Raw genomic sequence first — 71,089 nt, 5'->3', positions numbered from 1 at the left:
AACTTAAGCCCATTTTGCCATGCTTTTTTCCAAAATACTCATGGGTGTGGGAACAGGGGGGGGGGGGGCAGGGGGCCATGGCCCCCACTTTTCAAAGAGGGGGGCAGCGGTGTTAACTGCCCCCTCCCCACTTTTTGGATTAGGGTTGCGTTTAGCTTACTTTTGCACCACATTAAACATACATACCGATTAGCCTAGGTCACCAGCCATCTTCCTCAAGATGTGTCATCTTTTTCGTTCGCTTACTGGCCATCACTTAGTGTCACAGCCACAGCCCGACGCCGCGCGGCCTGTGGAGACTGCAACACTGGGCGTCGAGGCGTTGTTGCTATGACCTGCGAGCGCGCATGTTTAAAACCTTATTACATAGTTTTTATCACTAGTCAATTCTGACTGAATCTTGGGAATTTTAAGACGAATATGGATACGCCATGTTAACATGAATTTGGGACCCCATTTCATCTACAATCTAGTCCTCATTCTCTCCGAACAACACGTAAAAAAGCATGAAACTGTGGTCTATGTGATAATAATTGGACCACCTGCGGCGATCGGGTTTGTTGTTGCGCCAATGAGGGTTCCTGTGCTGTTCCGGGGCCAGCTGCGCAGGTCAGAACGCCTCCCATGCCAGGGAGGGGAACAATACATGATGTATCCTCTAATGGCCTCCGAATCGACCAGGAGACCTCGCCCCGTATCGTCAGAATGATAGCCGGAAGACAGTTCGCGGTGGGACGGAGTGGCCCTTCGGCCCCTGACCGGAACCGGTAATGTGCTCCTGGTGTTCTATTCGAGGGGCCCCCTTGCCCAGAAAGAAATAAGGGGTCAAATTGTTGCTGAGTAGAGTGGGGTTTTCATTAGTGTTGAGTAGAGTGGGCCGAAATAAACTTTAAAAACGAACAAGGTCATGCCATGTTTTCCTGAAAGCATTCACTTTTTCAGAACGGATTCGTGAAAAAATTGCATCAAAAGGTTTGAACATCCCCGCCCGCAAACTCGAGAGGAAGAACATCGATGACCTGGGTTGCATCTTTCGTAAAAGCAAACGATGCCGGCCACGGCAAGTTCCACCAGACGACGGGTGCCATGTTAATTTGTCTTCTGGACAGATTAATAGTTATAGAAACATGAAAATAAAGATTCTACCTTTATTCTTCCAGTTCCATCACCAGATTCCAGCACCGCTTCGCGGGCTTTAACGGCCAGTCCGTTCATATCATCGGTCTAAAAATCGCGCACGTGAAATAGCGCCCGGACTGCCTTCTAAATGTGAGATTTGATCTTATGAAGTTTTCAAAGGTACTTCTTTCAGAAGCGTCATCCACCCGTGGGCCACGACTCAGTATTAGCTACTGGGCCAACGCCGTGCGGCCTATGGAGACTGCAGCGTCTGACGTCGAGGTTTTCGTTGCAAGATTTGCGAGGGCGCATGTTAAAAAAATCAGGTTTCATAAATTTTATCACTTATCAATTGCAACTGAATATGAAATATTTCCGGAGAAACAGGCCTAGCCATGTTAATGCGCATTGTTGACCACACGACCTACAAGCAAATATTCACCTCTAAATTTCGATAAAACATATCGATCTACAATCGACCTTCGCGATGTCCTTAAGCACCCAGATAAAACATTTTGACAGAGTCTCTGAATTCTACCGAATTCTACCGGTTTATAGAGACCACTAAGCCATCGTAAATAAAGGGCGCCGGTGATTTATTCCATGCAGTCGTTCAAGGCCTGATTTGTGCAGTTTATTGACTTTACAATACAAACATAATTAATCTTAAGGTCTGTTCTGGTTGCAAGGTAAAAATAATGAAGCGAAGAAAACCACATCCCATGGTAACAAGTAAGCTATATCCGGGGATTCTTTGGGGGGTCTCCATAAGAGGGGCTTTTGTCAACTTTGTGCTCACCTTGGCAAGGCCCTGGCTACGCCTGCCTGCATACAAATGAGATCAAGTCTTGATGATCAAGTCATACGTTGAATGATGAACAACTAAATGTATGTGGGGCCAATTCGTACCTAAGGCAGGTAGCTTCCCGGAGGTATTTTTCTGGGGTAGTGTAGTGTAGGGAAATATAATTTGTTAAAAAAGGGTACTGGTGCAGGTGTCCAACACGTTTTACACACCAATAAGTAGCAATGCTCATCCAGAAATATGCAACAAAGCAGCCATACGATTAGCTCGCGATCAGTCACGCGGAAGACAACTGGGCCTGGGCAGTGGCCGCCGACGGCGAACGGGAGCAGGGCTCAGATAAGGAATATATATTCTAAGGGCCCTCATTCTGTGGCGTGGCTGCTAAAGGAGAGTCTCCAGTTGTATGAATTTCGTCACCTTGTTTTTGGCAGATGCAAGCTTCCAAACTGGTTTCCGCCTAAGATGCTGTGACAAGCCTTATCTCTTCAAAAGCAGCCAGCGAAATGAAGGTGCTTAAAAAATCTGTCCCACTGTGACTCATCTATTCACATTCAAAATTCTCACTAGCCTATGTCCAGGCCGTATTTTGGCATCTACCCTGTGAAGGCAGATGTCAAATGCAGCCTCCTCAATGAACCAAAATGCCTACCCGCTCCTGGAATTTCACGTCCCAAGGAAAGGTAATGTTGAAATGGACGAATAACCTTGGGAAGCTGGATAGCATAAATGAGTCGATTCCTTACTTGCTGAATGACAGAGTTGAATAGGCAAGATTTAGCACCAGTGAAAATCAGCTTTAAATGCATATCTAGCATAGCAGCCATGACATTTGGATAAAGAGCAATAGCGACATTTATCTCTACCCCCGCCCTTCCCGGTCATCGGGCTTGCTTTCCAGGGAAAGTTACTGACGTACACACTTATTTTCCCCCTACCATTTTTTAATACGTTCCTACGCCTACGGAAATACTTGACCTCAAAATAACAGGATCCACCACGATATGGAGAGAATGGACAAGATGCATGCTTTTGCATGCGTAGCAGATTGGTGAACTAGATTTTGCACGTGATGAAATGATTTATGATGCTAGATAATAAAGATGTTAAGGGTCAAATGGTCCTAAACCCGAACATTTTCAGTTTTCTATGTTCCTATCTACGGGACCACATCCCGTATTGACACGAAATATAATCAAGCGCGTGCCGTTTGTAATTACGAATACAATTATGTGTAGTTGTATGTGCTTTGAGCATATTCTTGGGATGTAGGATTGCGTTAATACAACAGCAGCGCCCCGCCGCCGGCGCCATCTGTTGGTTGCCGTGCAGTGTGCCTAAAAAGCACCGCTTGTCAAAAATAGGAATAATGCTGCGGTCAATTTTTTGTGTCAGAATACGCGCCATAGATGCCTTCAGAGGCTCCCGAAAATTTTTGGCGCGATTGCATGCCATGCCAAAGAGGCATCCCCAGGAATCCTTCTGGAGAGGGGAAATTCCCCTTACCAGAGCAAGGGTTAAGCGTGTTATTTTATGGGGTAATTGCCAGTCCACTTAATGCTATGCTACATGGTAGCCTAACAAACCTTCAGTAAGCTCCATCGACGCGATGCTGTGCTGAATTGTGTCCAGGAAAATAATTGGCGAGTGATACATTCATTAAGGGCTGGGAACAGCTGTCTTAAAGAGCTTTTGTTTGTTGCCAGGGGTTTACTCATCCTTAGTCAGCATAATTGATTGCACTCCAGTCCTAGATTTCTGCTGCAATTAATCGCCTATGTTATAAGATAATCTAACTTTGTGTCCAGACGAAGGGTCAGGTTCTGTGTCCACACATTTCGATTCCATTCATCCACTGCTAAGAGACAATAATGAGCCACAGTGGGTCAGGTTTTCATCTGGTGTGGCAGTTGGTTGCGGGTTATCGCGACCCTGGCGTGGGCCAGATCATCAGTGTTGCACTTGATACAGCCCACGTCCTGGTTGGTTCATCGGGATTGATGTCAGGGTCCAAAACTACCACTTCGTTGGCCAGGCGGTCGGCATCTTTCTTCCCATGATTGGAACTGGCATCACCCAGTTCCCAGTGCAGAATCAGGTTGTGACTCTGTCATGCGATGCGTGCACCAGCCTCTGTATTTCAGCCAATGCATAAGGCTCTTGTCGGAAGGCGCGTCTGCGGCAGCTGGTGACCGGATGTTGGGACTCATTCAAGGAGCCAAACATTGACTCTGGCCCAAAACTACTGCTCAAGATGGTCAAATTGTTGGAGGATATTTACTTAACAGAACAGCTGTGCTGTCTCGGCAGTCCGTTCCACTTTAAACGTTCCACTTTAAACGTTCCACTTTAAACGTTCCACTTTAAACGCAACAGTAGTTAGAAATGAGTTTGTTTCACAAAATGTGGTGCTTACACATAACACAGTATTGATGAACTTATTCGTCGTAGAATAACCGGGAGAGTGGACAGATAGATGCATTGATATTTCGACGGCATGCCGTTACCGAAACGAATATTATCATGCTAATCAGTCGGTTACAACCAGCAGCTGGTTTCCAACTGACATATTATTCGTTCCGATGGAAGCATGCACCTGAAATGTCAACATATCGATCTGCCCATTCTCCTGGGTACTCCACGAGGAGAAATGCTATTAATACTTTTTCATCTACATGCATAATGTGTATCGCAAATGCACTTAACAACTTAGGCTATATCTGATGCTTGCCTCAATATTCTAGAATGTGGAGCATTCCCTGAATGATCCACATTTGAAGATAAAGAAGCAAACATCAGATATAATGAAATAAGCTCGCTTTGAGTACAAGTATACTTACAAGTTGAAAAGGCTGCTTTAGACAGCAGAATATCTCTGTTGAGTGAAAATGCTGCTCAATAAGTCATTTTTTGATTGCGTCATCGTGGCTCGCACACCATTGGGAGCCTATGCACGGCCGTCATATCTGGGAATCGTGCTCACCAACGCCAGCTTTGAACGACTCGAGACTAATATTTTTTGGTGGTCTTGATTGCCGCATGGCCATTTGAACGACATGATTTGAATGGCGTTATTATGGGGTCATTGATGCGTGAGCAGCCTTGAAATAGTCTCAGAAAAAGCTTTTACACGTTCGCGGGTGTGTAACTCAGAAACTAGAAGAGTTTAGTCTCAAAAGATCAGGGCTGTGAACTGCACGGAATGATCTTCAAGATGGCTATGTCAGTTAAAAAGCCCATGCAAATGTGGAATACTTCATTTAAGGCTGGTGGGCACATCGGTTCGGTTCAAACCTAAGATGTCGCATGCAGGGAGAACGGCGAGAAGATGTTTGGTCAGCGGCCGCATCACAGCCATAAATGGCTCGTAACAAACTCCATGCACTATCTCACTACACGCTGGGGCAATACCAGTGTTGAAAGAGATTTACATGATTTCCTCTATCCATAGAAAAAAATCCCACCTCTTTGTTATCGTCTGTGCACTCCTTTTGATGTCGCAAACTGTGTTGGTACCTTCAGGTAAATATTACTTCGTCTTTTCAAATGTGAGCGGTGACCTGTCTATAACTTCAGTACCTAAAATGAAATTTCATAGTTTGCCATAATGTTTATACTTCAGACCTCTTGTATTTACTATTCGCTCCTGGGAAACTGCACACCCCAATCCAGAATTACTAACCAGAAATCTAACAATGGATATCCCATTTCATGACTTGGGTTACATGGATGATGAACCAATGTACACGTAACGAACCGTCCGCAGCAAGGTTGGTTGATTATTTCGAATTTTGGGCGCTGTGACTATTTCGTCATGTGACAACCTAATTTAGTGTCTAGCAACGGTTCTTATCTCAGATTGGTCCAGATCAACGATTGATGTAAATTTCTCACTTTTAAGTGGCATTTGGTCAGGGTGCATACTAAAACCACCCAGTGGATTTCTCCGCTGACCTGTTATGGCCATATTCACCTGCAGCACATACTATGGATCTAGGATCTTGGACCAACTGTGGACCTAGGACCTAATGGCCACATATCACGAACTGTACAAAAAGCACGATGCGCGGAATGCTTCTTGCATTTAGCCGCAATGTGTCATTACAATGTTGCGCATCTAAAGAGCATGCGGCGCCATTGCTTCGCAGCAGCGGCGGTGAGCTGCTCACTGAGTATCACTTTTGCAGTCACTGAGACTGTTGAATGCCCGGCGCGGGAGCGGCCGGGTGTTTGGCACAGGAGAGGCTATGTGTATAGTACTAAAGTGAGAGCGTATTCGGCGCTGGTATAGGCACACGTTCAGCACTGAAGCGGCCGCGTGTCGGGCACAGGGGAGACTGCGCTTCCAACACAGGGCTCGGGGTCTGGTCGGGCTCGGATCACTGAAAGGGAGTGTCCCACCATTAGGGCTAATTTCAAGAACAAAGTCTAGATAGTCGTAAAGATGCTGTTAAGATATCAACTTCCTAAAAGCGTGGCTTTGGAACCGGTCGCTTGGCTAAAAAGTTTACTAATCGTTGCAGATCCACTTCATGCGACTCTCGTCCGACCAGCGGCCTCACTCGCAATCGAACGCGTGTGCACGTGTGCGTAAGATAGCGCTGGACTCGCGACGGCCAAGAAGTTGGTGGGTGACTTCAAGGCTTTTAATGTGCAATTCTCCGTGCAACACCATGTTTGCAATGTTACACACCATGCTGGGGGAAATTCTTACGCTGCGTGGAAACAAACGACGTAAAAATCAAGCTTGTCCTTCCCACCTCAACTCATTCTTACAGACTATCCGCCGATGCACCTTCCTCTCAATAGCGAGGGGCGGTAGAAATGGTGACCTCCGCCCATGCAACCCTGACAGGGAAGATTTCAACTAGAGGTTATACTGTTGCCGCTAGATGTCCAAAACTGTTCTCTGTGTGTGCACGCCAATGCTCCCCCCACCGGAGACAGCAATGCAATTTTTCTTCCCCCGTCTGAACCCCTGAATGTCGCCGCAGTCACGTTACCGGCTTAGCTAGGGCTTCCAAACCAATAGCTACCCATAACATAACACCATGTGAAAAGAAGAGCGGTGCTCTTGCTTCTCTCGTGTTATGGGTTTTCGAGCATTGTAGGACTAGTAGCAGTAGCTAACCATAACCCAACAAGCCTGAGCCAGCTGACCTTTTGTTGATGCAGTTCACTAGCGGTCTTATGTGCAGCTACTAGCGGTGAGACTGCAGGAGTATGCGGAGTAACGTCAATCAGGAGCGGCGGCGCTCTCCGTTTGTGGTTGCTATTTATTATTTCTTTCAAAAGTAATGAGTAAGTGGTGTTAAATTTCGTTCGCGTTGGCAAGAGTTTGCTCGTGTAACTTAAACAAAGCTTGTACCAAAACTAAATAGACGTGTGTCGAGCTTGCTTTATTTCGCCAAAGGGGAGGAGGATTTGTCCACCCATTCAGAGGGATGGGAGGGGGCGGAGGTCTTAGTACGTCTTGACAGTTAAGACACCCGTGGTTCTAAAACATAAAAACGGCCCTCGAGGTAACTTACCATTATTCAGGGCATCAACATCCGAATCAATTAACAAGCGTTTTCTTTGTCTGTCAATGACATGTGTTTTGTTTTTTTAAAAGAGAAAAATCATGTTGATAAATATAGCATAAATAAGATAATATTAGGTAGATGAGATAGTAAGATAGAAATGCAATTTCAAGTAGTATCATGTCTTTCTTGTACATATGCAAGCTCGGTGTTAAGCCAGTGGAACTATAGGTGGGACAGCCCTCCCCAAATCCTCCTAGTACTGTCGTACAGGTCAGTACCAAGCCAGTGACTGGCCAGCTGAAAAAAACAGCATGCATACTTTGCAGCTGTTGACGCAGTGGTTGCGGGAAGAGAATGAGTTAGTTGATAAGCATGTGCCCAAAACAGGCTGAACATAAATATGGTTTAAAACCATGATGATCTTCCTGACATTCAGCCGACAAAATTCGGCAAACAATTTATAAGTCCGCTCCGGTGGTGACGGAACATGCTCTTCCAGTGCCCCAAATTTCTGAGTATCACCGCTGACCCACAAATGGGACAAGCACACCGCCCCTGTAGCTGGGCACTGCTGTGTGGTGTCGATCGGCCCAACCAGGAGGCGCTTGTCAGGCTGCAACAAAACCAAGGCACCCTTTCAATGAAGCCCTAGTCCTCTGGCATGTGTGTTGCTACATAAGCGTACAGGCCAACTGCGATGTAGCACACCACAGTCGTGGTCATAAGATCTTACGCTTTTTATATTTGCCAGCTTACTTGCACATCAATTAACATCCATGACAGCAATATGTAAAAGTATGACTCCTAAGACACCCATATATACGCAGACCCCTAAACATAAACATACGTTATGGACAGGCAACGACCAATTAGATCATACATATATGCCCACGCATGTAACACTTCTATACCTTCGAAATATACCAATACCACCACATGTTTCCTAGCGCTCGCTGGACGTATGTGCACTTGCTATCGAAGGCGCTGACTAAGTCTTTTTAATGCGACAAAGTTTTCGGTTCTCAGTTCTTCTTCTGTATGTGCTGTAATATATGTGATGCAAATTATATTTCAGAAATTAAAATATGTGTGGAGAGTCATACAGGCACGCCTGTATTAGGGCGCAGAGCGCCAGGCCTGATATATATATATATATATATATATATATATATATATACATATATATGCGTATATATACACACATATGTGTGTGTGTTGTGCGTGTGTGTGTGTGTGCGTGTGTGTGTGTGTGTGTGTTGTGTGTGTGTGCGTGCGTGTGTGCGTGTGTTATTTCAGAGCACCAGGTCTGTTGAGTCATGCCGTAGTTTTAGTGCTTGATGAGATGGTCTTGGAAGCACACCGCGAGCACCCGACCGTCCTCGTTGATTTTTATATCGCACATTAATGGCGTGCGTGGTGCAGGTTTTCAAAAACGGGTCAAAACAAAGACATGATAGTTGCGTGACATGTTGTAGGAAAATGCGTCTGAGTGCCGAAAAAGTGGGTAAAAGAGCATAAACTGATTGATTGTCTCAGGTCTGTGACGATAGACATAGTGAGGAACGGGAGATTTTTGGGTCCGAAAGAGATGTGCGTTGAGAGAGAAGCTGCCGTTTTCTATTTGGTCATGAAAGATGTCTCCAAACTCCGATCCGTATGGGGCGCATGGAAGGGGTTGACAAGAGCCAATCATATTTGCTACAGGTTCTGACTTTTTACACAAGATATGTTCGTAATGCGTTTCTGGTGATCTGTTGTTGCCCGTTGTGTTTCTGTTTTTGTCGGCGTTCAACATGCGAGTGTTGTTTGGCATGCTGACGGATGAGTACAGCCTCTCATGTCATCACTCGTGCGTTGTTGTGCTGTTTCGTTCTCGTGTTTTTCCGCGTCAACTTTGTTTGGTGGCACTGTGCCATGTGTTGGTTTAGAGCGCCGCTTTTAACATTCATAGTAAGACCTCTGAAGAGAGAAGCAGACGTAACTCCAAGATCAATTATCCGACGTAGGCAACAATCTTGTTATGACTCCTCCATCTGGGATTGCCATTACTAGGAGGACGGCATTGGACAGGCACCTGGTCGGAAGTCGGCGTGGCAGGAACTGTAGCTGGAACCAGGAAATCGAAAATGCGGGTGCTGGACACCTCCGCATAGGGGCCATTCCTAACTCCCAGGGGTCTCTCAAAAACCCGCCAGAAACTGTGGAGATGCGCACACATTCTTAGACGCCGAGCTAAGCCACGTAGACTGTTTTTTGGATTTCGGGTGCAAATTGGGTGCAAACTTGAATCCGGGGTGTGAAGGAAAAGGAAAATGACCGGGAGGGGGCGGGGGGTTAGGTCTGTAGCATGTCCAACTGAATATGTAAAGGTATCCAGCGCTGTTGCTCTCTGTTCTATGGACTCACAGCTAGCTTGGATCTGTTTTTTAGGTACTTTTACTTCTGTTATAACAATAACTGTCTTGCCTCATCCTATACCACCTGTTCATTGCGATGTACCGCACATAACCTCTCTCTTATTTTCCTTCGCCATGCGATTGTCCTTAATGACGACCTTTGCTATGGCAATCTCCATCCTCACGATTTTTTGCTTGGCTTATTATATATTCGTTCCATTTCCTGTGCGCAAGGTTTTGCCGTGCAAGATTTGGCGTCATGCCATGTTTGGTCATGTTGCGTTTTGTCCCACCTTATACTTACGATGTGCTTGCATTAAAATTTTGCCACATTATCTGTTACCCCGTGATCTGCCATACCAGGCATCCATTCACTAACAAGACACTTGAAGGTATGTGATGGCGGAGGGTAAGACATCTGCCGCCGGCAATAGCGGTGCACTCCACCCGGCGATCACTCAGGCCTTGGGCTGGGATTCTCGTGACGCCGGGTGATTGAGGTCAGCATGCGTCTGATATACCCGTTCTCTTGCTCTTAATCGAGTCAAATAAATAATCTCTGAAAAAGCAGACTCTTTCGACAGAAATATGAACAGCTATGCCTGTACACAAGGGCCAATCAAGATGGCCGGGTGGCTGTAACTCTGGCTCGCCGTCCGGCGCCGCCATTCGCTCGGGACTCAAGTCGGAGCCGGTGCGTGCCTTCACAACCCCGTGTCGGTTGGCGGGGATCAAGGGAGGGGTGGGGGAATATCACAGTCGGCACGCCCTGTCGGCTGCCAGACCGTCTGCGATCCAGTGACCTTACCCCAGCCAACTCGAGGTCAATTTGCCGGTCGCATGTCACCCCAAATGACCTTGGTCAACCCTGCCGGCAGGCTGTCTTACCAACAGTAGCGTGTCCGACCGACGACCCGAGGCACCTCCCCCCCCCCCCGCTGTGCCCGACGGACGACCCGAGGCGCCTCCCCCCTCCCTGCCGTGGGGAGTGGGGGGGGGGGGGGGGGGGGCGCCGCTGTGCCCGACGGACGACCCCTCCCCGTCCGACGTGTCCTCTGTCGATCTGCCGACCACGCGTGGCCCTTCGCACAATGAATGGCGGCGCGTATTTTTCTAGCGACGAATAAATATTCGAAACGGACGCTCAAGAACCGTGGATGGATTTCATGGCGGCGATGAAAAATATACAAGCGCTTTACTGATTTTGTAATTGCCTTGGTAACGGCATTGAAATAACATCGCAAAAGGCCATGCGTCACGCTGGTCGAGACAGAGCGAAACGCAGGGGAACCGATCTCCGGAGCAGCGGACCCGCAGAGGAACTGATCTCCGGAGCAGCGGACCCGCAGAGCAGCCATCTCCAGAGCAGCGGACCCGCAGAGCAGCCCATTTCCTGAGTAGCGGACCTGCTGAGGAGCTGATCTCCGGAGCAGCGGACCCGCACAGCCCATCTCCAGAGCAGCGGACTCGCAGAGCAGCCCATCTCCAGAGCAGCGGACCTGCGAAGGAGCTGATCTCCGGAGCCGCAGACCCGCGGAGGAGCTGATCTCCGAAGCAGTGGAATGCGCTACACTGCCAAACACGTCCTTGCTTATAATTTCGGTTCAAACCCGCCGCTAGGATGGCCGGAATAACACACATATCAGACATGAGTGCTGAGCGAGGCAGGACTGGGTCCGTCTCGCGGCGCAGCGGGCCACGGCAGCGGCGGAAAAGACGCATCGGCGCCGCGCCGGGATGTCGGCTATGATCGGAATCCGGTCATTTAAATATCGGCCCGGTGACCCCAGCGCCCCTGGCGGGCGGCGCGCGCAGCTGCCGCCAGCTGACGCCGTCGTCAGAAGGCAGGCGGGCGCGGCCGAAGGCGGATGTGCGCGAGCGGCTCCTCCCGTTGGCAGCTGGCTAAGTGAGCGCGCCGCGGCGGTGATGTCAGTGCAGTCGACGTGCGCCTGAATGCACCCTGCTGGGACGCGCGGCGTCGCGATGGTGCCCGACGTGCCCCACATGTCGCTGGCGTTCGGCGAGCCGACGGCCGGCCTGCGAGTCGTCGAGACGACATGGCGGCCCGAGTCGACGGTGCTGCTCGAGCCGGCCAAGGAGTGCTGGAGGCGGCTGCGGCCCGAGTCGTGCGCGCCGCCCGTCCAGACGAGCACGTACCCAGGCAGGGCGGTGCCGTGCGCGGCTCCGCTGTGCTCCAGCCGCGTCAGCTCGTCATCGGACGCCAAGGACCTGAGCCAGCCGCTGTTCGTGGACACGACAGTGGAGTACGACCTGCCGAAGGAGGCCTACCCGCCGGAGCACAGCGAGCCGCTGCTGATCGTGCACCCGCAGTACTTTGAGCACCTGCGGCATCGGCGCACGCTCGGCGCCGGCTGCGTCTGTCAGCTCTGTAACTTCTACGGCCGGCGGATCCCTCACGGCGGCCAGGAGCCGGCGCCATCCGCTGCCTCCGCCGCCGCCGCCGCGCCTGTCGCACCAGAGACCTTCCAGAAACCGGATGCTCCGCACCACTGGCCGCGGTACCACCAACCGCACCAGCCGCCTTGTCAACTGCTGCACCAAGCGACGCACCCTTCGCTGCAGCAGCCGCTGCAGCACGTGGCGCCGCAGTCGCTGCAGCCGGTGCAGCAGCAGCTGCTGCCGACGCCCGCCCGCTACAACTGCATGCTGGAGCGGTACGGCTGCGAGGCCGGCCGTGGCGCACCGGCCTCGTTCGTGACGCCCACTGTGAGCTGTGATTCGGACAGCGGCTACTCGAGCGTCGAGCTGGAGCCGCCCGAGTGGTGCCAGCGGCTGCAGCAGCAGCAGCAGCGCGCCGACAGTGACGCCCGCGACGTGCTGGCCAAGCGCAAGCGGCGGACCGACGTGTCGCAGCCGGCGGCCAAGAGGCTGCGCGTCGCCTACTGGCCAGGTGAGCAGGGGCAGCCTCAGGAGCTCGGCCGCAGCGCTGGCAGCGGGGGCTCGTCGTCAATCATGAAGCCTGCTTCACCGTAAACAGGTGCCAATTGGGAACTTTTTCATAGCATTTCTGTGTCTAGCGTGAGTCATACTTTTACAGAGAAGAAGGGCCCACAGAAGCATGTAGGGCAGAAATGTAAGAATCTATGGCGAGCGTTCGAGCGGTGACGCTGTGCGAACCGCGCGAACCGGGGCATCGCTCACCGAACCGCTCAGTCTTGCTGTCGGCTGCAGCAACTGGAAGGTGATCTCTACCGTGAGTGTAAGGGTGCCCCAGTTCCTCTTTTTCGCTTACCCTTGTTATCGTAACGACGAGGACGTCTGGCTACTGACTCGAAATTAGATTGCGGCCTATGGACGCATTACGTTTGACGGCATGTAGGCTGCCGTTCGGGGCCATGCTTCTATAATCCCAAACAGCTGTCGCTGCCGGCGTCCGTGCGCAGCCCGCTCCGGTCGGTGCGCGTCGCGGCCGACCCCAGTGAGAGCGGCGGGCAGTGGGCTAATTCTGATCCCAGTGAGCCCGGCGGGCAGTGGGCCGACTCCCATCCCAGCGAGCGCGGTGGGCAGTGGGCCGACTCCGATCCCAGTGATCGCGACGGGCAGTGGACCGACTCCGATACCAGTGAGTACGGCGGGCAGTGGGCCGAATCCGATCCCTGTGATCGCGGCGGGCAGTGGGCCGGCTCTGATCCCTGTGATCGCGGCGAGCAGTGGGCCGGCTCTGATCCCAGTGAGCACGGCGGGCTGTGGGCCGACTCCGATCCCTGTGATCTCGGCGGGCAGTGGGCTGACACTGATCCCTGTGATCGCGGCGGGCAGTGGGCCGACACTGATCCCTGTGATCGCGGCGGGCAGTGGGCCGACTCTGATCCCAGTGATCGCGGCGGGCAGTGGGCCGGCTCCTATCGCGCCAGGCATTGGACGCTCTCGTTAAATTTAATGCGCCTTCAAATGAACTGGAACTGCCGGCCCGCCGGGCTCGGCAGCCAAAACAATAAGATGGCCGATCGATAGTTTTCCATGGCGGGGTCGATCGCTAGCGGTCGTGGAGCGGCCCCTGCCGTGGGACGCGCTGTCCAGCCGCCCGGCCACCGAGCCTGGCGCTCGGCCGACCGGGCCTGCGGGCTGCGGAGCCGGGCCCGGCCTCAAGGGTACTTCCCCGGACGACGGCCAGCCAGGCAGACGACCGACCCGCCCCAGGGTCTGGCTCGGATACAATCAGAGGCCGCCTGTCTGAACGAACTTGAGGTCCTGTCAGTGGCCTGTCTGTCAGAGGTCCAGTCAGCGGCCTGTCTGCCAGAGGTCCTGTCAGCGGCCTGTCTGCCTGAGGTCCAGTCAGCGGCCTGTATGCTAGAGGTCCTGTCAGCGGCCTGTCTGCCAGAGGCCCCGTCAGCGGCCTGTCTGCTAGAGGTCCTGTCAGCGGCCTGTCTGCCGGAGACCCTGTCAGCGGCGGTGCCACTGACAATCGTCAGGACAGCAGTTTGGTCGGCAGTCCCGTGAGCGGTCGGGGACCACCTCGTCGCCGACGGCGATGGCCGTCTCGACCAACACTAGCTGATTGCCAGCTGGGATGACCTCTGCGTTGGATCCTCTGCCGGGCAATCGTGGCTTTGGCTGCGTCGGCAGCGAGTTTATCAGGGTATGCAGGCACATGGAGGCGCCGAGTCCGGCCAATCGCCGCCAGTGACGTCACGTGGGGTCTATCAGCTCATCTAAATACGGCAACACGTTCGGAATGAATCATTTCGTATGTCATTTGGATGCCTGCAGCGTCGGTAAATCTTGTCAGATCGCCGACCAAATAAATCCCAACGGCAAGGGAAGAGAACGACGTGCAAGGAAAGATGACTCGGGCGGTGTGCAAGGAAAGAGGACGACCGCCAGGAGAGTAAGCGGTGAGCCGGGAACTGAGCAGGCGGGAGAGCGGACAGTGCCGTGGTCAGCGTATCACCCAGGCCACCGGGTGGGGTAGAGGTGGTCGCCGCGTGCTGCGGTCTCTGAGCCGCCGTATCTGCCTAGTCAGCGGCGGGCCCCGAGCGGCGACGGCAGCTGGGGCCTCCTCTGGCCGCGCCGGTTCTGACCGGCCAGCGGCCGTACAGCCCCCTCGGCCACGAGTCGTCCCTGGTGCGGCAGCCAGCCAGAGCTTCCAGCAGGCCTGTGATTGGCTGCTCTGCGAACATCACGTCGTTGTTTCATCCTCACGCTGCCTGAGGTGGTTTGCAGTCGTGAGCTCGGCACTGCGGCTGAATGGTTTGAGCACACGTCTTTGGCGAGGTGCGACATTGCTATCCTCGCCATCGTCGCCTGACGTCATCACCTTACATCGCTTTTCTCACCGTCATCACCTGATGTCATCACCTGACATCGCTTTCCTCACCGTCATCGCCTGACGTCATCACCTGCCATCGCTTTTCTCACCGTCATCGCCTGACGTCATCACCTGCCATCGCTTTTCTCACCGTCATCACCTGACGTCATTACCTGACATCGCTTTTCTCGCTGTCATCATCTGGTACGATCCATCCCGGAAAGCGTGCTGTGTACCGTGACGTGTGAGGTCGTGCCTCTGGCCCTCACTGGAGTCTCAGGCGGCGGCGGTGGTGGCCACGTTGGCATGCTTCCTCGCCTGTCTGGCCCGGCCGTTTTTGACGATGGCTCGACACTGACTCACAGTCACGCCTTCAGCCGGGCAGCTGGGCAACCGGGCAGCCGGGCAGCCGGCCAGCTGTGTCGAGCACGGTGAGCTTGGCCTTCGGGTGAACACTAACGCATTGCGCCCAAGGGCGACTCGCGAAACTCATAACCAAAGAGACCGCTCTTAATCATCGGTGGCAAGTGCTCTGGGAGGTGCGCCATCAGAGGCGCTCATTAATCAGTCCGGACGGGAAGTGGTCTGGAAACTTTAACGGGAATGTTTCAAAGTTATGGAGCAGCCAACACAGCATGGCATCAGATTGCCTAGATTGTTCCATTCCGCTAAATTGGGTGTGCCGTGGTCGCATTCATAAATGTATTTTTGACCACGGTCCATCGAATCATCATGCGATCGCTGGGGTCATGTCAGTGTCACTGTAGCGCCATGAGTCTGCACAATTGCTGGGTCGGCGTGGGACGGCTGGTGGCAGCCTACCCGTGCCCGTGGTCGTGCCAGGCTGGCCGCGGCTGGCGGTCCGCGGGCGGCTGGCTGTCCGGCTGACGGTCCGCGGGCGGCTGGCTGTCCGGCTGGCGGTCCGCGGGCGGCTGGCTGTCCGGCTGACGGTCCGCGGGCGGCTGGCTGTCCGGCTGACGGTCCGCGGGCGGCTGGCTGTCCGGCTGACGGTCCGCGGGCGGCTGGCTGCCTGGCTGACGGTCCGCGGGCGGCTGGCTGCCTGGCTGACGGTCCGCGGGCGGCTGGCTGTCCGGCTGACGGTCCACGGGCGGCTGGCTGCCTGGCTGACGGTCCGCGGGCGGCTGGCTGTCCGGCTGAAGATCCACTGGCGGCTGGCTGTCCGGCTGCTCCTAGAGTCATGCCGCCACCGGAAATTAATGGGCCACCTTTCGTGACAAACGTCATTAGGGGATAAATGAAGAAAGGAGGCCATTGCGTTGGAGTCGGCCAGCCGCGCGCCCGCCTGCTCTGAACGATGCCGGCCGAGCCGGGTCGGCGGCGTGCCGGGAGGGACGCCGCCACCCCTCTTGCAGCAGGTCATCGCTGCCAGCGGGGCGTCTCACCACCAGACGAGCCAGTGGTCCGCCGCTGGGGTCGTCCGGGGCCGCGTGCCGCTCGATGCGCCAGAAAATGGCGTCAACCGAACGCCGCGTGGAGAGAGGCTGGCGCCTGGCGCGATGTGAGCGCCGCACGCCGTCGGGGCACCGCTCCCCGCCGCGTGGGGAGAGGCTGGCGCCCGGCTCGATGTGAGCGCCGCACGCCGTCGGGGCACCGCTCCACCAGCGAAGGCGCCGCCAGCGTTGGCCGCATCCCGTGACGGATTACGGTCCCCAGACCGGCGGCAGCGGCGCCGGGAGGGGAGGGGAGGGGAGGGGAGGACAGCTGGGGGTAATCAGCTGTCTGATCAGCTGGAAGGCGCCCATTCATTCTGTGCCGCGGTGCCTGGGCGGCGCCTATTTTGGGCGGGGCCGTCCGTCTGGCGGCGTGCGACCAGTTCGGTCGCGCCCATCGGACGGCAGGGGTCTGTCGCTGACAGCGTCGCGTGATCCACGGGCGCTCCTGCTGGAAGCCTCCCATGATCCACGGGCACCCCTGCTGGATGCGTCCCATGATCCACGGGCGCTCCTGCTGGAAACGTCCCATGATCCACGGAGGCCCCCACCGACAGCACGCTGCATCTGCCTTTGCTGCCCACGCAGACCCCCAGCCCCAGCCCCTAGCCTCCATCTCCAACTCTAAGTCCGGCGCAGGGCTCGGGCTATCAGGGATGACGTAGTCTTCGAACGTGTACCGAGGCCACTTGAAAGCGCAAGCTAGCGTGCAGCGCGTGATTTTCCGTCTTCTTTTGAGGCGAAAAAAGAACTTCTCAGGACGTTAAAAGAAAGCATTTCGCGATCGCACATGAGGAAGAAACCATCTGATGCAGTTTTGCCGCACGGTAACTGGGTGTACTCCGTGAGACTGAATACGATTGGGAAATCAGGCGAGATTTTTACAGAAATCGTCCGGGGAAATCTATGTAGTGGCTGAAGTCTAATGCATTCACCAGCTGAGCCTTCTCACGAGAGGAGGCAGGCCCGCGTGTCCCCCCCCCCCCCCTCCCCCCCCCCCCCGACAACTGCAGCTGAGGGGAGCCCACCTGACGCGCGGCGGAGGGGCGGGGGACGGGGGAATGGAACCTTAGCCGGGGATAAAAACAGCCACCTGACCCGGCCACCGACAGGCGGCCGACTCCGGTGACGCACGCTGACAATTGTGGGCAGAGGGGGAGAGGGTGGGGGGGGGGGGCCTCAGATTGGGGCCGGCAGCCGGCCGGCCTGGGAACCCGCCCGAATCGCCGCTAATGAGCTGACTAAGCGTGGTGGGGCCGCCCAGCCGCCAGCACTACCAGCAGCGCGTGAGCGCCGCTGCCTCGACGGCGGCCCCGGGCTACCATGGCTCTGTGGCGAGGTGACGGGCGCCAACACGCGTTGCGCTCATTCGGGGTACACCACGCCACCCTGTCCGCGCTTGTCACCTAGCCCCGTCTGCCGGGGTACACAACGCCACCCTGTTCGCGCTTGCCGCCTGGCCCCGTCTGTCGGGGTACACAACGCCACCCTGTCGGTGCCCGCCGCCTGCCCCAATTCGGCAGATGGCTGTCCTCTGTAATGACACTGTGATATGTCGTGATGTTTTCGCGGATTTCTTGGTAGATTTGCTGCACGAAGATATCAGTCGTCGTACCACAGGCCGGCCTCTGGGCGGGTCAAGCCGGCCGGCCGGTCGGCCGCGTGCCCGTTGGCCCTGTCCCGTCATGTGTGACAACAAAGGGCGGCTGACTGGCGTGTGGAGCACCGCCCGCGCTGCGCGCTGTCGGAAGAGCCGAGCACCAAGCGAGCGGCGCCTGTAGAGCCGAGCACCAAGCGAGCGGCGCCGCCGAGGATGGCCTTTGAGATAAGCGTCCGTCGCGGGTCGGGCGCCGTGACTGCAGCCCGAAGGACTCGCCCAGCAGCGCGTGCGAGCGAGCGCGCCTGCGGGACGCCCACGTCGTACCCTACCTTAGCGATTGGAGACGGCCGCCGGGCCGAAGCCGGCGCGCCATGTCCGTCCTGGAGGGGAGGGGCGTCGTAGGCCCGGGGGGCGTCACTGTGACCTGACACAGCGGTGCGGTGGTGTGATGGGTCGGTCGGGGGGCCGCAGGCCGGCGGTCACGCTCATGACAGCCTGGCACCGCGGTCCGGCGTTTGTGACGGCCAGGCGCCCGAATCCGCGCCGGCCGGCGGCGCGGCGTCACGGCAGACGGGCGGTAGACGCGAGCGCCGCTCAGCGACCCCGGGTTGCGGAGAGAGGCGCGGCGTCGGCGGCATCTCCCCTTAGGTCGCTCCCTCCGAACGCCGCCCAGTGCACCGACCGTGAGATTGGCTAAACTGCTGACGAGATTGTCCAATGGTGACGTCACCGTGGACCAGCGGCACAAGAGAGCCAACAGCCAGCTATCGGTCTCAGCGGAGAGGGTTCTCGTCCGCGGTGACCGTTCTCAACTCAAGTGTCTGCACACGACTCGGAGGAAAATGTCGGCGTCGAGTGCTCAGGTTCCGAGCAATGGCACCGGGCCGGACAAGCTGATGGAGGTCAAACACGTTTTGAGCGTGTCAATATTTAGCGGGATTACGTGGCGAGCGTGGCGTGACTGCCGGCGGCAGGTCTCGCCGGGCTTCGCCAGGCCTCGCCAGAATCTGCCACGTCAACGTCAGCGGTCAGAGGAGCGCCGCAGCGCCGCCGGCGGCCGTAAAAAGCCGCCTATCGTCGCAGCAGTAATTAAGAGCGCCGTAAAGTGGGGCAATTTACCTGCTTTATGGGCGAATGTCTCCCATTTTGCTCCTGTGGTGCGGCGGTGCGGCCCGAAATGTGTGGGTCGGCGCTCACCGGCCGCGCCCCGCCGCGCGGCGCTTTCTAACGCAGGCGGAGCTCGCCGCACGCCGCAAAGTCGGCCATAAACCCACGCCGGACTCCGGTGAGTGTGGTGATGACGCCGTGTTGGCCGGCGCTGCCTCAGGAATATGGCCGCATCGGGGCTGGGCGGCGGGCATGCCCGGCTACACCGTCGAAGAGGCGCCGGCGAGCAGTCGCTCCGCCCTAGCGTGCCCGACAGCTGATTAGTGTGACGTCATGGGGTCGACGTCACCGGTCATAAAGCCTGCTGCCGAGTGAATGGCTCAATAGTATGTTTAGTGTCCGCCTGCCGGCCGTAAAACAGCGTCCATTTATCGCCAACGAGCGCTGCGCATGCCCGCCCCCCCCCCCCCCCCCTCCCCCTTCGCCTGGGTGCCGGACGTAGGGGGAGGGGGCGGGCGTGGCGAAGATAACCGGCGTCTCCTGGCAGAGGCATGTCAGTTGACCAGCAGTCGGCAGGTCACAGGTGCACAAGCAACTATTCTGACGCTGCCGGCCGGCCAGCACCGAACGTCGTGCAGCAGACGGCGGCACCGTCGCCGGCACCACGTGCCTACCGCCGCTCGCTTAGGCCGCCTCGCGTCAGAGCCGCGGCTCCGGCCAGCCGTTTCCGGTGTGGATGGCCTTGCTTCCTGCCGGCGCCGGCGCTCGTGCCAGCGCCCTTTGTCGCTTCCGGCCAAGGCCGAGGTGGCGGCGCCGTGCGCGCTGTGTTGGAGCCGTTCCCCCGTTCCGCCCAGCGAGTCTGCATTAGACAACGGCCAGCACTACATGGCGCTGGGGCTGTGCCGACGTCGAGCGTCTCAGGCCAGAGGCGAATGCGGCGCTGGCGGTCGACGCACAGTTGTTTTGGGTGGCTGGGCGCGATACCAGTCGCAGAGGCCCCGCGCGCGAGCGGCTCGGCCCGTCGAATCGGTCATTGTTTCGCCGACGGCCTTGTCAGTATGATTTATCGAGTACAGAGCCTGCTCCTCGTCCTCAAAGGATTCATTAATGGATAAGCATCGATTTTCGAAGGCCTCGGGGCGGCTTCGGCTCACATCGATGCCAAGGCAGCCGCCCGCCGGAGGCTGAGGGCATACACACCCTGCGTCATCCGCTACCTCCCCCTCCCACGCCGCGTCCCGCTCCTCTGTTTACCACTCCGCTCTCGCCGAAAACGAGCCGCTCCGTGCGGATAAGCCGCAGCGCGCCACAAAAGCCTCGCTGCGCCGCGTCCGCCGCGGCGGCGGCCGTTCATTTGGCGTTCCGTCCATCAGCGCCCTCGGTTATTTATCGGCGGGTTTTCCGCCGGCAGAGGGCACATCCATCGCCCGCCGATCCGCCCTTTCAGCCGAGCCATTCGTCGTAAACTTGGGCGGCGCTGGCGGTACTGTTTGCGCGGCGCTTTGGAGCGACGCCGCGGCGCGCGAGAAAGCGCGCGCTATTGAGCGTGGCGCGCCGCTCGGCCGCGTGGCGCGTCCGATTTCTTTACGACTCGCCGAAATTACGCGGTCCGTAAGTGCACTTAATGGCGGCCTTCGAATGCAATCGAGCGAAATACCCCTGTCATTACGGGCCGGGCATAATGCGGTCATTGACAAATGTAATCGCGCACAATTGCGAATTGTGACCACTCCAGATGTCGGGAACGGGCAATTTCCGTCGCCGGAAGTCTATTTTGGTCGGCTGGCGGTGGGGTTCTCTCATGGTGGACTGGCGTGGAAACGGGCAAGCACGCCCCAGCCCTGACTGCAGCCGGTTTTGTTCCAGGTGGCGTTCCGACGCTCGACATGGTGCCCTACCTCCACCGGCAGCCGGCCGTCATGTAGCTGCTCCCGGCTGCGTCGCGGCGGGCGGCGCCACTCTCGGCTGTGCGGCGCCGGTCTCCGGAGTTCGGAGACCTCGCCTCATGTCGCGGAGATCTCCGAGGATCCCGACCAAGGAGCGGGGTGTGGCTGCGAAGCGTCTCGCCGGAGACGCCCGCGCTGTCTCGCTCGAGAACGAGCGACCGTCTCGGGGGATCTCCGCGACGCGAATGGGCATACCGGGGGCCAGGCTCGGCCCGCCGATAGAAACCAGTCTTCTGTGATTACTCCCGTGTACTGCGTCTGCATGTGACGCCGTTGTGGCTTTCATAATGTGATGGTAAGGAGGACGAAGCCGAGTTAGCTTTAATTCGTTTACCGTTGATTTGGTGTTTGCGTTGCGTTACTTTTGCCAGGCAGCGTCCCACTGACGCCTAGCCGGCTGGACACCGGACTCGTTTGTTTTCAACCTTGTTATCTCATGGTGTAATGAACGTATATCAATGAGGCGACGTCCTCTGATAAATATAGACCCCGTGTCATTACTCTGACTGACGTTTTTCATTTGGTGCTCGGCTGGGCGGCTTCCGAACCGGCTCGATGACTGCGCAGTCTGGCGCAATTCTTCGACCGCAGCCGTCCGTCTTCATTCGGTAAATTGGCGGCCACCTTCCCAGAACCGATGATTGGTGACCTTCAGTAAATCTGGCGTGGCTCTGACGGGTCCGTGGGGGGGGGGGGGGGGAGACTGATTCAGCGCGCCGCTCCCCCGCTGGTACCGTAGCAATGTGGGTCTACGGGTCGGGGGAGGGGAGTTCCGTGCACCACTACCCCCGCCGGTACCGTGGTCTCCGGGTCGGCGGGGGGGGGGGGGAGATTCAGTGCACCGCGACCCCCCACCGGTGCCGTAGCAATGTCGGCCAGTGTTCTGACGCCGACCTCACACTACTGACAACACGCCGCGCCGAGCGGGCCCAGCTTCGGCGAATCGTTCCCGGCCACCCCAGCTGAGTGTGGAGCGGACCCTGGCGCGGGGCGCGCTCGGCTTCCCCGAACGGCGCGGGGCAGCGCCGCCAACGCGACACGCGTCGTCCGAGTGATATAGCGCGCACGGCGGCCTGCTGTGAACGGCCACTGGAGCTGGGCCTGTCTTCCGCACGGGAAATTCAGAGACGAAATGACCATTGTAAACCCCATCAGCGCTAGACATTTGCCGGCGGCAGCAGTGGAGGACACGGCAGTAATTGCGCACGTTCGGTTGCGATCGTCCACAAAAGGGCGTATCTGGGGCCATCCAGCTGGCCAGCGTGCTCGCATGCTGGCCTCTCAGCCATCCAGCTGGCCAGCGTGGTCGTATGCTGGGAGAGCCTCTCAGCCATCCGCGCGGCACTCACGCGCGCACGCACGCACACACACGGACAATCGAACGAGACGCGCCTGATGGCAGGCGGCAGGCAGGCGGCTGCGGCATGAGAGCTTCACGTGGGGATCCTGCCGACGAAGACCATCCTGACTTGTGCGGTGGCCCACGTGGCTCGTGCTACTGCTTACACGGACATAGTGTAAGCACGGACACAATGACACACAGTGGCATGCGTGCCGCAATCGGTCGCGGTCCCGTCAAGTGGACGTTCTCATCACATTCTGTGCGGTTGCTGGTAAAGAGCATTGCTCACATGGGTTCGCTGGACCAGTTCCGCCTCACCACCCTTGAGCAGCAATAGATCTTGCTGACCATCCGGGCGCGGCTATACTAGGCTTGGAAAGGGGGTGGGGAATGCAGGGTTGCCAAAGGGTCACTGATGGTGAAAGCCCCCGCCCCTCTTAACGAAACAATTACCGGATACAGTTCACCTGATTTCGAGGGAGCACGATTTTGTCAATTTTAATTTCATTTTTGTCCCCTCTAACTGGGACACAAGCCGGAAGCTACCGGAAGACGCAAGACTGTTTATATTTTAGGATAGATGAAATGAAGGAAGATGTTTTAAATGGCCGCCTGGAATAAATCGAAGGTGCTATTCATTTTGCAATGGTGCAGTAGTCTCTGTCTGAACCGATAGCACTTAGAGACTACGCCATGATTTACATGGATTCTAAAATGATATTGAGGATCACAAGAACGTAGATTGTAGACCGAAATGCGGTCAATAATTTGTTTGAACATGGACAGTCTACGCTCGTCAACTGGTTTGACCCCGGGCGGGCGAAAATGATGACGTATCTGAAAGAAGTACCTTCGAACTGTTTAGGGCATAAATTCGTGCGTGAAAAACGGAGTTCGGGCGCATATTTCACTCAGGCGATTATGCGGTTGGTAATAGGGACGGATAAACATTCCAGCACCACAAATTAGTGCACGTGTCTGATGGCAGAATTGGAAGAGTACAAGCTGAATTTTTTGCGTTGCCATTGCAGGTATTAATCTGTTCAGAAGGCATCCTCAAAATTGTATAAGTGAAATATGCGCCCTAGCCTTATCTTTCAACTGCACGGATTCATTTTAAAGGACTTCCGAACACAATATTTCACGTGGTCTTTCTTGCGAGACCAGCGTCCGCCGACTGGTGTTACCTGCAGCGGCCAACGCCGCTCAGTTTTACGTAAACTGCATCCCTACTGTCATCGGTGCTCTAGCTCCTAACATTGGCAGCGCGTTGGCTCAAAACCTTTGTTTGCAATTTGTTTCGCTAGTCGATTCGGCAACAAACTGGACGTCCTCTGAGAACCACGGATGTCCTTTCTCCATGTTTGACCTTTTGATTCACTTTTTGAATACTTATAAGACCGCTTACCTTCTCCGTGCAAGGTCTCCGCCGGAAAGAACGCCAGCGATTAGTTTGTATCAATCATGAACACCGCATTAATTGTTCCCAGCCGAGAGCTGAAGGGCCATTCCCATACCAGCGCGGGGTGCCTACCGGCTGCCATTCTGGCGACAACACGGTGGAATCGGTTCTCTCCTAGACGCGAAAGGCCCTCGGGCCGTGGTTTGAACGCAGCCATCCTTCGGGACCTACGAGCACTTTGGTATTTTAATCGGGCCCTTTATCTTCCGTCCTGATGGGCGCTCCTAGTCCCTCTTCGGGCCCTTCTTCGGGCCACATCAAACACTCGCCCTGGCCGAGCCGGGGCCCCCTGCCAACACGAGACCCCTGTATAGCGCTGTGGATCTCTGGCCAAAACAAGGGGGCTGCTCACTGACTCAGGGGCCCAGACCAAAGCAAATCGCGGACCCAGGTCTCGAGCTGGCTTGGGAAATGAGCCCTCCGGCGGACACGGACGCGGAGCCGACTGTCGAGTGCTGGCAGTACCTGACCAACGTAGAGGCCCTCATCGACTCAATGGGCCCATCAGCGCAAAGAGCCCTCTGACTAGCATTTGAGGGCCCGGCCCAGTGTGTCGGGCCCCTTTCATACGACCCCCAGGCCAGCTCTGTGGTCGCTGAAATCGTGGCTTAGAAGGGGGCGTGCCTTCCCGTTTGCGCCACTGCTGACCAGTACGAAGCAGCATCAGCAAGTACCTCCCCCCCCCCCCCACCAGCATCCCCTGACATAAAAGGCCCAAATCCACAATCCAAGCTTTCAGACAACCCACGAGCCTCAACAATCGCTCTTAGTATACTCAAGGCAACAGCAGTGGAGTTCTCCACCAACAACAGGGCCTTCCAGTAACATCGGCAGAGTTCCACTATCGCCATGGCAGCCCTCCATCAGCACCAGCGGAGCTCTCCGTCGGCAGCGCCCAGCAGGGCCGGCGCCGGCCTGCTCAGCCGTCGTCCAGCGTGCGCTATCTCCTCCACTAATGCAACTCGAGAACTTAATGGTGTGTGTATAAAGATAAGGCGGCTTTTAGCGCGGCGGAAGATGGGGAGACAAGCGTTCGCGCCAGCGCCAGCTGCCCGCATGGCGCTGCGAACTGGGTCGGCGGACGAGGTTTCCTGCCGACCGGCGCTGCCGCCGATGGGTGACAGCGTGCCGCGAGCGCGCGCCGAGCCGCGTACAGTGCACGGCGGCGAGTCGAAGCCGGCGATAACGTGCGTGCTGCACGGGACGGCCGCCGCGGGGAGGGGGTGACGCGCGCGGCGCGGTCAGGTGGAGCCGTGTGGTCCCGGAGTGGGACACGCCGAGTGGGCCGCCCAGGAGTGGGCCGCGCCGGAGTGGGGAGCGCCGGAATGGGCAGCCCGGAGTGAGCCGCCCCGGAGTGGGCCGCGCAGAGTGGGGCGCCCCGGAGTGAGCCGCCCCGGAGTGGGCCGCGCCGAGTGGGCCGCCCCGGAGTGAGCCGCCCCGGAGTGGGCCGCCCCGGAGTGAGCCGCCCCGGAGTGGGCCGCCCCGGAGTGGGGCGCCCCGGAGTGAGCCGCCCCGGAGTGAGTCGCCGTTTAGCCGCTGCTCATCCCGGCTGCGGGCTGGCCGAGCCGTGTGCGTCGGCGCACGGAACCGGCACAACATGTAGATGGCTGCGCGCCGCCCAGGGGCTCCTGCGGCGGCCTGCCGGATGGATCTGATCGGTCCGGCCCCCCGACCGGATCTGATCGGCCGGCCTGCCGACCGGATCTGATCTGCCGGCCGGGCCGAGCTCCCGCTGACAGATGGCCGCTGAGCGCCGCGCCGCTCGCGCTTTATCGAGCCTCGGCGGCGCTCCGGCGCGGCCCATGCATCATCGTGTCAGCGTCCCTCGGCGCAGCCGAGCCGCGGCGTGACGAACGCGGCGCACCGATCGGCGCAGATCGCCGCCGCCGGCCGCGCCGCCTAATTGGCCACGGCAGCATCTGTCGCGTCCATCCCTATTGGTCGTGGCGCTATCTCGCGCGCTGGCCCCGCCGTCTCGGCCGCCGCTCCCGTCGCCGCCTCAGACTGAGCGCGCGGCGGCCGCGCTGGGCGGCTGAGAGGTGGCCGACGTGACGCGGAGCGGCGCGCCGCTGCCGCCGCCTCGGCACGACGGCAGCGGCGAAAGGCGCTAAAACTAGCAGCCTCGCATGCGCCACCGCCATCAGCGGTTTAATGCGCGGGAAAATACCGCTAAACAGTCGGGAAATGTGGTGCGATGTATCACACGAATACCGGCGGCGGCGGCGGCCCTGCGAGCGGGCAGCACGCGGCCAGCCTGGATTGGCTTCCGGCCCGGCTCTGCCCGGCGTGCGGCAGGCAGAGCGGCGGCGCCCGGGTCCCTCGATCGAGAGTGTTGCCCGACCCACCGTAGAGCAAGGTGCCAGAGAGCGGCCGACATCACCGGCCTCCTCCTCCACCCACAACACCCGAGCATACCGCCGATGACACATCTGCCCTGTTGACGAGCAGCTGAGACTGGGATTCACCGTGCGGTCGGCTCCGATTCTGATGCTGTCCAGATACTGACTTAGCCAGCCGCACGCTGGATCCGGATTTCAGCCGGGTATGTAAATATAGCAACTGGACACACGGCCCCGAAGGCCGGCCAGCAGGCGCGTCCTCCGATCTGCGGTGAGCCGCAAAGGGTGCTTGAATACGACCCCTCTCCTCTCTCAACACACTCCCGCCCAGCCGACACCGAACAAAGTTCAACCGACCGACGATGCCTATGGTGTGTTTCTCCGTATTTCCCTGGTCGGTGCATCACTACAATGCCTGCAGCTGCACCCCTTACGTGAGGCACCAGCGGCGAAAACGTGAACAAGTGACCAGGTGTTCGCACAGATATCATGGATGCTCGCCGCTAGGGCCTGGCTGCAAGCGTTGGTCCCTCCCCGAGGAAGGCAGCCGGCCGAGGCACGCCCCCCCCCCCCCCCCCCCTCCTCCCTGGGTGAAGGTGCCAGACTGAGGCACGCCATCCTCAATTTGGTGCATCTTGATAAATAATTCAACGGGAAATCCTGTGAGACCAAAATTACGGTCGCACGTGCCACGTACTAGGTGCACATAAGCGGCCAACATGGTTTTGGCCGTTTTACGTATTTTGCGTTTCATGTTGTAGATCGGCAGCTAGAGTGCATGGAGTCGCGAATCTTATCTCAAAGTGTCGACCGATGTGCGATCGTCAACTAACGTGGGCAACACGGCTTTATGCGACACACGGTAGCGCCAGCATACGTTGAGCGAGCCGGTTATGCCAATATTTTGAGTAAAGCAGTGCCGAATGCACTACGTTGCCGTCGAAATTTATGTCAGAGTTAGGGCCAAATTTAGATAATCGCGTGCATGGATATATGGCCGTATTTCCCACCCACTTGTTCGCAATTCTCTGCAATGTCCCGTTCATAAATCGACTTAATTCCAACGGCCGTGACTCCACAGTTTCGTGTAGCCAAAATGCCACCGGCTGATCGCCCAGTCGCGGGCAGGCAGTATTTTAAAGGAAATGTTCCACATTGGAAGATATTGAATCGAGGCTGAGATATGATAAAATGAGCTCACTCATAACTATTGGTATGCTTTTAAGTGGAATAGCCTGCTCCAGACAAAGCGATTTCTCTGTTTAATATACATACTCCCCAATGCGTCATTTAGATAAGACAGTAACAATAGCCTTATTCTTCGTAGAAAAACCAAGAGAACAGAGGTATGGATGCGTTGATATTTCGGCAAAATGCCTTTATCGAAACAAAAAGCAGAAGGAAATTGCTGAATCCATTTCTTCTATTCTTGAATTTATCGAAATTTGCTTCTACTATTCCTTTTGATAAAGGCATGTTGCCGAAATATCAGCGCATCTATATCGTCATTTTCTTGGGTTTTCTACAAGGAATAAGGCTATTACCATTATCTACCTATGTGCATAAGATTCCTCGCAAATGCCTTGACAACTTACGTAATTTCAATGTCATTATTTGATTACGTCATCAAACAGCGCACAACATTGGTTGGGAGCCAATTAACGACAGTTATATTCGGAACTGGAACCATTATTTATCATTTCAAGGGGCAGAGACTGCTCTAGACAACACAATTCGCTTGTTTAGTAAATGCACTCCACACATTTTTTAATGCATCATTGCATCTTGCATAATAGTGATTGGGAGCCAAAAAAGTTGTGCTCACGAAAGCCAGATATGCACGACTTGATAGTTATATTTTTGTTGTTCTTGATCGCCGCATGGCTAATGCAATGGCAGCATTTGAATGACGTCATTACAGCGTCATGGATACCTGGGAGACCTTGAAATAGTTTCTCCGAAAAAGTCTGGATATCTTCACGGGTGTGTAGCTCAGAAACTAGAGGGTTTTAGGTCTTGCGAAGGACAGGGTTCTGAAATGCACCGAATGATCTTCAAGATAGCCATTTCAGTTCAAAACCCCACACAAATGCGAAGCGCTCCCTGTAAGTAAAACGACACAACGCGCACGCGACATATTTGGCTGGCGTCCGGCAGCCGTCATTCATTCCTTCATTCATTCATATCTTGTAGCGAGAGGGGTGAGCCATAGTAAACATTGGATGTATTTCTTGACCCAATTTCTAAGGGAAATGCCAGGGAAGCCACATACATTGAGTGAAAAATAATTTGCAACGGATACGATAAGAGGACTTACAAACTGCAGCAAGTTTTCGGCAAAGCTCGCTGTTGCGGCAAAATGGCACTCCCATGGCCTTGCGAGACGCTTGCTGGAGTCTCTAAAGAGTGAGGCAACAATGAAACACTACAACAGCATTGAGAAGTGGCAGTGGCGAAATTAGTGAGATCTGGCACTTGCAACGGTAGCAAGTGCGGGTTTCTGGAAGTTTTGGAATGCATAACAGCGCTCCAACCACAGCGGAGAGATCAAAATAGGTAGGTCTCTCAAAATAGGTCTCTGGTAGCACATCAGCGCATAACACCCGGTTCCCGTAACGCACCCCGGCAGCCAGAGTTCGAGTCGGCCAGGGAATCCTATGAATGGCGCAAATGCGTCTCGAAATTACGCAAGCTCAAATCGTCCATAGGCGCTCTGTAGCTTAGCAAACCCAGCCTGCATGCAATTGTAAATACCGATGCACAAACAATAATTTCAAAATAAATCACAACGCAAATTTTCCAGCACAACTAATCGTTGTAAGATGTGGTCAACTATCAAAAGTCTCAGACTTTAGAACTAGAGACGCCTGACAAAATGTCTTTCCACGATTAGCAGACAGACTAGCAGACAGCCAACAGTGCCCTTACCTTGAAACTGAACATACTCCGGAACGCGTCTAATATACATAAAGCAGGTTACGTCGCATTATGTTTCACAAAAGAGACATAATGATGATACACACTACCCGTTGGCAATTTCTAATATTTGCTCTCGGCAATATTATTTTCATTTCTCTGCCGCCAGATGAAATTAGTTTTCTAAGTTACGTTTACGTTCAGACATTGTTAGCAGCATGGTAGTTAGCCGGATGCATTTATGTCCAGCGCACCAGTTACGATTATGGACAGAACATCCTCACCCTGCCCAGCTGGAGAAGAAGATGCACGCATCGGTCATATTTGCAATCTCTTTCCAGGTTTTCATCTTAATATATATATATATATGCATCATTCCTTTCAACAAAATTGAATTGTTGATGATTGATGTTGCGCTCCAAATAATGTAAAACTGAATCTTAATACTGAAGTTAATTATGATTAATTATCCTGAAGCATAGCTAGCTGTGATTCAGTGGTACGCTGCTTCTATCTGACATGCGTTTCAAAACTTAAGTATTTATTTTGTGGGGTGTACCCTAAATTCGCGAATGAGATCATAAGCGAGGTACTTCTTTTAATTCCAGATGTGCAATCTCACAGATCTTTTCCGCTAGTATATTCCTGGTTTGCTACTATTTTAGTCTTTCAGTCTCTCGCTATCGCCACTTGAATACCCTTCGGTGGGATGGAGGTTCCATTGCATCTCTCACCTGAGATCTCAACAACTAAGAAAGCTAAAGACACCAAGTTTGAAGAGCGGGTTGCCCTGTGAGTGAGCTCAATCATGTCTAAATTTTAAGTCCCTAGGTTATGACCTTCTGGTCAAGTAAGGTGAACAAAGTGAAACTCCAGATTATTGTCCAAAATGACCCCACACCTCCTCATGCCGCCGCCTTGAACCTAGACACCCGTTCTAAGCAAAATGTCTCTGGTGATCATCAAGGTCAGTGACCCTGTGTGAGCTTTAGAGGGTAATGGTGATCAAAATTCAAAGAAATTGTTTTTATTTTTGCATTTGGGTAAGCATTAGGAATCACGCTAGGCAGTATGCTCCTACAAACAAATTGTTTATCTGGGTCACTTAAGGTCAATGAACTGCACTGATCCTTAAGAAGGCTGTGAAAGATGCTTGTTGCGATCCCCGTCACTACTTCATTCGAAATGAGCAGTAGAAACAACCACATACAGCAAGCTTACAAGCTAAGAAAAGGGTTGGTTTTGACCTTGGTCTGAATTTCATACCTGACTCCAGGTCAGCAGAATTTGTTGCAATCCAAATTGAATTGCTGTCTATTTTGTGTCTATTTTTGTTGTCTATTATTGAATTTTTGTCTAAGAAACTATCTCAGAAGTGCATGGCTTTGTCTAACAATCCGTTGTCGCATGAGATTGAAGTACTAACTCAAAAATGCCTTTGCTCACGACCACAGGATGACCATGACCTGTCATATACCAGTGAACTTACAAGGTAAATCTAGCTTTGTATACGACAAGATCCAATATTCAGTTGCCCATAGCCATGGAAAGTTACGCGCCCGTGGTGACCCGCTCAGATGTTATTCTGCAAATACCTTTGGAGAGCGGGGCGTAAATTGACCCCTCGCCGGGGCGCGTGTTAACCATGAGTTCGCCGCATAGGACGTAGCGTGAGGCTTGCAGTCTCGAGCAGGCGCTTTCCCAGAATGTCTGCTTACGGGGTGAGGCGGATTGCCGGCTTCGGGCTGCGGAACGAGCCCGGCTCAGGGCGCAGCAGCTGTGAGGCAGGCTCAGAACGCAGCGGCTCTGAGGCCGGCCCAGAACGCAGCGGCTCTGAGGCAGGCTCAGAACGCAGCGGCTCTGAGGCCGGCCCAGAACGCAGCGGCTCTGAGGCCGGCTCAGAACGCAGCGGCTCTGAGGCCGGCTCAGAACACAGCGGCTTCGAGGCCGGCTCAGAGGGCAGCAGCTGTGAGGCCGGATCAGAACGCAGCGGTTCTGAGGCCGGCTCAGAAAGCAGCAGCTTTGAGGGGTGACTACAGTGGCTGTGTTGTCAGATCGTGTCGGAAGCCAGCGGGCGTCAGCCAAGACAGCGGTCAGTCGGCTGCCGCCAGTGCTGCAGGAGACGGACAGTTGTCCTTTGGTCCGAGTGCCACGGCCTGGATGTGAGTGCAGCCAACTGACCTGGGCCCGGCGGCGGGGTGTGAGTCAGCACGCTAGACGACTGCTGCTGCTGGTGGCTTTGTCAGTGGTGACTCGTCAGCCCAGGGAGATCTTCTGCCATCCATCGGTTGGCAAAACCTGAGATGTTCAGCGCCTGCCGACCAACGGACTAGTGCACCAACCGAGTTTGGCCCAGTGCTGCTGCCTTCATATGAACCGTTCTAGGCCTGAAACCGACGGGAGCAGTCCACTTCAGGCCCTTAAATGAACCGGCACCCGCCAGTTCAAAAACGAGCCGGTAGAGCCAGTAAACCAGTGAAATATTTAGCTTGGAAGCCTGACTCCCGCAGCGGTTGTGTAAACATCCGGTTTGTGGAAGCCGTCTTTTCAATTTTTCGTCCATTTGCGGTGGCGTGTTTTGATGGCGTGTTTTGGCTGGCCGCTATACAAACAGAGCTGGTGTCACTAGGAGCGTGGCTCGCAGCGTCGTGTTATTGCCGTCGTCTAGCTCCGCCAGCACGGCACCTCGCTGTCTCTCAGCGGCCGAGGGGTCACCAGCTCCAGCGGCATCCGCCGACGCTGCAGCGGATCAGCGGGGCCAGCGGGTTCAGTCCAATCTCCTGCTCCGCTTACCGGCCGAAAATAGCGCCGCCCCCTAATCATGCTAGAGCGGCCTAGCCCAGCGATTGAGGTGCGCTCCGCACGAGGGGCTCGCGATGACTCTGAGCCTGCCCACAAGTGTTGGGACCGCTCGCGGCCGCCTGGCGGCCGAGCGGCTGGGCGGCGGCGGCTGGCAGCTGCGGCGTCTCCCAGTGGAGACCCCACGGCGCGGCGTCCGCTCCGCACAACACTGGGGAACATCGCTGACGTCGCGCGGTATATATCACTCTGGCTCCGCAGCTGTGCCGACACCGGACCGAAAACAGTGGTCCGCGCTGGGCCACGGACGGCGGCGGCAGGCTGTGGCAGACGTGGTGGCTTTGGTCGGAGATACACCCAAATAGACGCCTTGTTCGGAGATGCACCCCAATAGCCGCCTTGGCCGGAGATGCACCCAAATAGTCGCCTTGGTCGGAGATACACCCAAATAGACGCCTGGGTCGGAGATACACCCAAATAGACGCCATGGTCTGGGACACACCCGATCACACGTCGTGGTGCTCGAGCGGTCTCTCCATCCGCCGAGCTAGAGGGACGAAAGTTGCGGCTCATGACACCGCTGAAGCGGCCGCCGCTACTGGCGGCTCACTCCTGGTCACCGCTGCTGTTTTCTGACAGCCTACCAGCTAGCCCCAGCGTTGGCAACGCCCCGCAGCACCGAACAGACATGCACTCATCCTGCCCAACTGAGCAGGAGCGCACACATGCAGTGATGGTTGCTCCCCGAATAGCAGCTTGATGAGTTCGCGTTGATGTGTTCGCTCATCTCGGATCCTCGTCTAGGGTCTCGGGTCGCAGGTTGTCTTGGGTCGAAGGTTGCCTGGAGTCGGAGGTTGCCTGGGGTCGCAGGTTGTCTCGGGTCTGGGGTCGTCTCGAGTCAGAGGTTGTCTTGGGTCGTAGGTTGCCTTGGGTCGGAGGCTGCCTGGGGTCACAGGTTGCCTCGGGTCAGAGATTACCTCGGGTCGGGGGTTGTCTCGAGTCAGAGGTTGTCTCGGATCAGAGGATGTCTCGGGTCGGAGGATGTCTGGGGTCGGAGGTTGTCTTGGGTCGGAGGTTGCCTGGGGTCGAGGTTGTCTTGGGTCGCAGGTTGCCTTGGGTCGGAGGTTGCCTTGGGTCGCAGGTTGCTTTGGGTCGCAGGTTGTCTCGGGTCAGAATTTGGCTCGGGTCGGGGGTTGTCTCGAGTCAGAGGTTGTCTCGGATCAGAGGATGTCTCGGATCAGAGGAGGTCTCGGGTCGGAGGATGTCTGGGGGTCGGACACTGTCCCGGGATGGAGGTTGTTACTGTGCTCCAGACCAGCCCGTCGACGGCGACCAATGTGCGCGATCGGGCGCGCCGCCGCCTATACCCTGTTGACGTTGACTGAGCGCTAGAGATCCCTCGGGCAATGTTGAACATTCGCATATTGCGCGTTACATGTCAATATGCCGTCTGATAGAGGGAGAGAGAGAGAGGGAGGGATTCTCTCTGGGATTTTACAAGTGGTTATCTGTTGGGTTACCTCATGATTTCAGGGGATCCAGTACACATGCATGCATCATATCCATGCATGATTTTGTTTTCGGTTTCCTGTTAAATAAGTGTTTCCACACCAGTTTTTGAGCTCAACGAACCATTGCACTGGCTGTTACAAACACCTAAGCATAACCGGTACCGCCATATCGTTGGGTATTCTCTGGTACGCAGTTAAGTCTTCTGTGTCGGAGGTGGCCTCGGATCGCAGAATGTCTCGGGTCGGAGGGTGTCTTTGTCCTCTGCGTCTAACCCCACCTCCGCCGCGAGCGGGCTAGGTCCCGACATCCCCACTCGCCTCACCTCCGAGACGGCTGGTGCTGACGTCATTCCGAGTGCAATCGCCAAACGTGTCAGGGGCCCGCTAAATTTATTATCCCAGTCATCCTCCGCGTCAATTTATTTATTCATGCTCTCACATGGCGGCGTGACTCACCCGCGCCACTTTCGTCGCCGACATCTGTAGCGGCGAAGGCGACGCGGTATGGTCGTTTGTCATCCGAGCGACGTTCTGCGATTGGGTGTTGTCTGGAGACAGCGTCAGCGAGCGGGCGGAGGACACAGCGCGACCGCCGGCGGCGTCAGCGGGTGGCCGGAGGACACAACGGCGACCGCCGGCGGCGTCAGCGGCTGGCCGGAGGACACAGCGGCGACCGCCGGCGGCGTCAGCGGGTGGCCGGAGGGCACAGCGGCGACCGCCGGCGGCGTCAGCGGGTGGCCGGAGGAGACAGCCGGCAGCGGACCTGCTCCCTCCGCCGAGCCGGCGTTTGCCTGCATTGTCACCAACTGTTTCCCGTCCACTGCTGACGCCTATCTCGCTCGTCGTGCGTGCGACGGTCGCGCCACCGCGCGCACCGTCAGCTGGGGCGTCATTGAGCACCCCACTCCGCGCCGTACTCCGCGTCGCACTCAGCGCCGCACTTAGAACTTCCCTCAGCGCCGCACTCAGTGCCGCACTCAGCACCGCACTCAGCGCCCCACTTAGTGCTGCACTCAGCGCTGCACTCAGCACCCTACTCGACGCCGCATTCAGTGCCGCACTCAGCACCGCACTCAAGTCCCACTCTCCATTTGTATGGGGTCGGCACACAGCCACTGGCGATCCCAGAAATCCAGCCTTACGACCCGTGCCAAGACAGCAGGCGCGCTATCGGCCATCTGTCCATAGTTGACATTCTGCCGAGACGTCCCACGGACAGGGCCGTTCGGAGGAGGCCGGTCAGCCGCCGGCGGCGCGCTCGGCCCGCCCAAACCTCGCGGTCGTGCCGGCAGCCGCAGCCAGGCCCGCTCCGAGCGCATTATCCTGATCACTTGACGACTGCCATTAATTCCATAAGCGGGCTGTTTGGGCCTCGCCGGCGGCATTGGGGCCGGTGCGAAACGCGCCGTCGGCCGGCGATACCATCAGCCGCTCACGGGCTCACCACACGCCAAATGCGCCCGACCCATTCCAGATGTGTTTCCCAGATACCGACCAAAGACGGCAGGAACAAAAAGACACGGACCAGCCGGGCCACAGGTATACACAGGGTGCTGGCAGTGCCATCGCTCCGGACGCCGCGCGCTATCATCCGTCTTTGTTTTTCATTCTCGGGGGCGTTTCTTGCGCCGGGCCCGGCCCTGGGCCGTCCGCTGTCCCACCGCGGGCTAGACGGCCGTCCGCCGTCCCACCGCGGGCCGGACTGGCGGTCGTCCCATCGCGCGGGAAGAGTGCCCCTCGTGTGTGGCTTCGCCCGCCTATGCCACCGATTCCCTCGCAAGCTATCATAACAAAAAGTGATGAACAATGATGATTAGTAAAATAGTAATAATTCATAATAATAACTGGGCAGAGCGGAGCGGAGGCGGGCGCTCCGTTGATGACAGGTCGCCTGCCGTCTGTCCGCGAGCTGGTGACCCTGTGCCGTCGGGCACGTCGGCAGTCCTCTCTCCAGGGGTCCGTTCCCGTTGATACCGACGACAGCGTGCTGAAGCCCTGAAATGGGAACGTCTCAGGTCCGCTAATGCTCTTACGGACGTCAGACGTGTAAGTGGCGTTTGGTGGACGATGGTCACTCAGGATGGGACGACAGCCACTCGGGATTGGACGACAGTCATTTGGGATGGGACGACAGTCATTTGGGATGGGACGACAGTCAGTCAGAATGGGACGACAGTCACTCGGGATTGAACGACAGTCATTTGGGATGAGACAACAGTCACTCAGGGTGGTACGACGGTCACTCGGGATGGGACGACAGTCACTCAGGATGGGACGACAGTCACTCGCGATGGGACGACAGTCATTTGGGACGGGACGACAGTCAGTCAGGATGGGACGGGGATGAGACGACGGTCACTTGGGATGGGACGACGGTCAGTCAGGACCGAACGACAGTCACTCGGGGTGGGACGACGACCACTCAGGATGGGACGGCGGCTACTGGGCAATTGAGCGTCACGCCTCTCGCGGCGCCCGGATATAGACATGGTCACGTGTGTCACGCCACGACACCGGATACCACGTGGCGGCGGCAGACGGCACGAGGTGGCACGCGGCGCCACGCGAACCAGCTGCGGCGGGAGCGGGCGGGAGTCCAGCGACGCGCGGCTGGCTGCTGATGATACACGCCGCGGCGCCGACGCTCCGCTCCAACAGAACGTCTCGCCGCAGAGTTTTCCCGGCAGGGTTTTCTCCGGGAGCTACGCTCGCTCCGTGCCGGCGGTACTGGGCTGTCGCTGCGGACCGCCCGTAAACAGCGTCCGAGTCCGGTCGCTGAATGGCGCACCCTCGCCGGCCGGGCCCGCCGCCTTTCCAGCCCAAGTCGTCCGTTATCGACGGCACGACGCAGCCACAAAGCGGACAAAAAGCCGCCCGTAAACAGCCGGTTTCGACAGCTGAGTCTGGTCGGCCGGCGCCCTCCAGCCCGCTCGGACCGCCCCTGGCAGGTCAATAGCAGGGGCGGCCCTGAAACGCGGCGTCTGCTGGTGTGCGCGGACCAGCCGTCAGGGTCCGGCTGACGGCCGGATTCCGTCAGGGTCCAGCTGGCGGTCATGCTCCGTCAGGGTCCGGCTGGCGGCTGAGTCCCGTCAGGGTCCAGCTGGCGGCCGGGTCCCGTCAGGGTCCGGCTGGTGGTCGGGTCCCGTCAGGGTCCGGCTGGTGGTCATGCTCCGTCAGGGTCCGGCTGGCGGCCGGGTCCCGTCAGGGTCCGGCTGGTGGTCGGGTTCCGTCAGGGTCCGGCTGGTGGCCGGGTCCCGTCAGGGTCCGGCTGACGGCCGGGTTCCGTTAAGGTCCGGCTGGTGGTCATGCTTCGCCAGGGTCCGGCTGGCGGCCGGGTCCCGTCAGGGTCCGGCTGGTGGTCGGGTCCCGTCAGGGTCCGGCTGGTGGTCATGCTCCGCCAGGGTCCGGCTGACGGCCGGGTCCCGTCAGGGTCCGGCTGACGGCCGGGTCCCGTCAGGGTCCGGCTGGTGGTCATGCTCCGTCAGGGTCCGGCTGGCGGCTGAGTCCCGTCAGGGTCCAGCTGGCGGCCGGGTCCCGTCAGGGTCCGGCTGGTGGTCGGGTCCCGTCAGGGTCCAGCTGGCGGCCGGGTCCCGTCAGGGTCCGGCTGACGGCCGGGTTCCGTTAGGGTCCGGCTGGTGGTCATGCTCCGCCAGGGTCCGGCTGGCGGCCGGGTCCCGTCAGGGTCCGGCTGACGGCCGGGTCCCGTCAGGGTCCGGCTGGTGGCCGAGTTCCGTCAGGGTCCGGCTGACGGCCGGGTCCCGTCAGGGTCCGGCTGGTGGCCGAGTCCCGTCAGGGTCCGGCTGGCGGCCGGGTTCCGTCAGGGTCCGGCTGACGGCCGGGTTCCGTCAGGGTCCGGCTGACGGCCGGGTTCCGTCAGGGTCCGGCTGGCGGCCGGGCTCTGTCAGAGTCCGGCTGACGGCCGGGTTCCGGTCAGCATCCCTCCGCACTCGTCGCGGAGCGGGCGGACAGCGGCCGCGACAGCGCCCCGCCGGAGCGGCGCCCACCCTATCTCGGTGAGACGATCACACCTCACCGGGCGGCCGCCAGAACCCCGAGTGCCGCCCATCACTCATGTGTGACGTCAGACTCGGGCGTGACGTCAGTCCCTTGATGTCGGTCATCGCTCAGGTGTGCGCAGATCCGGAGGCCAATTTTACCTGATTACCATTATCATGCTGGCGCCCTACCGGGCCGCCGCGTCAGGCTGTACAGGCGGTGGGAGGGGCGGGGAAGGGGGGGGGGGATAATTAAAGCGGACGGTCTGCGCGCGGGGCAGGCCCGCTAATTGGCTCGGTCGGCCGGCCCGACTGCTGGTAATCTGAGGCGTGGATGGTCCCGGGGCCGCGTATGGTCGCTGGCAACTGCGCAGGACGTCACGTCGCCATTGTAGATCGGGTCAGCCGGAGGGGAGGGGACGGGTCATCGCAACTGGGGACCGCATCTGCCGCGGCCGGCTGACCGTTCCCGCCGGTCTCAGGCTGACCGTTCCCGCCGGTCTCAGGCTGACTATTCCCGCCAGCTTCAGGCTGACCGTTCCCGCCAGTCTCAGGCTGACCGTTCCCGCCGGTCTCAGGCTGACCGTTCCCGCCAGTTTCAGGCTGACCGTTCCCGCCGGTTTCAGGCTGACCGTTCTCGCCGGTCTCAGGCTGACTATTCCCGTCAGTTTCAGGCTGACCGTTCCCGCCGGTCTCAGGCTGACCGTTCCCGCCGGTTTCAGGCTGACTATTCCCGCCAGTTTCAAGCTGACCGTTCCCGCCGGTCTCAGGCTGACTATTCCCTCCAGTTTCAGGCTGACCGTTCCCACCAGTTTTAGGCTGACCGTTCCCGCCGGTCTCAGGCTGACTATTCCCGCCGGTCTCAGGCTGACCGTTCCCGCCGGTCTCAGGCTGACTATTCCCGCCAGTTTCAGGCTGACCGTTCCCGCCAGTTTCAGGCTGACCGTTCCCGCCAGTTTCAGGCTGACCGTTCCCGCCGGTCTCAGGCTGACCGTTCCCGCCGGTCTCAGGCTGACCGTTCCCGCCGGTCTCAGGCTGACCGTTCCCGCCGGTTTCAGGCTGACCGTTCCCGCCGGTCTCAGGCTGACTATTCCCGCCAGTTTCAGGCTGACCGTTCCCGCCGGTCCCAGGCTGACCGTTCCCGCCGGTCTCAGGCTGACCGTTCCCGCCAGTTTCAGGCTGACCGTTCCCGCCAGTTTCAGGCTGACCGTTCCCGCCGGTCGCAGGCTGACCGTTCCCGCCGGTCTCAGGCTGACTATTCCCGCCGGTCTCAGGCTGACCGTTCCCGCCGGTCCCAGCCAGGGTCCGGCTGAGGCACGTGGCCACACTCCGGTTTCAGCTACGGTACCGGGCCCGTCCGCTCGCGCTCTCCAGCAGTCGGCTTGTGCCGTATCCGGCCGCATAATAAGCGCAATCAGCATAAATGGGCGTAATCAGCATAAATACGTGCTCTCGCCGCCTAACGGGTGCGGCCCAGCGTGAGCTGATAGCGCAACACGCCCCGCGCGCGCACGAATCAGACAAATAGCGCACTGGCTCTGTCTGAGGTTAGCTTAGTACTTCCCATGCGAGCATCAGGCGGGCCGGCGAATGAAAAACGTGCTCGCGTGATCGGTCTGCCATTGGCCGTTTTTTCTGCCTCTCCCGCCCGCTCATTCCCTTACGACGGTACAACACGCAGAGATCGAGCCTGGATTAGCGGAGTTAATTAAAACCTCGGCCCGCACGGCCGGCTCAAAAAGCCGACTTCGCCGCGATTTGTCAGCACACCTGTCACCGACACCCGAGGCCGCAAGGCAGCCGGGGCCGTGCCGCGCCAGCATGCATATTCATCCGCGCCTGCCATGATTTACATGTTATAATGGCGCGGCACTTTTCCTATGTCTAATAACCACCATGACGGTCGCGTGACGTTTTAATTTCCAGTTGGTTGGAGTATAAGTTGGCTGACAGTCGCCGCTGCCAGGCCCGGCGCAGTTAGCGGGCCATTACCCATTAAGGCGGGGAAGTGCACCCCAGGGCCGACCGGGGCTACCCACATCGGAGATAATGTCCGACATTACGGGCGTATGCTGTGGGCGTGCGTCGCGTCACAGCCCGCTGTCTGCCATAATACCCCATTTATCGAGGGAATGGACGACCAGTAAGCCGGCCTTTGAAAACGCCACATAAATTTTTATAACGTGTTCGACATAGCAGAATAATTTCGGTGGGGCCGCGTCGGCATGCAAATTTGCGCCGCTCATGCATAGTCAATACGGCCTGTGCGGGGATAATGAGCCGGGGGATGTCTCTCCGCCAGTGTCGCCGAGCTGCGTCTGCCCCGACGTTGTCTCTCCGCCAGTGTCGCCGTGCTGCGTCTGCCCCGACGCTATCTCTCCGCCAGTGTCGCCGAGCTGCGTCTGCCCCGACGCTGTCTCTCCGCCAGTGTCGCCGAACTGCGTCTACCCTGACGCTGTCTCTCCGCCAGTGTCGCCGAGCTGCGTCTGTCCTGACGCTGTCTCTCCGCCAGTGTCGCCGAGCTGGGTCTGCCCTGACGCTGAGGACCTGCGCTCACAGACCAGTGTCAGATTTACAGTCGACCCGGGAGGATGTTGACAGTCGATCTGGGAGGATGGTAGTAGCCGTCGTCGTCAGAAGCACTCAGTTGCTGAGGCTTTATGGCGACGTTGCCATTCACCCTGGCAGGAAGGGCAGGCACGGCATGGAGCCGGGGAGGATGGTTAGTCGACCCGGGAGGACGGAAACGGTCTACTCGGAAGGATGACAGCAATCGACCCGGGAGGGTGGAGGCGGTCGACCCGGGAGGATGGAGGCGGTCGACCCGGGAGGACGGAAGCGGTCTACTCGGGAGGATGGCAGCAATCGACCCGGGAGGGTGGAAGCAGTCGACCCGGGAGGTTGGAAGTGGTCGATCCGGGAGGATCGTATTAGTCGACCCGGGAGGATGGTATTAGTCGACCCGGTGGGATAGGGTTAGCCAACCAGGGAGGGTGGTAGCATCCGACCAGGGAGGATAGCTCCCGCGACTGGCATTGGTCTGCCGCAGACAGAGCCATACAATGAACAGCTCCATGAAAGACAGTTCACATTGTGTTCGTCCACACGTCACATGAAAGGCCTGAAAGTGGCTGGCCAGGGACGGTGGTATTCTTTTGCGGCGATACCGGAGAAACCGGGTAATGACGACATTCTAGAAATTCATTCGCAAGAAAAGGAAAACTGTGAGTATTCTCAAGGACGTCGGCACGTATTTTTGGTTGTAGCGGATGATAACGGAGCTAGCCATGGGTGGTATAGACCAGCTCCGGACTTCGGAGGTTCTCAGTTATCCTTTCAATTATTTGCCGTCCATTATGACTCTAAGATTACTGCTTTGTGGATCCCTCCCACTGTTATGTTTCAGCTGGTGGTGCAGACAAACATAATTTTGTGCACCGGTAAGGTGTTCGTGTTTTCGTACGTGCACTGCTAATATGGCACACGTCCACTTCGGTGGGCCAGTAAATATCCGGCTACGATAGTCATACAGGAAAAGGACGTAACGATTCTGATATTTCAACAGGGCATGCTGCATTAGCACCATCGTGTTATTAAACTAGTCAAGTCGAGTACGGAGATAAAGAAAATTGCGCTGCAACGAAGAAAAAGCTTGAGCATCGCGGGCAATGTGAGAACTCTTGGTTCAGGTCCATGTTGGTTTGCTATCTTTAATCTTACACCTCATACGAACAATCCTGAAGGGGATTAAGGCAAACTTTTCCTGTTGTTGCCTATCTACTGACGCATCTCGTTACGTTGACCATGATATTGACGTTTCATTTTGCCTGTCTGGGGTGTACTTGAAAACAAAACAAATGAGTGTTGTTTTTTGCCGCTTCCCGATTGTAAAAGAGATGTTAGATTCGCGTTTGGCTGAAATACGTTGTGTTTGCCTGGCCTCACGATAGGAACGAAATGACATTTGAGAATTAGCTAAAAAGATCAGTCAAACAAACTGTGAGCCTTTTAAAATCTTAGCTACCTGCATTATCCAAGACTACTTTCTTTTCATTTTTATAAGAATATTCTGAAAGCAACGATCAAAGCCATCTATTTTTGTGTCTGGGGCACGTATCAACTTGAAGAAACTTTTCCAACTGTTTTTTTGCAAGATTTTGAGTTAATTCTGTCATGGAGTCGCTACTCGCTGTCAAGCAGTCTGAGTGGTCAGCACATGCCCTGGCCTTTACAGGGTTCGAGGCTTCCTATTAAGAGAGGTCGTGCGCAGTGTGCTTGGTCTGCTGTTTGTGCCCGGTTTTCTATTTCCACTTCGCTATAACAGTCGTGTCAAGAACGTTTTGAATTTCGTGAGATAATCTGCACTTTTGCTCGCTTTACTAGAACGAGAGTGGATGCGTTCGCCAATTTCAGGTCACTCTCAGGCACGCGTTCTGAAAGTTTTGCGGGGCGTGTACCCCCACGTCCCACGTAGTCACCCCTGAATACTTCTATTTTTATTATTGATGTATCTGTTGCGACTCATCGCTCACAATAGCAGAACACAAAGTGTCATGCGGGAGAAAACTTGAGTATCACTAGGAGCAAAAGTAATTTGGGTGATTGATAGATGAATTAACTTTGATATCGATGGATTAAAACTACGGAAGTTTTCAAGTGAACGAGCAAAGAACATTATACACATAGATAAGATAGTAGTAACAGCATTTTCCTCGGAGAAAAAAAAACAGGAAAATGGAGATATAGAAGATGCGTTGATGTTCCGGCACCAGGACTTTATCAAAAAGAATAGCAGAAGTAAATTCCAGATTGCCTGCTGATGATCTTTTTTATTTTTCAGGTTCTTTGTTTTTAAACAGTGAGTGATAGTTTTTACAGGACGTCAACATACAGGGGATTAAACAAGAACCAAATGCCAGCTATTACTACGATACAGTGTATATCTAAGATTTAGAATGCGCGAAAAATACGCGGATATGCAAATAACTCCAGGTGAACAGACGCCACGCATCACGCTCCATTCAAACATGCAAGCGAGTTGGGTTGAACAGGCATCCCACATCGCGCATTGATTATACATGCCAGCTATTTCAATTAAACAGCCATCGCACATCACGCGTCAGGCATCATCCACACATGTAACCGATTTGAAGCTAGCACACATCGCACATAAAGGCACATATCACGTTCGCACAACCAGCCATGATGAACCCTGTACGGTAAGGCTAGGTCGCCGACTTTTTATAAGAATGGATCCGCTTATTTTCCTGTCCGGGTGGTCCTGTGTCCTATAGATGACTTTGAGATCTAAGCGGGGCATAGGGTCCATACCTCCGCGGGTTTCAGCATGAGCGTGTTTTGCCAAACATGGCCACCGAAATGGGTATTCCCTGTTTTGTTTTTGGCGTCTCGCGGGCGTTCATCATATCTCAAACGAATAGGGTGCATGAACTCCCCGAAATAGGCTATGTCCCTGCCATGTTTTCGACGCAGTTTACTGTAAAAACTGTGGTTCGCTGTTTGAAAAAAGCTGAAAAATATATTAAGATCATCCGCTGGCAATTTTGAATTCGCTTCGTGTGGCAGGACAAGGGCGCTGTCCGCTGGCATCTGGGCAAAGAGGGTCAGCCTGGTCTGGAGCGGATGTGTCCGCGCACTGCGTGGCCTGCCAAAACCATGTCTGACACCAAGGCTGTGGGCAATATGACACAATGACCTTAATCGGCATATTTTGGGTGGCAAATTCAAGTTGCACGCAACAAGCTCCACGTCGGCAGTGCCCTGAATCGAAAACAAGGACACAAAACATTCAAATATTTCATTTTCGACATCTGTGAGGGATTAGACGTTGGAACGGCGGTACTGGGTAGAAGGGAAGTAACAGAACTACGGCGGATTTGTGGGCAAAACGGCTTATTGATTAGAAGGGGCGTAACAGAACCACGTCGGAATAGCGGCCAAAATGGCTTACTGGGTAGAATTGGAGCAACAGAACCACGGCGGAGCAGTGGCCAAAATGGCGTGCTGTGACTAAAAAGGGCAAGTGACTGGTGCCAGCCGCAGCGCAAGTCCGGCTGCTGCACGGCTACATACGGAATATAGGCAACAGCTGAGCCACATGCCACTCAGACGGACGTGCCCGGGCGGCGTCAGCAGTGTTTCTCGATGAGCCGCCCGCTTCCCACGACAGCTTTGGCACGCGCCCTGTGATGAATGACCTCGGACAGCGTGCTCCAAGGTGCGAGATTACGCACGTGCGTCCAGGTTACCGAGCATGCCCGCTCTGGCATAGCAAGCAGCTTACAGACACTGTAAGCTCAAGATACCGAACTCAGCGAACCGCAGAGAGGAGTAGAGAACTGTGTAAAGAGTCTACCCACCTCACGTAAAAGAAACTACCTATCTCGTGTGCTCCTGTGACTTGCAGTTTAACTGCCGCAACATGAAGAAGACGGCAGTCTACTCCACTGCTGCTGAGCCATCGTGTGCTAGGACGCTGGGATCTGCGGCTCGTTCCAGTGCCGCGAATGACGAGCGCAAGCAAGCTAAGCCGGTCGGGATAACCAGCGCACCGGAACAGCCTGGACCTGGCAGCAGTCTGACACCGGCGTCATCAGACGGCAGGCGATACGGGACAAGCTGGGAGCCAGAGCGGGACAGGGCTGGGAGAGCCAGAGCGAGCCTGCTCTAAAATTGGAGCCAGTCGTGAACTACCACTACGCGGCTCCCCACAGGTGAGACGTCCTCGTCACCGTCACCAGGTGCGCGGGCGGGAACATGCCGGCTTTGTTCATCACTCAACACATGCCAGACCCAGAGACGCACCAGAGACCTGTGCCGACGTGTCTTACGGGGACCGCCAGGGACCTGAACCGGCGTATCTTACGGGGACCGCCAGAGACCTGCACCGGCGTGTCTTACGGGGACCGCCAGAGACCTGTACCGGCGTGTCTTACGGGGACCGCCAGAGACCTGTACCGGCGTGTCTTACGGGGACCGCCAGAGACCTGTACCAGCGTGTCTTACGGGGATCACCGGCGGCCTGTACCGGCGTATCTCACAGGGACCAACGGCGGCCTGTACTGGCGTGTCTTACGGGGACCGCCAGAGACCTGTACCGGCGTGTCTTACGGGGACCGCCAGAGACCTGTACCGGCGTGTCTTACGGGGACCGCCAGAGACCTGTACCGGCGTGTCTTACGGGGACCGCCAGAGACCTGTACCGGCGTGTCTTACGGGGACCGCCGGCGGCCTGTACTGGCGTGTCTTACGGGGACCGCCGGCGGTCTGTACTGGCGTGTCTTACGGGGACCGCCGGCGGTCTATGCCATCGTGTCTTACGGGGACCGCCGGCGGCCTGTACCAGCGTGTCTTAAGGGGACCACCGGCGGCCTGTACCGGCGTGTCTTACGGGGACCGCCGGCGGCCTGTACCAGTCTGTCTCACGGGGACCACCGGCGGCCTGTACCGGCGTGTCTTACGGGGACCGCCGGCGGCCTGTACTGACACGTGTTCGGGGCGTCGCCTGCGCTGGCACCCGCGCGAGGCACGCGTTCGTCTCACGTGACGCCTTCGGAGCCTGCGGCGTATACAACAGAGGGTCTTTGTCATGGTAAGTTCGGCCGGGCGAGTGTTCGTCAGCAAGCTAACGGAACAGACAATGGGGACTGGCGAATGGTGAATGGAGCGCAGGGAGGGCGCCTGGTCGGGCCGCGCCGCCGCGTGCCCTACAGATGACGCTGTTGCCACACGCCTGTGCACCTGAGCGACAGCCTCGCACCAAGTGGTCCTCCAGCCGGCATTGCGCTGTCTTTGCTTTGACGCCGTTGGCCGTGCCGCCGGCCGGGTGGGCCTGCGCAGGCGACAGCGAGCTACGTGTGCTCTGTCCCCCCCCCCCCCTCCACGCTCTTGCGATCCAATTCAGAGTATGACATTAGCAACTATGCTACACCCACGTGTTGTTCAAAATCACAGTGGGCTCAGCATTTAAGATCTTTTCGGCTATTTTCTTGAAAATCTGATTACTGTGTTCGCTTCTTTTCGATGTTTGTTTAAACTTGCACCAAAGCTCATGATACAAAGAGTGACTTACACCAGGAAGATATAGAGTGTCATATTACATGGCATCGTCATAGTTATAGTTCTCGGGGTTCATCCTTTAATGCATATTTTTTAGGACGACGCTTTAAACAACGTCGATATAATTGCATGTTTGTAAACTCCAAGTTCTCTCAAGACTGTTGTAATGTGGATCTCATCCCTGCATACATCAGTTTTTGTAATACCGGTATAGCGCAAACGTACTACATACATATCACAATACAGACATAAGCATTGCTATATTACATATGCTCATCATCAACAGACAACAGTGTTCATCCGCGACACGCAAAATACTTAGTGTTTCTGCGCTCTCCGCCTTAATGGTGGCTCCTCATGCATATGAACGGCTTAACACACATTTGTTTGCTTTGTATTGATATATGTATATATATATATATATATATATATATATATATATATATATATATATTGACACACATGTGTATGACTGGAATGAGCATAGCCTTTAGGAGTTTATTTTGATTGCTACTTTAGTTAGCAATATTATATCAAACATAAAAATTGTGAACATTTTCACATCTAAGCGGTACTGAACTACTAGGGTTTTCCGACCATTGTAAGGTACAAGCGCCTACAGATGGCGAATGATGACTGGTTTTAGCGTCAGACGCTCCCTGTTCTAAATACTCGTGATTATGTACTTGAAGATAGCAGCTTTTTGTCTATATATCTGAAGGTGCAATGTAGCGCTGTTGCCTGACATGCTTACAGCCGCTGTTAACATCTTAACTGCACCTATAGTCGGATAAGTTGTTGGTGTTGCTGCTGATCTGAGTAAACATCAGCATAACATTGGGGCCAGCCAGTTGATATCATCAGGCGACAGTTGGATCTAGCTGAGGACTAGCGAGATCTTAACCGTGGGGCTAGGGCAGTTACTGACTGCTACAAAGCCATGAAAAGGAGAAAAATTCGGATAGCGACCCTGAAAGGCAAAACCAACTGAGTGCATGCAATCTGACACTGTGTTCTTGTCCAAGTTGAATCGTGTTCCATACTGAGGCTGGCCATTCTTCCTGACGCTGACCGGCAACCAGTTAAGACAAGGCAGCTGATCCAAGCTCTCACTAAAGGCTTGGCACGACAGGCGGCCTGGGGAGCGACCGGAGGCATCACGCTGCTCCGATTGAAGGGTGTCCGGGCTCGCCACGCCACTCTCACAGCCTCGGCTGGGCCGCCGCTCAACGCCAGTCGGTGAGCCGGACGGCAGGCTGACGTCCGGCGTCACTACTGCGGTGCCGTCACCGCTAGCGGGGCGTGACGTGTGCGTGACGGCGGCGGTGACAGCGGCCGGCCTGCCCCGCACTGTCGTCGCCACAGCCGCCCGGCCTGGCCCGCACTGTCGCCGCCAGAGTCGGTCGACCTGCCCCGCACTGTCGTCGCAAGACTCGGCCGACCTGGTCCGCACTGTCGCCACCACAGCCGCCCGGCCTGTCCCGCACAGTCGCCGCCAGAGTCGGCCGACCTAGCCCGCACAGTCGCCGCCAGACTCGGCCGACCTGGCCCACACTGTCGCCGCCAGACTCGGCCAACCTGGCCCACACTGTCGCCGCCACAGTCGGCCGGCCTAGCCCACACTGTCGCCGCCAGACTCGGCCGACCTGGCTTACACTGTCGCCGCCACAGTCGGCCGGCATGCCCAGCACCGTCGCCGCCAGACTCGGCCGACCTGGCCCACACTGTCGCCGTCACAGTCGGCCGGCATGCCCAGCACTGTCGCCGCCAGACTCGGCCGACCTGGCCCGCACTGTCGCCGCCACAGTTGGCCGGCATGCCCCGCACTGTCGCTGCCAGACTCGGCCGTTCTCGGCGTGCCGGCCCCGGGAGCTGCCCGGGCGAGGTCGAGGCGGGGCATGCATGACACCGCGTCTGCAGCTACAACCTAACGGCGGAAGCAGCCCCCCCGATGGTCAGTCTCCCCAGCTGGCATCCGCGCTGCGGCGCCCTCTGACGAACGCTGTTCGTCCTATCCTCAGCAGAAGGACAGGAGTCAGGAGCCCACCCTGTCTGCCGCCCTCTGATACTGTCGATTTTTCTGCGGGCTGACACGCAATGCTGGCTCTCGCAGAACGGCAGCCTAAATCGAACTGAGGCTCAGGGGAAAGTGAACAAAGTCCCGACTGAAACTGTCCGGGTAGTCGAATGGCATCGAATGGGATAGAATGGGATCTGCTGCACCGCAAATCTCATTTTCTGCCTCTACGCCGCTCTACCAAGACTCGGTCGAAGGAGCGTGGGTCTGGGCGTGCAAGAGCAGTGATGATCTGTTGTATGACGCAATATACTGCGCAAGCTGGTGCATACCCGTGGGTGTTATCGAGATATGTTCCGGGAACAAACAAACCTTTGAACCAGATTCGAACTGACTGTTTTTTATTTGTGCGCTGCTGCAGGGTCTAAATTGGGTCAACTGAATCACCATTGACTCTTGACTCAAACAGGACTGTAGGGCTACGCAGACATGTGCTAGGTTCGCCTTGACGTGGTTAAAATAGATTCTGATTCAAAACCCTTGCGTGCCGAATTACAAGATGGGTGAAACGAACTTTTTGGGAGGAGATTCAAGCCACCTCCCGATTCAGGTAATTTTGTTTGCGTTTATTCCTAATCTGACTTTGGTTTACGACTGAAGGGACTGCATCGTAAGTGGAATCGGCTAAAATCAATACAAAATGGGCAACATCCAAGAAAAACAACGTTCCAACTCTTCTAAACATGATATGATTAGTTCCAAGCCAACAGCTCTTTTCTAGATTCGGTGGCGAGCTGCGTTTAGACGCCCACTCACCTAATATTTTCACGGATGGAACGGCTGTTCGGGGAGACCAGAGGTGCGGGGTTCGATACCCCGGCCCGCCATTCCTGCCAGGATGAGAGGCAGGCGACGCCTCAGTAGCTGAGCGCGTCGTAAGGCCCGATGCCACAACTGTTCGGACTGTCGTCCTCATCTGGTGTGTTGGTATGTACACAGCGTTTCGGCCGGTGACCGTACGGCTGACGGTGGTACACCTGAGAGGTAAGCTGGGGGCGATGGTAGGTAAACCCGAGTGTTTAACAGCTTCCACTCCAGGTAGAAGAAATACTGAATGACGGACTAACCTTCGCAACCTCGGGCACCCGAATAAGCCACCTGGACGTCATAGCTCCCACAGCAGAGACCGCACTTGCAATCGGGAGAGAGAACAGAGTGTTGGCAACATGGACCTTGCTCATCAATCCAAGCGCAATCCACATTTCCAGACATTTGGTTCACGCGTATTCAGCGAGTACTCATTACGTATAAGGGAAGGCATTTGATCTCACCAGCGCTGACACATTCCCAGGAGCAACACTCAGCTCAGGGAAGTTTTGGTTTGCCGCGCTATCTGCACTTTAGTCTGGTTCGTTCAGTACGGATTACAGTCACGGCACGAATTACCATGTCGTCACCACGACGAGCGCGTTGTTAGCCAGCGGTGGGCGTTCTAAACAGGTCAGCTCCGTGATTATATCGATTTCCCCAGCAATAATTCCTATCACGAGCCCAGCAGCCGGCACCAGGCTTTGGCTTGTTGTTGTCTCCGTCCAAGGAGCATAGTGGCGCTCCGTGCGGTAGCGTCCGCCTGACACCTCTCTGTGTGTTGGCGACTCACGTGCGGGTCTGTTTCCGCCGCACCAGGCCGGCAGCAGCGCTGGCGGCGTGCTGGCTAGAGGCGGCGCGCACTGCCCTCTCCCTGGGCGCACCGCGCGAGGGTGAAGCGCCGCAGAACGCTACACACCCGTCGAGACAGCCCAGACCCGGCGCCGACCGAAGAGACGGCAGCGCGCGGCGGGTCGGTCTTGCCCAGCCGCAGCCGTTCGCTGGAGGTGCCAGCGCCGGCCTGCGTCCCTCACGCTAGGGCTGCCGGGCTCAGCAGGCGGCGAGTCGAGTCACATCACCACCAGACGTCTCTGAGCCGCCTCCCGTTGACGGCTGCATCCTGGATCGTGAAGTGGGCTCGGTCTCACGGCCACACTTCACACGCCTGTGGCTTCCCCAACCGTCGGAGCCCCTGGCCGGCTCTGAAGCCGCTCCTTCCAATCCCAGAGCCACGCGCAACCCGCCGAAAAGAAACCGGCCGCTCCCATTCCTCGGCTACGAGTGGTAACGAAGCCAATTTTTGAATCAATAAGCGCCAAATTACAGCGTGCCAACATTCCGCGGATAATGTAACTTTTCCAGCGAGACGGCTGGCGTATACGGCGCCGACGCCGCGCACAAAATAAGCGGGCCCGCGTTGAGCGGTAATTACAGAGGCCACGCTGAGCGGGCGGGCAGCGGCCGGCGGCGCGGGGACGGGCGGCGCCGCGTCTAGACCGCCCGGCGGCACGGGGGCGGGCGACGCCCTGTCCAGACCGCCTGAGGGCGAGCAGACGCCGGCGGCACAGGGACGGGCGGCGCCCCGTCCAGACCGCCTGGGGGCGAGCAGACGCCGGCGGCGCGGGGACGGGCGGCGCCCTGTCCAGCCAGCCTGGGGGCGGGCAGCGGCCGGCGGCGCAGGGACGGGCGGCGCCCCGTCCAGACCGCCTGGAGGCGGACAGCGGCCGGTGGCGCAGGGAAGGGCGACGCCCGGTCCAGACCGCCTGGAGGCGGACAGCGGCCGGCGGCGCAGGGACGGGCGGCGCCCCGTCCAGACCGCCTGTGGGCGGGCAGCGGCCGGCGTCGCGGGGACGGGCGGCGCCCCGTCCAGACCGCCTGTGGGCGGGCAGCCGCCGTCGGCGCGGGGACGGGCGGCGCCCCGTCCAGACCGCCTGGGGGCGGGCAGCCGCCGGCGGCGCGGGGACGGGCGGCGCCCCGTCCAGCCCGCCCGGGGCGGACTGCGGCCCGGCCTCTGGCTCATTACCACCACTAATGTGGCGGCGGCGGTCGGCTCACCGCCACGGTATCCGATCGGCCATGCCTTGCTGCACTGGTGAGGCGACGCTAATGCCGGGAATTTGGGGCGCCGGCCATACTGCCGTGACGCCGGCCGGACCCGCGTGTCGTCGTACCTCATGACATCGTCAGGGCGCAGGGTACGGAATGTTGTGGCAATGCAACTGGGTTTTCATCCATGTTTCCGGTGTTGGATGTGCACTGTGTGAGCAGCATTTGTTTAAGTAAACGTGTTTGCATCAATGTTCCCTTTGTATAGTCTAGGTTTTACCGACGTCAGCCTAAGCTCACCTGATCTGTCTTGCACCGGACTGTGAAGTCAGCTGATCGCAGTTCTTTATCAAGGACAAATGATTTGAGTTAAAGCCCGTCGAGGGAGGAGAACAGTCGGCCGACAGGTAGGCAGCCTTGACCGGGGTTATTCGGGGCCCTTCAGCGCCGGGCATCGCTCGGAACGCACGCGGAACGGCGCGGCGGAACCTGGCCGGCGCGGCGGGGTCTGGTCGGCGCGGCGGAACCTGGTCGGCGCGGCGGAGCCTGCCCGACGCGGCGGGCGCGGCGAGGTCTGGCCGGCGCGGCGAGGTCTGGCCGGTGCGGCGAGGTCTGGCCGGCACGGCGGGATCTGGTCGGAGCGGCGGGGTCTGTCCGGCACGGCGGGGTCTGGCCGGCGCGGCGGGGGCTGGCCAGCACGGTGGGGTCTGTCCGGCACGGCGGGGCGGCGCTGCGCCGGTTAGTCGATATGACCCGGCGCCTGGCCGTGACTAGCCGGTCATTTCAGCTGGCGCCGGCTCGGCGGAAAGCCGGCCACGCCGCCCACCCGCTGGCCGGCGCCCTCACCCATCTCGGTAAACCGCCATCGGGTCTGGCGGCACTCGAATTAGAACAGTCGTAGCAGGTGGAGTCGTGTCGCGCCTGGCCAGGCAACGCCACACGGGCGCAGTCAGAGAATTTTGTTATGTCCAGCAGCCGGTGAAACACGAGCCAAATGCGCGGATGAGCTCATGTTCTGCCGACAGAGTCCACATGACGAGTCAGGAAATGACTTCACGTTTGGCAGACAGCGTCACGCCCTGCGTCGTGCTTAGTGGGTCTGCCATCTGTCAGGTCATGTTCACTGGGTCTGCCATCTGCCAGGTCATGTTCAGTGGGCCTGCCATCTCTAAGGTCATGTTCAGTGGGCCTGCTATCTCTCAGGTCATGTTAAGTGGGTCTGCCATCTCTCAGGTCATGTTCAGTGGGTCTGCCATCTGTCAAGTCGTGTTCAGTGGGTCTGGTACCTGTCAGGTCATGTTCGGTGGGTCTGCCATCTGTTAGGTCATGCGCAATGGGTCTGCCATCTCTCATGTCATGTTCAGTGGGTCTGCCACCTCTCAGGTCATGTTCAGTGGGTCGGCTATTTCCCAGATCGTTCTTTGAAAAATTAATTTGTTTCAGTTTTTTCCAAACTTTGGTCCAATCACCTTTCCTGTCATTTCCTTGAAAAACAGCAGTTCGTTATTCCAAAGCAGTTATTCTAAATTAAGATTGGTACGGTACTGAGTCTGTCTCCGCCGATGGGCGGACTCTGCGCCGGGTGTGTGGACGGGTGGTTGCCGTCGTCGCCGGTGGACGGGCTCTGTGCCGGGTGTGTGGATGGGTTGTGACCGTCGTCGCCGGTGGGCGGGCTTTGCGCCGGGTGTGTGGACGGGTGGTTGCCGTCGTCGCCGGTGGGCGGGCTCTGCGCCGGGTGTGTGGACGGGTAGTTGCCGTCGCCGCACGCCTCTCTGACTGGGGCGCCGCCTGGCCGCTGTCCATCTGACCAAAGGTCAACACCTGACCGATATTAATCTGACGTGTGATCCATTCGACCTGTGGTTTCTTTCACCTCGGATCAGTCTGATCCTGACACCCCGGCCTGTGATCCAGTTGGACAGTGCTCCACTTGAACTCTGTCTCCACTGACCTGCGGCCCACCTCACACCTGCCTTGCGGTCCACCTCAGCTGATTGGGGAATGGAGGCAGAGCTGAGGAGCCCCCAGGCTCGGCTGAGCTGCGCCCGCCGGTCTGCAGTCCGGTGCGAGGCGCTGAGCGGGCTCTCCCATTTCGGCCAGCGGGAGGTAATTGAAGGGACACGGCTGCCACGCTGGTGGTAAATGGCGGCCCGCCGACTGTGGGGGCAGAGGCCGGGCCGCTGGGCAGACGGGCCGTGCTGGAGCGGACTGACACCGACACTGGAACTGTCTGACGCCGACAATGGCTCTGTCCAGCACTGACGCTTTCCGACACCGACACCGGCGCTGTCCGCCACTGACACAGGCACTGTCGGACACCGACACTGGCGCTGTCCGACACCGACAATGGCCCTGTCAGACTCTGGCACTGTCCGACACCGACACTGGCGCTGTCCGACATACGCACTGACGCTGTCAGGTACTGATACTGGTGGAAGGGGGGGGAGGAGGGGGGGGGGGGGGGGCATAGCCGCCCGGTCCGGTAGGCTCTATTTCCGGCGGTGCCTCCAGTCCAGGGCTTCATCAGTTCTGCACAGCGGCCAGCTGAGCTCGATGGTCAGCTCGGCTCCGTTTATCAGCGGCGGCAGCGCGCGTTGGCCGGCTTCTGAACACGTCACGTGACCTGCAGCGCCCGCCGTTGGTAATTGCAGCCGATGCATGGCCACTCATTAGGTAAATAGCTTAAGTGGCGGGCCGGGGCAGTGGAGCGGGTGGGGGCTGATGTTGGTGGCACGAGATCATGATCATGATCATGGGCGACACACGACGGCCCGAGCGGCGCTTGTGCGTTACCAGCGGCAGGACCTCAACTGGGCCGTCATGCAGGCCTGCCATTGCCCCCCCCCCCCCCCCGATGCCTCCTTGTCCCCACATCCGGAAGAGGGGTGAGGACGCGTTCAGGCTGGCATCACTGCTTTCTGCGCTGTTGTACACGGTTAACTGCTGTGTTTGTTGGATCCTGTCTGCCGGAAAGCGTGCTCTTACCTTGCACATGCTGTAAACGCGGTCCTTCAGGATGCCGTTTGTACCGTCAGTAGCTTCCAGCCGTGGCTTCGAGCTTCGCGTCTGACGCCTGGTGCTAGGCGTGGTGATCTTGCGGGATCTCATGGAGCTACTTTGGAATGATGTCGGAGGATTAATTTCTCCCTGTTGTAGAGGTAGATGCTGTAGATGTAGATTCTCCCTGTTGTGTCGTAATTCTCTCTGTTGTCCCTGTCTCCCCACGCTTGAAAACATGGTTGGGCGCGGGGTGTCTTGCGAGTGGTGCGGGTGCAATGTCTTCCAAATACATTTTGTGAGTTATTGTGTAGTTGTGCTGGAGAGCCTCCGACTGCTGCAGGCGCTGCCAGCTAGGAGCGGATCTGCGTTCAGTCACAAAGAAGTGCAACAAGTCGACGGCATGTCAGGTCGGGCTGAGCCGCGAGGGCGAAGGTCATCTAACACAGAGCGGCCACTGCGCCTGGGGGCCGCCGCCGACAAAAAGGGAGCAGCGGGCGCGCGGGCGTCGTCTCTTCTACCGCGACCACAGACCTCCAAGCTGTGCGGCCAGAGCAAGTCAGCGGATCAAGAACACGCTGCAACATGTTTTGACATCATGAACACGTCAGCTTCCAGCGTCAGTTTCCAACAAACGCTTGGAATAGCAGGTTCCACGCCACTGGTCGGTGGCAGCGCCGCCTGTCGCCTGTCACCTGCGATGTGAACGCAGTCACATCAAGGACACTTGTAAGCCCGGCGCCGGAGATGTCAGGCGAGCGTGGCCCTTGCTGTCCCCAGCTGTAGCAATATTGGAGATTGGTGCCCTCTGATATCCGACAGGATATTACCAGCACCATCTGCTCAGCGAAGAAAGCTGCCCTCAGAAGAGTTACCTAGTAATGACGCTGATTACTTGCATGTTCCACGGCAAGAATAAGAGTGTAAATACGCGGGAAAAATGGTGTCATCTGGAGAACCTTAGGAACATGCTGACCATGAAATAGAGTAAAAATAGGTAGCAGGGCATAGAAGAGTGAAACGGAGTAGCACACCAGAAAATTTCTAACAGATGGCAGAAAAGCGACACAAGCACTAAGTATGAAACCATTCCCTCCTCTTGCCGTTCCCGTCTGTCAATTATCGTCTTCCTTTTCAGCAAAACTGATCTGACTGTGCAAATTTGCCTCCACCACACAGCAGCAGCGGCGCGAGCCGAGCTCAGCTGTGCTCCACCACACAGCGGCGGCGGCGCCAGCCGTGCTCGGCCGTGCTCCATCACACAGCAGCGGCGGCGCGAGCCAAGCTCAGCTGTGCTCCACCACACAGCAGCAGCGGCGCGAGCCGAGCTCAGCTGCGCTCCATCACACAGCAGCAGTGGCGCGAGCCGTGCTCGGCCGTGCAGCTCGCCCAGCCCCGCCGAGAACAGCGTCACTGCACCGGCGAGGCTTCACTGGAGCCGGCTGGGCGCCGGCACGGCTTACCCAGGGCTTCCCGCCGCCGGCCGGCCTATATTGGTTTTTCGGATCGGCCGCCCAGCGGGGTATTAAATGACGCGGCCCACCCGGCCAGAGCGGGCGTCCCGCCGGCTTTGTCCGGAAAATAACCATGATACTGGTCTGCTGGACGGACGGGGACGGGGCGGGGCGAGAGAGGGGGGGGGGGGGGGGGCGACGTCCAGGTGGAGATTGCCGCGCCGGGCGGGAGGGCAGCAATCTGCCGCCGTCGCGCACAATTACTGCGGTGATCCATACGGCCGTCAGCCGGCGCGCGGCACCGGCGACGGCCGTCACTGCGGACCACCGGCGTCATGCTGCTCGCCACAATGCCGCCGCCGGTAACGATGCGGCGCGGCCGATATCGAAACGGCCGCCGCTGGGACCGAACCGATTGCGGGGCCCGCCGGCGCCACCAGCCGCCGGCGTCGCTCTCGCTCGCAATGACGCCGCCCGCAGCGGAGGCAGCGGGCTCCTGGGGCGCCACCGCCCGCCTGGAGCGACGCCACCCGCCTGGAGCGGCGCCACCCGCCTGGAGCGACGTCACCAGCTGGAGTGACGTCACCAGCTGGCCTGGACGGAACGGCGCAGTCCGCACGAATTCACTGCACCTTCTGCTATTGCTTGCGCAGCAGTGTCGGCATGCGGTCACGCTTCCGCCGTGTGTTCGCAGTGATTAAGTCGGATGTACCGGCGCCTCGGTGGTGGGCTGCTATCTTGATTCCCCGACCCGCCAACCCCGCAGCACTAAACGCGTCGAGGGCCGGCCGCAGCAAACACAATTTCACTCTCTGCACACATGCATACAGCTTTTGACTCGACCCTGTCTGACGTTGGGCAAACATAATTTCATTTGTTCAAACACGTGTGCATAAGTCCGTTTGACATTGCAAGATCCGGCCGCGGTGGTCCGACTGCAAACAAAACGGTTTGTCACGCACACTGGGCTCGCCGCTGATAACGGCGGGACCGAGCAGAGGCGTTTGCTGATGAGCCGACGCGGTGAATAGTCACGAGATAACAGCAGAATTACAAACACGAACGTAAGTAATAGCAAGCTGGGCCCGACTCCGACGGCCTGCATGAATAGCTTACTAAATGCTCACCACCAGTGGCGCTGCAACGCCAGCCGACGTTTGGAGCGGACGCTTGCAACCCCAGGTCTTCGGTCCAGCGGCGCTGCGCATACAGAACTGCGGACTGAACATCTGTAAAGGCAGGCTTTCGCCGCCTCACAACTCCCGCTGCCGCTCGTCATGCTGCGCAGCGTCTGACGAGCGACAAGGCGGTGTCCGACGAAAGGCAGAGCAGTGTCCAACGCGAGACAAAGCGCCTTTCGACGAGAGACAAGCCGACGTCCGACGAGAGACAAAGCCGCGTCCGACGAGAGACAAAGCAGTATCCGATGACAGACAAAGCGGTGTCCGACGAGAGACAAACCACTGCGAGAGACAAAGGCGTGTCTGACGAGAGAAGTCAGCGTCCGACGAGAGGCAAAGCAGCGCTCGACAAGAGACAAACCAGCGTCCGACGAGAGACAAGTCAACATCCGACGTGAGACAAAGCAGTGTCCGACGGGAGACAAGCCAGCATCCGACGTGAGACAAAGCAGCGTCCGAGGAGAGACTAGCGCAGTTCCCAAAAACGGCGCTCCCCAGCGGCGGCAGACCGGGCCATCGGTCACTGGCAAGGCTGCGGTGCTTTGCGGGCGTTCGAAACTCTGACAGTTTGCAAGAGAGCAAAGTGCATGCTTTGACTAAAAAGCATAAAGTTTTCCTAAACAGAAACCTGAAGTCAAGCCGTTTGAATAAAAACGCAGACCATTTCATCATGCGTTGAACAAATACAATCTCGTGGCTAGTACATATGTCAGTACATGCTTAACTATAAGGCTTTGAAAAACTGAAGGCTGTAGCACTGCACGGGTTAATTGATAAACCTGATTGATAAGCCTGTCCTTTATATGTCTCATATCATGTAAATAGTGGTACGCTGTGAATCATGCCAATGTCAGGACAGACAGAATAGGAGTGAAGAACATCATATGAAAATTTATGTCTTAAAATGAAAATCAAAATGTAGCATAATAATATGAAAAGATAGGTCTGATAGGAAGGCAAGTCCCAGAACAAACTACAAATGCAGCACTTGCAGCAATTATCCGGCAATTAAATGCAGCAATTATTCGGAGAGCTGATAGAACAATGTATCACGAATCTATGTCAGTAAGAAATCACATCCATGGATGTAGTTAGCATCTTCGGCTCCCACATTGGGCGGGGCGTCAAATTTGTGCTCCGCGATGACCCCGAGCCGTAACATGGCCACTGCACCCTGCAGTCGCTGTCGCTTCATACAAGGCTGCGGGACGGCATGCATATCGTTCGTCTAAGCCAAACAACAAACAGAGCTGTTACGTCATGTGCGACGTGGTGCGCCGCGTTTCTTCAGTTTGCTTGCCTTAAATATAGCGTATTTGCGGCTCTTTCTATTTCTGTGATAAACTCGAGCCCCTGCTCAAACGTGCTTTGACATAGGGTGACCATGCAACGGATTGTTTGCCAGCGTACATACCAAAATGCTGGCCCGTAAGCACACCGAAATGCTGCCCCGTAAGCATACCGAATGTTTACCAGGAAGCATGCCTTTCAGTTGATTTATCACCCCATTCATGCTGTGGCACTAATATCGAATCAAACATTAGCTGGCAGCTCAATACAAAGTAGAGCCAGTTTGAAGCCGAGGATTTTACAACTTTGGCCGCGGAACGGCACAATTTTGTGAACGCCAGGAAGGAGAACCTCTAGTGAGCAGCGGTGGCGGCGACGGCAAAGCTCTGCAGACAGCTGCTAACACCGGAAGCAGGACATGCGTCGCGCGCCCGGAGCGCGGCAGACGGCCAGACCCGCGGTCCAGCCGCCGTGTCGCCGTGAGCAGTGCCCCCTCCCCCTTCCCCCGCCGACTCCGTGCGGCGCCGGCACGTTTCGGCCGCCGGGCGTGCATCGGCCCCCGGAACTGGCGGCTGCGCACGGCCTGAGCGGCCAGAACGGCCGTCTGGCACGCGGCGGCGTGCCGTGCCGTGCCCCACGGCCGCCGCCGGCCCGCTCATTACAGCCGGCCGGGCATTGTCCGGGGCCGCCGCCGCCGCCGCCGCCGCCGCCGCCGCATTGTGAACATCTGATCAGGTGGCGCGCCACGCGGCTGCCGGCGGGTCACAACAGGCCTGGCGCCAGGTCACAGCCCCGGCCGCGGAGCCGCCGCACCGACCACCGCCGGCCCCTCGGGTCACCCGCGGTCTCCACGAGCGCTTCCCAGGCCCAGTGGGGCGACCTGAACTCGTCTCGGGCTGGGAGGACTCATCTGAGCGAGACGAACCAGTTCTGGGTTGAGGGGAGACCCGTCTGGGGATGGCTGAACCTGACTCAGATTTAGGAGATAAGTTTATGGACAACCTTAATCTGTCCCAGGGGTAGGAGATCTCATCGGGGATGTTCAAAGTGACGAGGGTCCGAAATTCGTCTCAAGACGACCTGACCCTGTTGGTGGGGACTCGTTTGTGGATGACCTGAGCCTGTCGTTGGGGACTGGTCTGTGGAAAACCTCGGTCCGGTCCGTAGGGGTTTCGTCTGTAGACGATCTAAGCCTGCTCGAGGGGTCTAGGAAGTCTAGGGGGTCTAGGAACAGATGAGTCAGTCCAGGTGGTTCTGTTTTAAGAGCGGGACGGTGTTTCGTGAGCATAGGTCGCTACTAAGAGGAGCTGTTGTCTCCAGACTAAGCGTGGAACTCTCGTAAAAGTTTGAATCCCTGCAAAGGTGGGCGAAATGCACGCATGATGCTTCCACACATAAAGGGCCAAAGCTGGCTATCCTGGATTAAGTGGGGCTTGGCGCGCCAAAAGGTTAGCTATGTAAAACACCCACTGAATTTTGCTTTGATCTGAAGTTCTAGGTTTAGCATAGGCAATCGGATATTTTTCAGCCAAAATTGGCGAGACTCACCGGTCCGACCAAATTGAAAGCCAAATCACTGCCAAAAAGATGCTCTTTTCTGCCTGTCTGGTCAATTTTGACATTAAGAAATGTAAATCTACAAACCTGCATGCTGCGAATGTTGCAGACATCTTTTAACTGTGCAAACGCTTTTGTTCTGCTGTTGAGTCTGTCCTGACTTTGCTCCGCCGCTTAACACGAATCGACACATAAAAACGAACGTACAGCCTTAATGGCAACTGCCTTGAGATTTCAGGCAGCACGCCAAACGCCGATGACGTCACTGTGGTACCCACGGCCGGTGACGTCACTGTGGTGCCCACGGCCGGGGACGTCACTGTGGTGCCCTCGGCCGGGGACGTCTCTGTAGTGCCCCTGGCAGGTGACGTCACACTTCGTTGCACCGGGCGTCCGCACCACCGTCCCACTTTTGATCCGCTGTATGCAGACGATGCGTGCCGGCCTATGTGAGCCTGCCGGCCTCCGCGTCGCCGGCGGTATTTGCGAGCCTCTTCTTATCGGCGAGCTGGGGCCCTTGTCAGCGGAGCTCTCAGCAGAAAGGAGAGGAGAGCCAACAGAGTCGAGTGCGTCGCTCTAGGCCGAGGCGGCGCCGGCGTCGAGCTTGGGCTGCCTGTTTTCGTCGGCTGGGCCGGAGCCGGCTCAAGCACTAGCCGCTGCAGCCGTCCGGACGGCCGGCGCCTCTGAACAAGCACTCGACAAAGTGCACCGTAACCTTTACCGAGGGCTCGACGGGCGCGATAGGCCGGAGTGGCCGCTTGACGGACTGACGGGCAGACGCCACGTGCGTCATCAGATGACGGGGGAGCCGTCTCCGCCCTCCAGCGCGGCTCCGGCGCGACGTGAACTGGCGCGGGGAGCGCCGGGCTGAGATAACGGGAACGCCGCCTGCCGCCGATGAGGCGTGAGGTATGAGGCGTCCGGCAGATCAACAGCGATCCGTCTGCAGCCGCAGCTGACGAGCGTGGCACCGTGCTGCTGTTTCTGTAGCATTCCGGCTGACGTCAGCACGCCAATAATACGAGTGAGCCGCCCACCCCGCTTTTACAATTACCCTTATTATTCCGGGCGTGTTTTCCGATGCGATTATGTAGTTTCGTGTGATCTCGGTCGAATTAGTTATTAGCCATAATTGTGCGGTAGAATGTCATTCCGTGATTACGACTGCCAGTCGGGTTCGCGGCGCGCCGTAAAAGCGTAACCACCGACCATCAGAGAAATTTCTGCACCCATGCCGAACCCTCAAACGGCGCACCCGGCCACCGCTACACGACAACACCCCCATCAGAGCGACGGCGCATGCGTGCCCGACTCCCAGGCCCCGCCATTATGGTCTGCATATAGATCACACTCACGGCAACAGACTGGAGACCTTTTCAGCTGCTGCTCGTGCCGAACCGATGACGCAGTGCACCGTGCTGCGTGCATCCGTACCGTAATTTCGCCTAGGCGAGCTTTTCGTTCAGTTTGCGCACTTGTCGGTGGTTCTCAAATTTGACCTCTTGTACACGTACGTATTTACCCTTCCATATGACCGTACACGCAAGTAGCAGAACTCCGTGCGCGCACATGCACACCGGTGCCACGCTGGAACTCGTTCCCATTGTCGAAAACTAGGCGACTGAAGAGCACGCGTCATGCAACGCAAGCGGAATGCGTGACTCGCCTGAGAGCGAGCATGCCATTTTCGACAAGTTTCGTTGGAGGTCCTGCGTGAGCTTTGGTATGGGCTAACTTCGGTTCATTACAGACAGTAAACGTTCCAAGCCATTCGTTGCCGCACCCACTCCATAGCCCACTTGTCGTCATTGCGCGTATTCGGAGCACCCAGCGCAGGCGAAGCTGCTCCAGGTGTTCTGTGTGCAGCTGGTCGGTGCTGCCATCAGCTGCAGCTGTCAGCTGCGGCGGCGGTGACAGCCGCCGGCGGCCCATGTGAGTCGGACGTTAGCCGACGTTTTTGTGCCGCTGTCGAGCGGTACGTGACCGGCGGCATTAAGGATAGTATCGCCCTATCAGATGTTTTCAGGAAACGGCACGACCGGGCGACCTTATCTCGGCCCGGAACAGAGCGCAGCGGAGGAGGACGGTGCTCCGCCGGCTAGCACAAAAAGCGCTCCCATCTGGCGCGTCACATACAGAACCGGGCAGGCCGTGCCGTGCAGTCCCCGGCGCCCACCGGCCGCGCAGCCGGCCGCCGCCCCGCCGGCCGTGCGGCGCCGTTGTTCTGCCCGCAGCAGCCCGCTGAAACGACATAATGACGTCGACTATTAAAATAATTCGCCGGCGACATAGAGCGACGCAGTGCGCCATAATGACGACAGCGCCGCTGCACCGCCGGGCGTGACACGATGAGCGGCGACGCGACGGACGCGGCACCCCCCCCCCCCCCCCCGTCCCCACTCTCCCCCGTCTCTGCCGTAGGCCGCCGTGCGTGCTACTGACAGCGGCTGTGGCACAAAACGAATCTATTTACAATGAGAATGGAGTGGCCGGTTCCCCTCGCCGACAGCACAATATCGGCGCGCTGCCGAGAGGGCCTGCCGCCGATATATGGAATCGTGCGGCGATTACGCAAATGGCCGGCGCGGCGGGTTAATGAGGAGCGCTCGCTGCGCCCTGCGCTGAAATAAATAAGCTCGGCTGCTTATTTGGCCGCGATGCTGCGTTGCCCGCCGGCTGCAGGGAAGCACCATTAGCGCAGGCGGCCGGACGCTGCCGGCTCCACCGTCGAACCTGTTTACTCGTTTTTCGTCCGGAACAGACGTGTCGCTCTTCCGAGTCTGTTTTTGTCTAGCTTGGGCCTCGAGGGAGGTCTTCGGAGCCTGCTCCACGGGGGGCAGTACGAGTGGTTGGGAGGGGAGAGGGGCCTGCCTCCCGGCCCCAACGTCCGATAGGGTCTGAACTGCACCGGCTGCATGTGTGTGGCAGGGGGACGTGAGACTCAAGGCGTCAACCATGTAAACGCAGCCTGCAAGGAATATGAAGTTGCGAAACACCGGGTTAACCGTGTTTCCTGTCGCGCCCAATGAAGCCGTGTTGCCATCTGAGTTTGTCCCTGGCCAGCAGTGGCTCGACGTCGCAGGGCGCGCGTACTCGGACCGACGTCAACACAGTACACGACATCCTGACGCGCTTCAGCTCGCTGCTTTGCAGTGGGATGCTAAAGCAGCCTTCTGGCCACTACGCCACGGACCATTGTGAGCTCCAGCTCAGGTGCGTCTTTCACAGCTCCTTGCCATAAGTGGGTAACACAGGTGTGGCACTCGTGACGGAAGGAACGAAAATAGAAACATTGGCAATAAAGTGGGCTACGCGTTTAGGGAAATGATCAGCGGCGCGCGAAGAAGAGAGAGGGAGAGAGAGGGGGGGGGGGGGTGAGACAAATAGAGGTAGAGCAGAAAGTTGAAGAGTAATGCATACTGCTGGCAGTGCTGCCTAAAACTGATTGCTGACCGGGCCGGACCTGACCGTACCAGGCCAGACCGGACTGAGCCAAATCGGGCCGGACCGGATCGGACCGGCTCGACGCACCGGACCGGACCGGACCGGACCGGCTCGACGCACCGGACCGGCACCACGCACCTTTCACCAGCGCGCCTCGCCGCGGTCGCCAATCTAAATCGGATTGAAAATTTAATATTGATGGCTAATGGTGGAGCCGGAGCCGGCATCGGAGCGGAGCGGGGCGTGCGGCCGGCGTCGTATCGGCACGGCCGCCGTCCAACAATGGGCCTCCAAATAGACCAATCGCCCTTTATGTTCCGGCAAAGTTTTCGACGCTGCGATTGCCGCGGCGCGGCGTTACTGCCGCTGTAATCGGCCGTCGAGTGGCGGCAGCGCGCTCCGTTTTTTGCCGCCGCGCCAAGATCGGCGCCAGCAGCGTTCATCGGCGCCAGGCCTCGTCGACGGGCCATTAAGCTGTTAGAGCATGTCCGCCAGCGGCGATCCCGCGTCTCTAATGACCTCGTAATGAACGCGCGTCACGCTGTCCAAGTGCACGCGGGCGGACGGCCCCTGGCCGGCTTGACCACCCCTCGGCCGAAGAGACACTTCCCTTAAAGAACAGTGTGGCGAGTTGCATTATGTCCAAGTATTATCAGGGCAATTCATTCTGAATTTACGTGACGGATGCTAGTCTTGAGTCACTCGACTGACGCACAGCAGCGCTCTATTTTCATGTGTCCGGCCACACGCATGCCCACGTCTTGGGGCGAGTGCAATCAATACTCATTTTTTGCATTTCGCTGAGAATTCTTGCGATCGGTGGAAAGGTATGCTCAAGGTTTTGTGGCAAAGCCGAACTAATCTGCATGCCATATGGGGCGGTGGAAAGTACATGTGCCGCATATGTCGCAAAACATCCGGCATTTGTCTCGCAGAGATGGTGCGAACTTTCGTCCAGGATGTCGGACGGTGTAGCTATCAGCCGTGTATGGGGTATGGTGTATCAGTGAAAAGGTCTGATGATGATGATGTTCATTATTATTCTATGGTATCAAATATCGACAGTGATGTCACCGACTGATTTACGCTCAATGAATGACTGGCATGATTGTGATCTTCCAGAAAATAAGTGAGCATCCACGGTACCTATATAGCCCATTATTACCCATTGTTTACATTTACATACCCATTATTCCTGCCCAAGCAACCCATACCGCCGTGGCAGTAGTTGTAAAATAATTACTGACTGGCTATAAACGGCAGAAATTTGTCATGTTGCAATCACGATGCCTTACGACATAGCAGAGACAACTATCTTGTGTCCATAGATCCCAACACATTCAGCTTGCTTGCGATGCAACTAACTCCAGTTAAAAATCAGTACGATTTCCACCTACACGTGATACAATTTGCCGAGAGTGGAGTAAGTTGTGCGACTTGAAAGGGGCTCATTTAGAGGTCACTTACTGAATAATGACGACATTCTGTCCAGTTTCTTCCACTATGTAGCAGTTGAAGGCAAAAGGCGCCTGCAGACATGTGCATCTTAGTCTTATCCTCAGGAGTTATATTACTAGGGAGATCAGAAGAAATACTGACTCAACTCTCCGTTCTCTCGCTTATGCCGACGCATCTTCCGCTGCCATGACGGATAGCCAGATAATTCAGATTTTCCTAGAACAAGTAGAGACATGTCAGCAACTTCTCAGACCTAGTGCATGTAGAGCCATGTACATACATCTTGCCACTTTTGCGGCTGTCTCCGGGTCAAGGGTCTGTAGCATTATGGATAATGCTAAGCTCTAAGGGGCGTAGTTTCTTAAAATGTATCGAGGGTTGAACAGTGAAAACGACAAAACCTACCACAAAATACGTTGACAAGCTGGGTTCACCATGTTAATGCCAAGATGTTGCCAAAGTATACTCAAGTGCAAAGATACTTAAGTGCAGTGTGCCGCTGGAAAAAATGAGTTTGTCTTATAGATGTGGAGGCGCCGTCGGAAAGACGTGCGCACACAGCTCTTCAGGGGGATGTGGCTGACAGGGATGTGCGACGAATAAGACTCCGGGTGTTGGAGGTGAGGCTGAAAATGCACTTGGCTCGTTTTTAACAGACAATGCTCTCGGTGTATTGGGCTGACAATGCGCCGAGAGAATTATGATCGACAATGGCTGGTGATCATTGTGACTGGCAGGACAATGCGCGTCTGACGGCCGACAATGCACTATCAGGGCGCTCTCTGACGACTTGATGCCCGGCCGGCGAATACCAATGATCGCCGACGGCAGCGCCCGGGCGCCCGCCGACTCCATTATCTCTGATCCAGTCGATACTGTCTGAGGCCTCCGAGGCGTGCTGGTGCACGGGCATGAAACGACACCCGGGCCCCGTAATTCGATACGCGACATCAAATCGAGTGAGGCAGCGGTTCAGCAGCATCGGCTTCTACTTGGTGGGCGAGATTTTTGAGCTCCTCGGGCAACGGTCCCACCGCAGACAATATCAGGTCGAGTGACACATCACAGCCGGGAGCCATGCCTGTTAACGAATCGGAGCCGGAGACGAGGTCAACATTTGTTCCTGAAGGCTAATCCACCTTGGTCAGCACCATTGTCAGCCTGTGGTGGCTTGTCCCAACTGGAATGGTGGATACGATGGTGGCGAGGGGAAATCAGGAAAGGTAGCTCAGATACGACTCCTAATCCGACCTGCCGCGTTTCCAGCCGCCACTGGCCTGTCCCAGCATCCAAACTGCTCGATGGAACTGCAACGCTCTTGGCGATTCTCATTTTGTTTTTGCCGGCGGCGCCAGACGCGGCCGACTGCAAACGCTCGACAGGGGGAGATATGAAAGGAAAGATTGGGAAGGGAAGCGAAGGCAAATAACGATGGAAGGGACAAGGAGAGAGATAGGGAGAAGGAAGAGGGAGAAAGAGAGAGAGAGAAAGGGAGAGAGAGAGAGAGAGAGAGAGAGAGAGAGAGAGAGAGAGAGAGAGAGAGAGAGGAGAGAGAGAGAGAGAGAGAGAGAGAGAGAGAGAGAGAGAGAGAGAGAGAGAGAGAGAGAGAGAGAGAGAGAGAGAGAGACGAATCGCCACCAAGACTCCATGAATTTCTGCGAAGACAGGCAGCTCGGCGGAGCAGATATTCATATCATCTTCACGGATGGAGGGGCGCCGCTGCCCGTGAAGCGGGTATCCTGTTCGCGGGCCTCCGGGTTCTGGCGGCGCAACAGCCAAGCCCGATCACGGCCGCCACTTTTATCTCGTTAAATCTGGTGGGAAAGATCTCCCATCCACGTCAAATCCGCCTGCGCCCTGGCAATCCATCGTGAGGAATGGCCAGAAATTACAGTTCATTTGATGAATACCAATTAGGGTGAAGCCACAACCAGCGTCCAAACCATAATGAGATATATTCCCAGTGCGGCGGAAAAAAACGGACGGCGCGGTATGGTGCAGCTGCATTTCTGAGGCGCCTCTGTCGGCGCTAGATTGGACTTTCAGCGACGGAGGGCCGAAATTTGGCCCTATTGTCGGCGCACCCTGGGCCTAATTGAAGTGGAAATTTGATTGGGGTGCTGCAGGCCCGTACTTCAATTACGAGTGACGGCGTATTGTTACTTACAAAGCGGCACGAAAAGTGTCCGGGGCTTTGTTGTTCCTGGGGTGCCGGCCCCATCTCGCCAGCTGTTTTCGCCGAGAAGCGAGTGGCGATGGCCCGCCAAGCTGGTCTGAGGCGAACGTTTGAAGCCACCGCACATTCCTTAACATCATCCGCAAAGGACTGGCTGTTTTAGCGGGCCACAAACCGAGGAAAATGGCTGGTGGCTACATACAGTCGTATGCTTACACCTACCAAGACGGGTTTCCGCCGGCGTTTACAGAAACGTGTCAGAACAGCTGGGCCGGCGGAGCACACCAGCCCTGTCTCAGTGCTCAGCCCCCTCCCACAAATTGGAGCCGTTTCGGCCGCGGCCCGTGGCACGAGCATGACACAGCTGCCTCCAGAGCGGGCCATTCTACATGGCTGCCAGCAGGCGGCGGCGGCGCGGCGCGGCCGGCCGGGTCGCCTGACTGGTGACTGTCCGGGCGGCCTGGCTCGACCGGGCGCCGCCGGCCGGCCGCCGGCTACGTGCCCGGCCCGAGGTCGGCGCTGCTCGGGCTGCTGCAGGTACCACGTGCTGGCGCGCCCAGAGCGCGGGCTGCCGGGACAACCAGCTGCGGCGCTACGCCAGGCCGCTGCCATCCTCCCACGGCCAGCGACCCACGGCCCGGGTACAGCTGTGAGGTAAGCCAACGGCTCGGGTACGGCTGTGAGGTAAACCCACGACTCGGGTACGGCTATGACGGCGACCCACGGCTCGGGTGCGGCTGTGACGGCGACCTACGGCTCGGGCACGGCTGTGGGGTAAACCCACGGCTCGGGTACAGCTGTGAGGTAAACCCACGGCTCGGGTACGGCTGTGACGGCGACCCACGGCTCGGATACGGCCGCGACCAGCGCAGTAACGAGGCTTATCGCCCGGCCATCGGCGGCCATAATGATGGAGCGTCGCCGGAATCCGTGCGGCGGCCGGCCGCTGCCGCCTTATCTCAGCACGCAGCAGTGGCGCCGGCTGGAGCGGGCGACGAGGGTCTTGGCGTGCCTGCTCCCCTCAGCTGCCGGCTCCCTTCGGCTGCCGGCTCCAGTCGGTTCCCGGCTCCCCTCGGCTGCCGGCTCCCTTCGGCTGCCGGCTCCCGTCGGTTCCCGGCTCCCCTCGGCTGCCGGCTCCCTTCGGCTGCCGGCTCCCGTCGGTTCCCGGCTCCCCTCGGCTGCCGGCTCCCTTCGGCTGCCGGCTCCAGTCGGTTCCCGGCTCCCCTCGGCTGCCGGCTCCCTTCGGCTGCCGGCTCCCGTCGGTTCCCGGCTCCCCTCGGCTGCCGACTCCCTTCGGCTGCCGGCTCCCGTCGGTTCCCGGCTCCCCTCGGCTGCCGGCTCCCTTCGGCTGCCGGCTCCCGTCGGTTCCCGGCTCCCCTTGGCTGCCAGCTCCCCAGTGACGCGTCAGCCGTTATGCGCCGTCGGCCGTACAGGCCAACACCCCCGGCTAGGCCGCTCGGTTCCATTTTCAATGACGCGGAGACAAAGGGCCGCCTGTGATCCATGGGCAATTTTACATTCTATGACAGCACACATGTGGGAAATCTACCAAAAAAACTGCACGTATCCTGCCTGATATATTCCGTTGGACGGCGTCTTGCGCGTGTGGCAATACCAGGTGATGTGTGCGGCTGCGTCAGGCTTGTACGGGCCGTCGGTGTTTTCTTTCTACAGTGAACAGGACCTGGTTTTCTCCATCTAATCAGGACGGACAGGCGGGCCGGGCCTCACCAAGGCCGCCGACGCCAACAAAGAAAGGACTCCGCGGCGATCCGACCGGCCCCCTACCCGGCTTATCGGCCCCAATGTAAAACTGTTCGAACATTCCCCGGAGGAAAATTGACCCCAGCGAATCCAAAGCTTTTACGGCGGCCTGAAAAGTGGCTCATTGAATCACCTTATCGGGAAGTGGGAGGACGTGGATGAATATCATGAATTCACTTGCGTTATTAAAGATTCATCGGCAAAAAGCGCACCATTAAAAGATTAAAGGGCTTTGGGGTAAGTGCCTGTGAAATAAAAGCCGGCCCCCAATGGCGGCGCGCCGTCTTTTGTCGGACGCGAAACGGAAAACTTGGCACTGAAACTTTCTGCCGCTCAACAAATATACAGGAGCGTTAGCACCGCCGCCTGCCGGCCAGTTCGCAAAAACAGCGCTCATCGATCACCAGTGGCTGAAAATATGAGCCGACACGTTCCAGCATTTGAAATGCATCAGGCGGGCGGGGCGTGGCGGCCAGCAGTCGGTCGGTGCCGCGGGGGCTGAGCGGTGCAGGCCGGCGGCGGCGCATTTCTGACGGTCGGCGGGCATTGGAGCGTGGTCCACGCGGCCACTGACAGATTGAAGCATCCCTCATGCACCGCTGGCCCGCGGAGCGCCGACGTCAGCCTCCTTCGAACGAATTCCCGCGCGGATGGCTGGCGCACCAGGCTGTTCGTTTTTGTCGGCAGCCGATAGCGTTTTTCAATTTGCCGCTGCCTCGGCCCCATATACAATGCATCATTGCGACTGCTGGAGCCTGCGGCAGCGGTGGCTGGGGGAGATCAGTGGTGAGGACTGACGGGGACACCGGTGAGGACTGAAGGGAGCCGAGGTGTCTACCAGCGATGAGGACCGAAGGATCGGTGTGGGCGGGGCCGGCTCATGGGAGTGGTGGCGCTCCCCTGCCCCGCGTCGCCGACAGCCAATCACCACTGGACTCCACGCACCTATAGGCGTCCGAGCTGACTGGTCCGATTATTATTGGATTCATACCGTACTGATGAATGCGCACCCGGCCATGCACCCCTCCACAAAACATAATTGTTATTTACGTATCTGCGCGGCGGCGCGGCGGCGTGCGGCACAAAGCCGGAACGTGTGCGGCGGCGGAGCGCTCGCTGCCGACAGCCCGTCAGTCCCAGCCAAGCGGCCATTGTAGATAGGAGCGCGGCACCGATGAAAGGGCGCTGGGTCGGGCCGCCGGCGACAGCTGTGTGCCAGAGGATCTCGCAATATGCGCCGCCGCTGCGGACGGCTCAGCAGCATCGCGGCCGTCGCGCGCAGAGGCGGCGCCAGGTAGCCGAACAGCGAGGAACGCTCTCTAGTGATGTTAAGCCGCGTTCCATTGATGACGATGCAAACTTGAGCTAGTTTCATCGGCACTTTGTCACCGTCATATCCAATGTGACTCACATGAGACTTGCAGAACTTGCGAACACCAATGTGCACCAGGAAGGTAGAGGGACGCCGTTCATTCGCTTTCGTCCGGCAGACTTCTCCACTGGCAATTTATTCCCGCTGCGTGAGCCGGTATTGGGCCGCGAAAAGTTGGTTCGTTGGTATTTCATTTGCGCCAACCGTCTAAACTTCACCGCCAACAGTGGGGGGCCGGGACTGCATAGCAATGCGCCCCTCGCGCCGCACCGCTAGGGGAGGCGGTGCGTGTAATCAGGGGGCGGGGCACCGAGCCGTGTTCCAGGCTTGGCTGTGAGCAAGTGTCGCGAGGCTGTGCTGGCGCTGACAGCAGAATGTGAATTTTGTCGTCTGCTTTGCCTGGCCTGGTCCGGTCCGGTCTGGTCTTGTATGGCCTGGTCTGTTCAGTCTTGTATGCTGTGGTCAGGTCCGGTCGAGTTCTATCTGGTCTTGTTAAGCCTGATCGGTCGGTGGCTCAGCTTGGTCGGGTATTGTCAGGTCCGGTGCGGTGTGGTGTTATGTGGTGTGATGTGGTATGTTTGGTCGGGTCGGGTCGGGTCGGGTCGGGTCGGGTCGGGTCGGGTCGGGTGCGGTGTGGTGTGATGTGGTGTGATGTGGTATGTTTTGGTCGGGTCGGGTCGGGTCGGGTCGGGTCGGGTCGGGTCCGGTGCGGTGTGGTGTGATGTGGTGTGATGTGGTATGTTTTGGTCGGGTCGGGTCGAGTCGGGTCGGGTCGGGTCGGGTCCGGTGCGGTGTGGTGTGATGTGGTGTGATGTGGTATGTTTTGGCCGGGTCGGGTCGGGTCGGGTCGGGTCGGGTGCGGTGTGGTGTGATGTGGTATGTTTCGGCCGGGTCAGGTCAGGTCGGGTCGGGTCCGGTGCGGTGTGGTGTGATGTGGTGTGATGTGGTATGTTTTGGTCGGGTCGGGTCGGGTCGGGTCGGGTCGGTCGGGTCCGGTGCGGTGTGGTGTGATGTGGTGTGATGTGGTATGTTTTGGTCGGGTCGGGTCGAGTCGGGTCGGGTCGGGTCGGGTTCCGGTGCGGTGTGGTGGTGATGTGGTGTGATGTGGTATGTTTTGGTCGGGTCGGGTCGGGTCCGGTGCGGTGTGTTGTGATGTGGTGTGATGTGGTATGTTTTGGTCGGGTCGGGTCGGGTCCGGTGCGGTGTGGTGTGATGTGGTGGTGATGTGGTATGTTTTGGCCGGGTCGGGTCGGGTCGGGTCGGGTCGGGTCAGGTCCGGTGCGGTTCTGGTGTGATGTGGTGTGATGTGGTATGTTTTGGCCGGGTCGGGTCGGGTCAGGGTCGGGTCGGGTCAGGTCCGGTGCGGTTCTGGTGTGATGTGGTGTGATGTGTATGTTTTGGCCGGTCGGGTCGGGTCGGGTCGGGTCGGGTCGGGTCCGGTACGGTGTGGTGTGATGTGGTGTGATGTGGTATGTTTTTTGGTGTGGTCGGGTCGGGTCGGGGTCGGGTCGGGTCGGTCGGGTCTGGTGTGGTCTGGCGTGGTCGGACCCAATCTGGCCCTGCCCGGCCTTCCTTGGTCTAGTCTAGTCTGTGCGGAGAGGTCCGGCCATCGGTGGGGACGCTCTTCGGGGCCAACGTCCCAAACCCTGCCGTGCTCAAGGTGAGTCATCGCGTTTGGGCGATGGAAGTTTTCCCATGTTTGGGTGTGGGGGGGGGGGGGGTGGACGGGAGAGAAAACCAGTTTCGATATTTCTTTCCACTCGACACCCATATGGCAAACGCCAAATTTTCGAAACGCTGCCGTT

General features: G+C 57.5%; 1 protein-coding gene across 1 annotated transcript; it reads left to right on the top strand.

Annotated features, from left to right (window-relative positions):
* The first annotated feature begins 11,699 nt into the window (after positions 1-11,699).
* On the top strand, positions 11,700-21,725 carry LOC119107735 (uncharacterized). The gene is made up of 2 exons (XM_037231284.1): positions 11,700-12,756; positions 21,139-21,725. The coding sequence occupies exons 1-2, from the start codon at positions 11,799-11,801 to the stop codon at positions 21,195-21,197; spliced, it is 1,017 nt and encodes a 338-aa protein (XP_037087179.1). The 5' UTR covers positions 11,700-11,798; the 3' UTR covers positions 21,198-21,725.
* Positions 21,726-71,089: the final 49,364 nt, after the last annotated feature.

The sequence above is a fragment of the Pollicipes pollicipes genome, unplaced genomic scaffold (assembly GCF_011947565.3).
Source record: "Pollicipes pollicipes isolate AB1234 unplaced genomic scaffold, Ppol_2.1 Scaffold_2555;HRSCAF=2994_pilon_pilon_pilon, whole genome shotgun sequence".
In the NCBI taxonomy this organism is placed as follows: domain Eukaryota; kingdom Metazoa; phylum Arthropoda; class Thecostraca; order Pollicipedomorpha; family Pollicipedidae; genus Pollicipes; species Pollicipes pollicipes.
This window is presented reverse-complemented; position numbering and strand designations above follow the sequence as displayed.

What these genes read in the sequence shown, in the direction of transcription:
- LOC119107735 (XM_037231284.1), top strand. Translation starts at nt 11,799, where the DNA reads ATGCACCCTGCTGGGACGCGCGGCGTCGCGATGGTGCCCGACGTGCCC. An exon ending in GCGCGTCGCCTACTGGCCAG is followed by an intron (nt 12,757 to 21,138) that starts GTGAGCAGGGGC and finishes GTTTTGTTCCAG; the next exon opens with GTGGCGTTCCGACGCTCGAC.